General features: G+C 45.4%; 8 protein-coding genes across 12 annotated transcripts in view; 2 read left to right on the top strand and 6 right to left on the bottom strand.

Annotated features, from left to right (window-relative positions):
- Positions 1 to 430: 430 nt before the first annotated feature.
- Positions 431 to 6,408, top strand: polr3glb (RNA polymerase III subunit GL b). Of its 2 annotated transcripts, none has more exons than XM_085366056.1 (8): positions 431 to 592; positions 2,037 to 2,189; positions 2,754 to 2,883; positions 2,979 to 3,047; positions 3,563 to 3,619; positions 3,714 to 3,802; positions 4,030 to 4,149; positions 6,029 to 6,408. In XM_085366056.1, exons 2-8 carry the CDS (start codon positions 2,085 to 2,087, stop codon positions 6,113 to 6,115), a joined length of 657 nt encoding a protein of 218 aa, XP_085222182.1. In that variant the 5' UTR covers positions 431 to 592; positions 2,037 to 2,084; the 3' UTR covers positions 6,116 to 6,408. The 2 variants fall into 2 exon arrangements, with proteins under 2 accessions (XP_085222182.1, XP_085222181.1); XM_085366055.1 differs by having other exon boundaries at positions 431 to 703.
- Positions 6,409 to 7,554: 1,146 nt separating this feature from the next.
- On the top strand, positions 7,555 to 8,202 carry LOC146623641 (uncharacterized). Its single transcript, XM_085366068.1, has 2 exons — positions 7,555 to 7,805; positions 7,926 to 8,202. Exons 1-2 carry the CDS (start codon positions 7,555 to 7,557, stop codon positions 8,161 to 8,163), a joined length of 489 nt encoding a protein of 162 aa, XP_085222194.1. The 3' UTR covers positions 8,164 to 8,202.
- An 8,271-nt stretch (positions 8,203 to 16,473) lies between these two features.
- On the bottom strand, positions 16,474 to 23,703 carry LOC146623640 (major histocompatibility complex class I-related protein 1-like). 2 transcript variants are annotated; one of them, XM_085366054.1, is made up of 3 exons: positions 23,643 to 23,703; positions 23,077 to 23,080; positions 16,474 to 17,491 (listed from the first exon to the last, which is right to left on the bottom strand). In XM_085366054.1, exons 1-3 carry the CDS (start codon positions 23,701 to 23,703, stop codon positions 16,474 to 16,476), a joined length of 1,083 nt encoding a protein of 360 aa, XP_085222180.1. The 2 variants fall into 2 exon arrangements, with proteins under 2 accessions (XP_085222180.1, XP_085222179.1); XM_085366053.1 differs by lacking the exon at positions 23,077 to 23,080 and adding an exon at positions 18,690 to 18,699 and having other exon boundaries at positions 23,646 to 23,703.
- Positions 23,704 to 26,455: 2,752 nt separating this feature from the next.
- LOC146623639 (thioredoxin-interacting protein-like) lies at positions 26,456 to 29,249 on the bottom strand. 2 transcript variants are annotated; one of them, XM_085366052.1, is made up of 8 exons: positions 28,954 to 29,042; positions 28,559 to 28,673; positions 28,399 to 28,474; positions 28,176 to 28,323; positions 27,576 to 27,788; positions 27,352 to 27,498; positions 26,960 to 27,262; positions 26,456 to 26,821 (listed from the first exon to the last, which is right to left on the bottom strand). In XM_085366052.1, exons 1-8 carry the CDS (start codon positions 28,981 to 28,983, stop codon positions 26,774 to 26,776), a joined length of 1,080 nt encoding a protein of 359 aa, XP_085222178.1. In that variant the 5' UTR covers positions 28,984 to 29,042; the 3' UTR covers positions 26,456 to 26,773. The 2 variants fall into 2 exon arrangements, with proteins under 2 accessions (XP_085222178.1, XP_085222177.1); XM_085366051.1 differs by lacking the exon at positions 28,559 to 28,673 and having other exon boundaries at positions 28,954 to 29,249.
- Positions 29,250 to 33,711: 4,462 nt separating this feature from the next.
- bnipl (BCL2 interacting protein like) lies at positions 33,712 to 47,234 on the bottom strand. 2 transcript variants are annotated; one of them, XM_085366050.1, is made up of 11 exons: positions 47,191 to 47,234; positions 45,295 to 45,375; positions 44,984 to 45,027; positions 44,036 to 44,044; positions 43,110 to 43,352; positions 42,848 to 43,036; positions 42,517 to 42,619; positions 42,305 to 42,436; positions 38,756 to 38,842; positions 35,512 to 35,610; positions 33,712 to 33,736 (listed from the first exon to the last, which is right to left on the bottom strand). In XM_085366050.1, exons 1-11 carry the CDS (start codon positions 47,232 to 47,234, stop codon positions 33,712 to 33,714), a joined length of 1,056 nt encoding a protein of 351 aa, XP_085222176.1. The 2 variants fall into 2 exon arrangements, with proteins under 2 accessions (XP_085222176.1, XP_085222175.1); XM_085366049.1 differs by lacking the exon at positions 44,036 to 44,044.
- A 2,677-nt stretch (positions 47,235 to 49,911) lies between these two features.
- Positions 49,912 to 61,784, bottom strand: prune1 (prune exopolyphosphatase 1). The gene is made up of 9 exons (XM_085366048.1): positions 61,641 to 61,784; positions 55,683 to 55,790; positions 54,802 to 55,004; positions 54,544 to 54,728; positions 51,249 to 51,407; positions 50,932 to 51,023; positions 50,641 to 50,799; positions 50,479 to 50,569; positions 49,912 to 50,330 (listed from the first exon to the last, which is right to left on the bottom strand). The coding sequence occupies exons 1-9, from the start codon at positions 61,677 to 61,679 to the stop codon at positions 50,101 to 50,103; spliced, it is 1,266 nt and encodes a 421-aa protein (XP_085222174.1). The 5' UTR covers positions 61,680 to 61,784; the 3' UTR covers positions 49,912 to 50,100.
- LOC146623637 (uncharacterized) lies at positions 59,620 to 60,531 on the bottom strand. Its single transcript, XM_085366778.1, has one exon. The coding sequence runs from the start codon at positions 60,529 to 60,531 to the stop codon at positions 59,836 to 59,838; it is 696 nt and encodes a 231-aa protein (XP_085222904.1). The 3' UTR covers positions 59,620 to 59,835.
- Positions 61,785 to 67,731: 5,947 nt separating the features above from the next.
- The window catches only part of myo1eb (myosin IEb), a 16,775-nt gene continuing 15,898 nt past the window's right edge, over positions 67,732 to 68,608 (bottom strand). The window contains exons 25-27 of the mRNA XM_085364960.1: positions 68,377 to 68,566; positions 68,105 to 68,268; positions 67,732 to 67,808 (exon numbers count right to left, since the gene is read on the bottom strand). Coding sequence (XP_085221086.1) covers positions 67,732 to 67,808; positions 68,105 to 68,268; positions 68,377 to 68,566 — 431 coding nt within the window. The remainder of the gene's footprint in view (positions 67,809 to 68,104; positions 68,269 to 68,376; positions 68,567 to 68,608) is intronic.

The raw sequence follows: 68,608 nt of genomic DNA, 5'->3' as shown, positions 1-68,608 counted from the left end.
ATTATAGGTTTAATTTCAAATATTATATAATAATAAAAACTGCAAATGTGAGTGCAAATCTTTTTTCCTCAGTCTTAATTAACTGAAGCTTTTGAGTGAACTAACAGTCAGACACATTAGTCCTCTGTTTCTGGACACACACATGACAGCACTTCTATCATTTAACACGATATTAATGCAGACACTTGTGTACACATTAGAGCTGTTGCACTCCACAACAAGTAAATCCTCCTAACAAAAAGGAACTTCCAGGACCAAACAGCATTATATGTTTTACGTGAATCTATGGTCCGGAACTGGAGGTGACACGGGCCGGAAGAGGCCCCTGTGCAGGGAGTTTGACACGCCTGAGCTAAACCGTCGGAAACACTTCTGACCTGTAGGTGGCGATGGCGGACCGAAGCAGCAGCACGCCGCAGAAAAAGAAGAAGCTGTGATGGCGCGGAGCAGCACGTAAACAGATGTGAACAGATGTTTTAGCGCATAGAAACAGGACAGCTGCTCCGACAGAGACCCGAGGAAGAGATGAGAGAGAGCGGAGTCAGAAGGCGCGACGGGACGGACTGAGGCTGCAGAGAGAGGCGCACTGACGGTTAGGGAGCTCCGCTAACACCGCTGCTAACAGCTAACACATGCTAACACATGCTAACAGCGGTTAACAGCTACAACCCGCTGCTGGAGGTCCGCCTCACCAGGTGTCCAGGTGGGAACTGTCCCCACACCGTGATTGGCCTCTGTCTCCATACACACAGAAAGACATGACATGCACATAATGTGCACATAATGTGCATGTCATGTCTTATCTTTTTCATTCAAACAGCTTTGGCTTTTTAATCCGGTTACTCGGGTTTACTTGAATCTCTCGTGTGTGTCACCTGTGAGGTTCAAGGTTCTTTATTTGTCACATGCATAGTTATACAAGTATAACACACAGTGAAATGTAGCCTGACACGCTCCTCGACATGTGCAAAAATGGGGGCGGGGGGGGGGGGGGGGGGCAGTAGAGGAAGAACATTATATATATATAGTATATACACTGGGTGAATGTGCAGTAGTAGCAGCAAGCAGGTGAATTCTGTACATTAATATGAATAGACATCTGACTATTTTACAGGATAGACAATATAAACATATTTAAAATGAAAGGAATTGAAATGTACATTGTGCCTTGGTTTAGTGTCTGGAAGAGTCCTGTCTCAGTCAATTATAGATGATGTGAGAGGGCGGGTGTGTGTGTTTAGGGCACGGATGGCTTGGGGATAGAAGCTCCTCTTGAGTCTCTCCGTCCTTGCCCAGAAGATGCGGAACCTTCTACCAGATTGCAGAAGTTGGAACAGTTTGTTGCCAGGATGGGACGGGTCCTTCAGTATCTGCGCTGCTCTAGTCCGGCATCTCCTGGTGTAGGTGTCCTGAAGCGGGGGGAGAGCAATCCTGCAGCAGCGTTCTGCTGTACGGATCACTCTCTGGAGAGCTTGCAAGCTGTCACATGTGAACTGAAGAAAAAGTCACGCAAATCATCAGTCATGTATCATCTCACCCCGATACACGTGACATAGGGCTGCTCAATTAATCGAATTTTAATCTAAATTACGATCTGGGCTTTCAACGATCATTAAAAATGACTGAGCCAATTATTAGCCCCTCCCTCATGCTTTACTCTGGCGCTGCTCCGTGTGGCAAATCGAGCGCACCTCTCTGCGTTTCGAACACGTGTCACAACAATTAAGAGGACACGAGGGAAGCTCGGAAAGCTAAGCAGAAGTTATTTGGAGAGGAGAGTGACTGCCGTTGGTTGAAAAGAGAAAAACCTTCAGTGGTGTGGAAACATTATGGGTTCGAGTTCTTCATCATGGTCTCATTGATGAAGCAGAGGACCGTCCTGTCACATGTCTGTTTTGATAATTACGTTTGTTTGCAGACATCACCCCCCCACACACACACACACTCACGCACACTGTTAGCCCCGCCTCCACTTCAGCCTCGCATGTTTTGGAGACGGGTGGAGTTCTAATTGTGTTCCGTTGGTTCTGATCCAGGTTCTGCTCTAACTGCTGAGTGGATCTGTGTGACCCATCCGAGTAGCGATGGCGGCACGTGGGCGGGGGCAGAGGATGCTAAGTTTCACTATGGAAACAGTCAAAGGAGATGCTCCACCTCCATCGGTGCAGCAGCCCACACCTGTGTTTCCTGTAAGAGACTCACCTGCACCACTCGGGGGGGGGGGGGGGGGGGGGGGGGGGATAAGCATCAGACTAGGTGTGACCTAATGATGTCACTCAGTTCCCGCCAATAACTCATGCTGATAATAAAACGCCGTGTTATTGGCTCAGACTTTGGTCGTAAATATTTTGCACTTGTAACTCAGACGTTGTAGTTGTGTAAATATGTTTTACAAAAACACGATTTATTTATTTTTAAGGTCTGTTTGCAGATACAAAGACCCGCAGCCACGACAAACACACAAATCCTCATCTATGCACAAACATAACATTTTCGGATATTTTGGTTACAGGGTTACAAACACCACAATCTGAGCCGCATGTTATCTCAGCACTCAGCTTCTTGTCCTCTCAGATTATTGATTATTGATTATTGATGTGTTCAGGAGTTTGACAGAGGTCTGTCTTCCATCACTGATCAATAATCTGATCAATGCACACAGACAGGCTGTAATTTAAGTCTAAAATTAAGTCATTAAAGTGGTGAAAGCAATGCATGCTGGAACATCGCGTTAATGCCTTGCTTTTGTCAAGGTGATGGAGCGGAAGCCCCTCCCCCTGACAGGCGGGGAGGAGGCGGAGTATCTGTTGGCCCTGAAGCAGGATTTCAGAGGCGCCATGAGGAGTCTGCCCTGCTTCATCCAGCCGCTGGTGACTCACAGAGGTCAGAGGTCACACGTCACACTTCGCTCGTCTTCCCGCTGATGATTTGCAGCTTTATTGTGAAAGTCTCACCTGTGCTTCATGTTTCCTGTCCAGATGTGGAGCGTTACTCTGATAAGTACAACAGAAGCGAGCAGATGGACAAGCTGCTGGACTGGGCTCCAGGTGAGGCTCCGCCCACAGCAAGTGATTAATCAAAAATCAGCAGCATTCACTGTTTTTTCAGGATTTATCCAATCAGAAACCAGGTGAATTTCTGCACATGCTCAGTAGAAGAATTTGGGATAAAAATTTTCAGGTATAAAATAAATATAAATACAGGATGCAGTAGCAGTACACAGTCATACTATACAGTAATACTTCACACTAGCAGTACACAGTAGCAGTACACAGTCATACTATACAGTAATACTTCACAGTAGCAGTACACAGTCATACTATACAGTAATACTTCACAGTAGCAGTACACAGTCATACTATACAGTAATACTTCACAGTAGCAGTACACAGTAGCAGTACACAGTCATACTATACAGTAATACTTCACAGTAGCAGTACACAGTCATACTATACAGTAATACTTCACAGTAGCAGTACACAGTAGCAGTACACAGTCATACTATACAGTAATACTTCACAGTAGCAGTACACAGTGCTGTTAACCACTCCCTGTTTTCCAGACTGGAAGAGATTCCCCAGAGAGCTCCGAGTCCACGTCAGGCAACCTGCCAGAGACAGTCAGTACACTCTGATTACACTCTGTACTCTGATTACACTCCGTGTATACAGGTGATGGTCTGGTGTTTAGCGGTGCGCTGTGTGTGTGTTCAGGTGTATCGGCTGCCGTTCAGTCTCCTCCTCCTCCTCAGATGAAGAAGAAGGGTGTGAAGGATAAAGAGGAGGTGCTGCTCAAACTGGAGGTGAGTCTGGATTTAGTCTCGCTGTGAGTCACGTTCCACATTTCTGAGTTTGGTTGTTTCCGTCAGCTGCGTGGAGCGTTTGATGTTTAAAAAAAAATTGTAACGTTAATTCAGTTTGAAGGTGTTCCTAATAAAGTGTCACAGAGTTGGGTTTTATTGATCCAAGTTTACTTTCGGCTTCCTGCTGGTTCCACCTTAAACTAACGAGTCCACCTTAACTGTGCCAGAGCCTGGAGAAGAAGGAGGAGCAGGAGACGTCAGAGGACGAGGAGGGAGAGACGAAGAAGAAGCAGGAGGAGGAGGAGGCAGAGGGAGAGGAGGAGTATGACGAAGAGGAGTTCGAGGAGGTGAGACCAGATCGATCAGTTTATTCAAACGCTCCTCTAACGAGGGTGTAACCAAATAATCCCAGATAATCTCTAAAGGTAATTAATCTCATCATCAGTGATGTCACTGGGACGTCCTGTTCACACCTGCAGGATGTCTTCTGCTCTAAACTGGAATTAACTGGTTTAAAATGCAGCCAGTCAGAAACCAATCTGGGTTTAATCTGTTAATACAGTGGGGCAAAAAAGTATTTAGTCAGCCACCGATTGTGCAAGTTCCCCCACCTAAAATGATGACAGAGGTCAGTAATTTGCACCAGAGGTACACTTCAACTGTGAGAGACAGAATGTGAAAAAAAAATCCATGAATCCACATGGTAGGATTTGTAAAGAATTTATTGGTAAATCAGGGTGGAAAATAAGTATTTGGTCAATAACAAAAATACAACTCAATACTTTGTAACATAACCTTTGTTGGCAATAACAGAGGTCAAACGTTTACTATAGGTCTTTACCAGGTTTGCACACACAGTAGCTGGTATTTTGGCCCATTCCTCCATGCAGATCTTCTCGAGAGCAGTGATGTTTTGGGGCTGTCGCCGAGCAACACGGACTTTCAACTCCCGCCACAGATTTTCTATGGGGTTGAGGTCTGGAGACTGGCTAGGCCACTCCAGGACTTTCAAATGCTTCTTACGGAGCCACTCCTTTGTTGCCCGGGCGGTGTGTTTTGGATCATTGTCATGTTGGAAGACCCAGCCTCATTTCATCTTCAAAGTTCTCACTGATGGAAGGAGGTTTTGGCTCAAAATCTCACGATACATGGCCCCATTCATTCTGTCCTTAACACGGATCAGTCGTCCTGTCCCCTTGGCAGAAAAACAGCCCCATAGCATGATGTTTCCACCCCCATGCTTCACAGTAGGTATGGTGTTCTTGGGATGCAACTCAGTATTCTTCTTCCTCCAAACACGACGAGTTGAGTTTATACCAAAAAGTTCTACTTTGGTTTCATCTGACCACATGACATTCTCCCAATCCTCTGCTGTATCATCCATGTGCTCTCTGGCAAACTTCAGACGGGCCTGGACATGCACTGGCTTCAGCAGCGGAACACGTCTGGCACTGCGGGATTTGATTCCCTGCCGTTGTAGTGTGTTACTGATGGTGACCTTTGTTACTTTGGTCCCAGCTCTCTGCAGGTCATTCACCAGGTCCCCCCGTGTGGTTCTGGGATCTTTGCTCACCGTTCTCATGATCATTTTGACCCCACGGGATGAGATCTTGCGTGGAGCCCCAGATCGAGGGAGATTATCAGTGGTCTTGTATGTCTTCCATTTTCTGATGATTGCTCCCACAGTTGATTTTTTCACACCAAGCTGCTTGCCTATTGTAGATTCACTCTTCCCAGTCTGGTGCAGGTCTACAATACTTTTCCTGGTGTCCTTCGAAAGCTCTTTGGTCTTGGCCATGGCGGAGTTTGGAGTCTGACTGTTTGAGGCTGTGGACAGGTGTCTTTTATACAGATGATGAGTTCAAACAGGTGCCATTCATACAGGTAACGAGTGGGGGACAGAAAAGCTTCTTACAGAAGACGTTACAGGTCTGTGAGAGCCAGAGATTTTCCTTGTTTGAGGTGACCAAATACTTATTTTCCACCCTGATTTACCAATAAATTCTTTACAAATCCTACCATGTGGATTCATGGATTTTATTTTTCACATTCTGTCTCTCACAGTTGAAGTGTACCTCTGGTGCAAATTACTGACCTCTGTCATAATTTTAAGTGGGGGAACTTGCACAATCGGTGGCTGACTACATACTTTTTTGCCCCACTGTAACATGGGATTGATCTCGTGGATTTTCTGAGGCTCTAATTGATGTTTTCTTGGCGCTGCAGGAGACGGATTACATCATGTCATACTTTGATAACGGCGAGGATTTTGGCGGCGACAGCGATGACAACATGGACGAGGCTATTTACTAAAGCACCAGCACACATGACTTCCAGTCACATGTTCCTGCGGTCTGACCGAAGTCGAGTCAGACCGACGACGATGATGATGATGATGATGATGATGAGACTTTTTCTGAATGTTTTTAAACTTTTGTACAAAATGTAATCAGTTTTATTTTCTGCTGCTGGACCAATAAAAACAGCACGTCTCACACACGCTCTGTAAGCATTTCAGGGAACGTTCCTCCTGGAACCAGCTGATCGTGACAGGAAGCAGCAGCTGGTCTGAGGAGGACCATCGTTACACTCGTGCCTGTGGTAAAACAAAAACTAGTAACACACAGCAACAACAACAGCATCTGGTAACATCTAGCACCCAGGCCTCACAGTCAGAGGACATGCACAGCTGTGGAGGAGCGTCATATCAAAATAGACGGAGGGACATCGTCATTAGGAAAGGAGAGACTGAGGTCAGATGAATGGCTGCTTTCACCATGAGTCACTCGCTGTGTCCGAATTCAGGGGAAGGATGCTCAAAATGCCATATTTGGAGGCAATGACGTCACAGCAACGCGACGAAGGCTGTCCGAATTCAAAGAGCGACAAATGCGTCCTACTTTTACCCAAATGTTAAGGATGGGTCCGATGTATCCTTCGTGTCCTACTATATCCCAGGATTCATTGCGGGTCATACAGGAGATTTGTTCCTGATAACGATGGTGGTCGAAGAGGAAAACACTTTCAAATGTAAGTATATAAAATCTGGTTGTACAAAAGTTAAATTGTTGTAGCGGCCGTGTTGTTAAGCTTTGGGCATCTGCAGAGACATGTTCCTTTTATTTAAATAACCGTAAACCAGCTTGTATTGCGGGTCCCGCGGTTTTTCATGTAATGCCACTTACATACAGCTAATTTAGCCCTGCGACAGACTGGCGACCTGTCCAGGGTGTACCCCGCCTTTCGCCCTATGACAGCTGGGATAGGCTCCAGCGCCCCCCGCGACCCTGAAAAGGATAAGCGGAAGCGAATGGATGGATGGATACAGCTAATTTAGATTTTTTGAATTGGTGACATGTTGTGGGGAACAAAGACCAAACGGCTTAATTTATTAAAACGAGGAGAAAACGATCACCTCTTCACTGGGGTGAAGAATTGGGCCGCTACGGCGTGGAGGTACAAGAATAAATCAATGTACACATCATATTCATATTAGTGCGGTCCTATTAACCCTCATGCTGCACAGCAGCGGTCCCCAACCTTTGTTGCGCCACAGACACGGAGCCTTTAAGGTGTCGCGGATGAATGCAACCACATAAAATGACCAAGACAAAAACTGGTATTTTGTAAATATAATAACAAACGTGAATGTACTGAGTAATTGTGTAACTTTATTAGCAGCGTCCTCCTGAAAATGTGCCAACATTGAGAGTAACGTCCTCCTCTCTGCCGCTTAATGCTCTCTGGTCGTTATGGTAACGTGTAAATATTTCTTTCAAAATAAGACGCACAACTACAACAAGGGAAAGACCCAGGGAAACCGAGTTAACGATACAAACCCTGAAAACCATAAATTTCACAGCGGAGCCTCAACTCCCGTGGCCCGGTACCACACCACTCACGGACCGCTGCTGACCTGTGATGTCCACACGGCGTTCCTCTGGTGTCTGAAAGTCACCCCCTTGCAGGCCAGAAGACATGAGATAACTTTAAAGAATACAAAGTACGTCTGTGTGTTATCAAGAAGATGATTCTTAAGAACACAAGTTAATAAATGTGCAACTACTAAGAGTTGTGGTGTTTTTATTTGCCTGCTGTCATCTTTGATTTCCTCTGCCTTTAGGATTGCGAGTATCCAGGCTCAGGAGAGGGGTCAGTGGGAAGCCCACTGCTGTGCTTGGCCCTGGTTTGCCCTCATGGATGAGGTGATAGGACAGATGCCTTCCACTAAGCCTCCTGTCCTAATGTCCTCTCTCCCCGAGGACACCCCAGGGCCAAGCACAGCAGTGGGTGACCAAAACGACAGCGATGACGAAGCCACCTACGACAGGGAGGAAGAGGAGAAGATGATGAGCTGCTAGACCTCATCAGAGAGGACATGAGGCAGCAAAGAGAGGAGAGGAGAGCAGGGAGAGGATGGACCGACTGTTTCACTTCTAGAAAGATCAGTTCCCAAATGAGTTACGTACTGAGAAATGTGTTTATTTGAATATATTTCTTATGTGTTGCATTGGTTTGAAGGTTTTATGGTATTAATAAATTGACTCAATTTGATTTATGAACATAACTTTGAACAATATTACTTGGATATTTATTTGATAGCAATAAATAAATAACAAAAACAATTAAACAAGAATATTTCAAATACACAGTAAAGATGAAAAAACAATATTTACAGTTGTTCAGACAGGATTAAGCTGAGTGACCTGGTCCTGGACCGTTTCTTTTACAACTGTAATAGATTACAGGAAGTCTCTGGCAGTGTTACTGAAGATCAGACGTGGATGGTGCTGCAACTGAGACCTGCGGTTTGTCTTTTCTGGTCAGCGAGTGGAGAATCACACAGGGTGGTCTGCAAAGAGCTTTAGGATCCTCCCACTGTCCACTGCATCGTCCATCCACAGGGTTTGCAGGGCTCACTCGTGGCTGCCACACCACTCAGATGTTTTCAGAAATATGCAAGCAGGAGATGGTGGGTGCTGTATTATTAGTATAATACTTGTAACTCTGTAGCAGACAACAGTTTGATAAAGTGCTGTGTAAAAACAAACAAAAGATTAGATTCTATCAGTTTCAAAGATATTTAGTTTATATATGTTATATGACACAGTACATGTGTAAGAATGACCGATGTTGTGCCAAAAAATGATCGTCTGCCAAAAACTGATTTCCGGTTTTTGCCCTAAACTGATTGCTCGTATTTAACCTGCTATGAATAACTTGTTGTTTTATAATATGTGAAACATGTCAAATGTTTCCCTCATTAATGATATCAGGTCACTTTGAGCAACCAGCAACATTCCTGGAACAGGTAGAAGCTGCAACCAGTTTTTGGCAGTGACTTTTATCCTTTATTTATCCAGTTCACAAACAATCTTGTTGACATTAGAAATTTATTTTTTAAGAGTAATCTGGCCAAGAGGACAGCAGACAGCAAAACAAATATATCAATTGTATCTACATTAGAACCAGAGTTATAAAGATACTTGAACAACAGGTAATTATTGTATATAAAACTCCTTTGTAAACCATGTTCACCGAAGTCTATTTACCAACATACATAAAGATATTACACATATTACACTTGGAAACATTGGAAATCATTTTTGACAGGCGAACACTTCTTGGCACAACGCCGGTAATAATTCAATTATCGTGTAATTAGCTGAGTAATTCCTAAATGCGTGTAGATTAAAGGACATTATTTTACCTGGACATGATTGTCTCTGATGAGCCTAAGGTACAAAACGTGCGGGCGACGACGATAAGGTTTTTCTAGCTCCTCGAGAATTAAAATTGTCCAAACAACTGAGCGACATTTCTGGGTCCATTTTAAAGTTTTCGCGCTGTGGCGCTAGCGACGGGAAAAACACGTAAGTAAGGGCGGAGTTGAAGACTAGGAGGCTGTCCACAGCCCATCTGTTATGTTGGATACTCATTGTTTGTTCAATAAAGTTTCTATGGAGAAAAAAAGGGGGCTGCCCACAGCCACTCACTTCCTGACTACCCGTCCGTCTAAGGACACTACCTTGTGACGTAGGTAGTTAGTGTCCTTATGAGCGTCCTTCCCCTGAATTCGGACACAGCAACTGCTAGCAGGTAAAGGTGGTTCGATCCCAGGCTGCCTCCTGGCTGCATAGCGAATATCCTTGGGCAAAATGCTAACCCATGTTTGCCTACTGGTGGTGGTCAGAGGGCCCGGTGGCGCCAGTGTCCGGCAGCTTCGCCTCTGTCAGTGCGCCCCAGGGTGGCTGTGGCTACAATGTAGCTGCCATCACCAGTGTGTGGATGGGTGGATGATTGAATGTAGTGTGAAGCGCTTTGGGGTCCTTAGGGACTGAGTAAAGCACTATACAAATACAGGCCATTTACCATTTACCAAAGTGCAACGTTTAGTGATCGGCACATGCTGCGGTGCAGCTGAGGACTAACCCAGCTCCGCCTGTACCAGCCTGATGTCTCTCTCACCATTACGGCCCACACTTTGGGAGTCACTGCACGGATTACGGTGCAGGTGAATGATGTGTCCCTGGACTCTGTCGTGCTTTGGAATAACGTCAGGTGTATGAACCAGGTGTACACCTCCCACAGGCTTCAGACCAGGTGTTTCAGCCTGGCTCAGATTCAGCAGATGAAGTTTACCGTAAAACACCATATTTGGAGGACAGGGTCACCGTCAAGGCTGGACTGGGACAAAAAATCGGCCCGGGCATTTTGACTAGAGACCGGCCCACCAGGACAAAGATTGAAAATGTGACGTCATTCAGGGGTAAAACCGCAAAGGATTCTGGGAACTTGTGGCAAGAGGTACTAGCGCACGCAGGCTTTCAATTGAACTCAGTTACACAGCGATAAAAAGAAACCCAAAAAATGTCAAGAAGCTGTTGTATTATTAACTGCAATAGCCGGTCGCATGACAGCCACGGGAAGCCGACGGGTAAAGAGATCGTTTTTTTTAATCGGATTACGTCGTTGAAGAGAAATTTTTTAAGCCATGTTTCCGAGGTAAGAGCCGACGGATGGTCTGGATATACCAAATATAACGTCCCAGAACACTCCAGCTCACATGTTAGTCTGCTCCAAATCAAATCAAATCACTTTTATTGTCACATCACATGTGCAGGTACATTGGTACAGCACATGTGAGTGAAATTCTTGTGTGCGAGCCTCACAAGCAACAGCTTCCAAGCATTTCCACACAGGTCAGTCTGCTGTTGTAGTTAATGCGTCATTTTCATAACATAATTAGTGATATGAATGTGACAGGTGAGACCTGGAGACTTGGGACCGCCCCTGGTGGGCGGAGCTGGTCTTCGCTCCTTTCATAAGCGCAGGTGTGGGCAATTGGGTATTCCTTTGCAAACCTGAAGCTGCGAGTGCTTGGTCCGAGTTGGGCAAGTTGGTGTTTCTTAACTATGAAAGTCTGATACGCGTCCTCCCCTAAACTTCTGTTAGAACGGTAGGTTACACAAAAATGTACCACTTGAGCTCTGGCTGTTGGCAGAGGTTTACAGTTATTTGCACCCTTGTAGGTGGGAAACATTGCTCCCGTGAGAACGGTATAGTGGACTTCATCGCCACTGACCCACATTTATTAGGGTGTGACACGAACTTGTGGACAGGTAACAAAACCAATTCAGTGGAGGAATATTCCTGTGTTTTATTGTCCAGCTAGTGATCTCCTGCCTTTTATTCACAGAGTACCGAGCTGCTGCTTTGCCAGGTGGATTTCTGGCTGCGGGCAAAGGACCCGACACATCAGTGTGTTTTAATTTGTTTTAAACTGGTGTAAGCCGACAGACTGACTGCTGCGGCTGTCGATGGTTTTGGTTTTTTGTTTTACTTTTTCTGTATCAGTAGGCACCACAGATATTGATTCGCAGGCGGTGAAGGCGCTGCAGGGAAAACAAATCCTTTTTTTGTCTCCCCGCTCTTGCATGCACAGCGGGGGGCCCGAGTGAAGACGGCACCGAAGATTTGCCTTTTTTTCTATAGTGTTTTACCCATTTGGGGTCATGTGTGAGTTGCTGTCCATTTTTAACCTGTGTGCTATGTCGATTTGTTTTTAAACTGTTCCCCGCAGCGCTTGTCCTGCCTCACGGGCAATCGTACAGTCTTATCGTTTTTTAATAAGGTAACGTTTTTAATTGTTTTTAGGTGCTGCTGTTACACTGTTTCTTTTATTTTGTATTAAAAATTAAACTCTTTTAAACTGACTGTGCGCCTACGGCTCTGTCCTATTTTAAATAGGTACCTACCATGGGTCACATAGGTTACAAGCAAGTCTGGCGCTGAACAGAAATTGTCGCGCTATGCTCCTTTGTTTATTGTGCATAAATAGTGAATTGTCCTGACACAATATTGTGTTTCGCTTCTGTTATTATGGTACATTGACAAAAACATATACTTTTATTCACAGGATAAAACAGTTGTTTTGTATCACTAATTGCCCAGTACGATTACAGCATACAATATTATTGTCACTGCTACATTTCTGTGATGCTACCAGAAATTATTTCCACTACTAATTAATTACCGTTGAGCTCAAAGGTCCTATTAATAAACGGTTAACGAATGTGTATCTATGACAACGATTTGTGAGACTGGTAAACTTACCTTTGTTCGTACGATGGTCTTTCGTTCTACACGGTGCATTTCAAGGTCCTGCACCCATCCGTCGGTAAACTGTACCTGGGCTTGTTGCAGTGACCTGAAGTTACTAAACTTCACGAGTGTATGCACTCACTCCAAGAACCGTATAATTATAAATCTGAGCGTGGTGAAAGTTGGGCAGCACGCTGACGTCTTTTGTCCCTCTGTGAGCTCGTGAGGGTCTGACCCTTTCACTCCTTTGATTTTTTCCTCGTATCTTTTCTTTGTCTTTTCGTCGAGTCTGTCTTTCTACGGACCGGCATTGTTCTCTTTTTGTTTTGTACATTCCTTTTTTGTGCGGCAAAGAAAAAACAAGAAGGTATTGGAACCGGAGAATGAACGTTTTGCGGTGCTGCAAGTGCTTGCATTTGATGCGGTTTGTTTTGCCACGAGTTCCCGACATGCAATGCGCGAAAATCACGTGATTGCTAAACAAGGGGGAGGGTGCATCCGGCCTCCTCGGCTGTAATTGGTCCAGCCCAGAGTCGATCATGACCAATTGGCCAATCCAACACCTTTCATTATATATACCCTTCCTTAAAAAAAAAAAAAAAAATCCATCGGCCCATAAAAACAAAAAATCGCCAGCGGCCCACCGGGCAAATGCCCGGTATGCCCGATGGCCAGTCCAGCTATGGTCACCGTTAAGATACAAACCTCTGCAGCTGTGGCCAACCACCTGCTTTCTTTCTGTGAACTGATGACCTTTGCCCTCTGAGCATTCCTCCTGGCTCTGATTTTTAAATTTGATGTTTTCTTGTCTTTGCGACTCCAGACATGCCGATCCATGTTTTCTTCGCGTCTCCTCAGACACAAACTGGACCTCTTTGTTCTTATTTTAACTGAAGACTGAAATTATGTGTAAATGATTTCTTTTCCTTTGCATGTGTCACGGTGTGTGCTGCAGCAGGCAGGGACCCAAACGCAGGACTCGTACACGGGATGAAAACTTAAAGCGGACACAGAGGAAAACACAGCAGGACAACGAGAGGACGGGGACAGGAGGGAACACAGCTGGGACCATCAGGGGGCGCCACGCCAGTGCCACAAATGTTGGGGAAAAAAAAAAGAAGTTGGTACTATTATTTCTAAATACAAAAAATAATCCCACGTTAATTAAAATGCAAAGTAAATCTTATTTAATAGAAATATTATTTGTTACAACATTACGCCCCCCCTCCCCGCACGGTGCGCCCCCTCCCTCCCGTATCATGGTTCCTTTTGGACGTCACCACATCAAAAAATCAACACAAGATGTCAAAACGGCCAAAACTGTCAGGTGGCCAGGGAAGAAAAAAGAGAAAAGAAGAGGAGGAGAAACGAGAAAAAGACAGAGGTAGGTAACGTTAGCCTACATGAAATTATTTGAATGTGATAGTAACCTAAATTTTTAGCATTAAGCTAATGTTACATGATTCGCTAATTGCTAATCAATAAATAGCTAGTTAACTGTTTTAACGTCAGTTAATATTGTGGAGGGGGCTAAATTGTTATGGAAAATAATAATGTAACGTTAGGTAATTACAGTACTCCCACCTTTCCCACCATTCCTCATTTGTATTCATCTTTTAAGCAGGTGTTTTTTGTTTACATTGTTATTGCCTTCTGGTTAGCTAACGTTTACCCTGCAGGTAATAGTCACTTTTCCACCCCTGTATATATTATAGTTGTAAGCCTAGTTGTTAAAGCGCACATCATTAATGTTAATTAAGCAACATCACATGAGAGGGAATGCTGTTTTTTAATATGAGCACTGCTGTGATTCGGTCAAAGATAATCATAGCATAACATTCTCATATGATATTATACTGTTACTTTGCATTCTGCTATTCAGCATTTCACTGTAATGATGACAATAAATTGAATCTAATCTAATTTGCATATCAGTTAACATCATACATATATCTCTTTGGTTTTTCATTTATATTATATCATTTCATTTTATTCCTGGAATCATATGTTTTTATTATTAGACTTTAATACTCAGTGGTGTCACATACTCCTCTCTTCAGATGCACTGTTGAAGTTTCTAAATCCCACCCCTGGGCCATCTACCACATCTACCGCTGCTGCCTCCACTTCAGCAGCACAACCCACCAGTTTTGCAGCAGCATCAAGCAGTGTTATTGTATTTCATATATTCATTTTTTATTTTTTTGTATTCATTTATTTATTCATATATTTTTTTATCTTGTTAATTATTCTGATTGTGAATTTGCTTTCTTTAAGTAAAAAAAAAAAGGTCAAAGACAAAGCTATTCGGTTTCTTGTGAGTACATACACTACACTGCCGATGTAGGGGGGCGCCACCTAAAATCTTGCCTAGGGCGCCAGATTGGTTAGGGCCGGGCCTGGCTGGGACACATCAGACCTAACGAGACAGGGGGAAGCAAAACTAGATACACTGCACACAGGACAGGAACTATCAAAATAAAACAGGAAACACACAGACTCAGGACACACAGCTTACACAATGAGTGGGGAGACATGAAACGTGGGACATGGGAAATCACAGAGTATACACTGCTGAGGTAAATACTAAGGGAGGAACAATCACTAAAGAAAGCCAAAACCATGAACAACAATAAGAACATAGTGTTACGTTACGTAGTTACAACGTTTGAAACACAAAAACTCGTGACAGCATCCATCAATAGATAAATATGACACAAATAAAATCATGACTTTATTATAAATAACAGAAGGACATTTCTGTTTGTGGGTTCATTTTGAAGCTTCTAGTATTTTGAAGCACTGTGTTATTAATTCATTTATTTCACATGCTGGGTCCACGCCCTCATTTTATGTTTGACAGCGTTTTAGTAGGTAAAAGCTTAGACATGAGCTGAGCTGCGGTTTGGGGAAGGCCTCGAAGGGGCCAGGCAGAACCCGTGTACTACACAGAAGTGAAGAAGTTGGAGAATTGAAAAGGGAGGGTGGGGCTCGTAAATGAGAATAAACAGCGTGCAGAAGTGGGGGAACATATAGAGATGAGAATCAGAAGGGGCGTGTTTGGAGGCGGGGTCACACTCCTGAAATTCCGATACTTAATCTCCATTATTTGTTTCAGGAAGTGACCTTAATTGGTCGCGAGTGCCTAATGCTAGTTAGACTGACTATCAGTCTGCATCCACACATACTGCTAATTAGTAAAATCCAATCTAAACCGTAGAATTTCTCTCACTACAACTGGAGCTCCGCCTCCACAGATGCTCTGTTAGTACAGAGGTCATGATGGAAATATGTTATATGCAAATATATTTTTGTACATGTTAATATTTCATACATGTTACTGTGTTCTGTTTGCAGCGAGAGCAGCGACAAACTGGAGCTCAGTTCCTTCTGTAGGTTGTTAGGTTTTGTATTGTTGATTGTCATTTATGCTTAGAAATATTTAACCATATATGCTTAGAGGTGTATAATCAATTGTGTAGTGATAGGATGTGTGATCTTTAGCAGGCTGCGAAGGCTTGGTGTGTATTCCACACTGGAATGCACACCTACATCCTGGGAGCATGAGAAGAGGTCGTACCTTGTTTTATTGTTTTATGGTAGGATAAACGTGGCTGTATCTGTTTTAGGCTAAGTGCCTTTTGTTTAGATGAACTGTTGGACTTCCAGACCAGCAGGTTTAGGGAAGTCATTTATGGGGTCACACTCTGACCCCACACACACACACACACACACACACACACACACACACACACACACACACACACACGGTACTCTTTGTTTGTATGTAGACGTCATATGTTAATGACCCTATGCATATTCATGTAACCACAATAAAAGGAGTGCTATGGGGAACCTGGCTGAGAGTCTGATGGAGGTCAAGTGGTGGGACGACACTTGGCTCCAGGCAGGTCTCCCTCATGCATGAGTAACACGAAGAACTCTGCCTACTTGGTGTTCAATGCTTTTGCTGTGTAATTATATTGTCTTCAACGTTCCAGCGAATAGGTTCAAGCTACAAACCTATCAAGGTACACCCATAAAGGTGATTCTGATGCCACACAGAGTCACGTCACGAGGTCGTCTGACTGCTCTCTCTCTCCCACCTGCTCCTGTGTTTCTGTGGCCACGCCCTCTGACCTCTCCTTCCTCCTCCTTCTCCTCCTCCTCAGCACCAGCAGCAGCAGGACGGCAGCGAGCAGCAGGAAGACCAGAGGCGAGATGGAATGAACTCTGTGAGAGTACGATGACTCCGCCCTCCAGTTTACCCTCAGCCGGTTGTCCAGGCTCAGGTGAGACGCCTCACAGGTGTAGTTGTGTTTCCTCTGCAGCTCCTTTTCGTCGACCATCAATGTCTTCCTCACTTGGTAGAGGCCGTTCCCATTGGGCAGCACCGAGCCGATGCGCAGCTCGCCTTCGTCCACGGGCTGGCCGTCCCGCAGCAGGCTCAGGTTAATGTGGCGAGGGTAGAAGTCAGTGGCCAGGCAGGTGACCTGAGCCCCGCCCACCACTTGCCTGGTGATAAAGCGGAGTCGAGGCTTCACCCTTCGCATCACAAGGTGCTTCTCGCGCTCCAGGAAGTGTTGGAGCGTCCGCACACAGAACGGTAGATATATGTTTGAATACAGCATCTGGAAGGATGTTTTCTTTAGGGCGTCCCACTGGATCTCCCAGCCTTCCCTGACAGCATACGTGAAGTGGGTCATGTTGTAGAGCAGGCTGTCGGCGTCCTGCCCGTTGGAGCCGTCTCTGAACATGATGAGTGCCGGCTGGCCGTCCTCCAGTACCTCGCAGCCCGTTACCCTCTGCTGGACATGAACGCCATCGATGGTCAGGTTAAAGCGATGCTTCACCAGATTCAGCCTCTTCTTCATGCTGGAGTAAATGTCTCGTAGCACAGTCACGGGCTCCTGGCCCAGGTTGAGTTCCGCTTCGTGGTCAGATGCCGTGCTCGCCCTCATCACCCGGTCGACCTTTGAGTCATAGTATCCCACCTGGATGTCATCCAACATCAGAACAACAGTGAACTCTGGGAAGTGGGCAGAGCCTGGGATGTAGGAGGCAAGCGCCCAGAGGGACCTGTGCCTGATGGAACAAATTTACAACAATGTTACTTAAAATAACGTAAAACTTCAGGCTAATGTTCCCAAAGCTCCCGACCTCTGGGCTCTACCCTTCCCCACTACTGGCTCCTGCTGAACCCGATTATCATGCCATTGGCTGAGGTCGGAGTCCTGCAACCAGTGGCTGCTCTCCGTGGCCTGTGTAAGCACAGTGGTTGTTGTGTTGGTGTGTTAGCCTTGTTTGAGACATTTCATCCCAGAAGCGTGTTCAGTTCTAAAACCAAATGGTAAAAAGTCCCAGGTGCTTCATGTGCTTCATCACATGAACCATTGTAAAAAAAACCAAAAGCATGTAGGTCATTATCAGGTTTTGGGTGAAACCATTGTTTCACTCTATATCACAGGTGTCAAACTCCAGGCCTCGAGGGCACAACTGTACCCTCAAACACAATAATAACATGGACTGAACCACCACTCACAACCACTAGCACTTTATATAGCCTCTGTAGAAACTATCTACACCCTCACTTATCTTAACTGCACTACTGTATAGCTCTGTGTAAATAATCATTCTGTACATTCGATAATCTTTAATCCTACAACTGTTTACAACTTGCATAGTTCCCATTTCTGTATAGCTGTATATCCCAGATTCTGTAAAGTTATTTATTTCATATTCTGTATAGTTTTTCATATTTATATCCTGTTCATAGCCTGCACATAGCTTGTACTCACTACAGCCTGTACATACTTAGTTATAGAATATTCACAACATACTTCATACCGTGTACATTATAACTGTCACGACCTGCGGGGTCGGCAAGGCACTGATCAGCAATCTCTCTCCCCCTCCCCTGTTTTGCCGGGGCGGAACTCATGGCAGGTTCACGCCCTCAGCCCACGCCCTCCCGGATCATGCACACCTGGGCCTCATCAGACCAGCTGGTATATCAGAAGGAGGAGATCAGCTGTTCAACGCTGGATTGTTGTGAAGACTCCTGTCAGTACACGTCGAGCCCTAGTTTCCCACACTTCCGCCTCAGAAAGTAACATTTGTCTCTCTGTTCTAGATTCCCCGGACCCGTCCCCGTGTTTCCCCGTGTGGAGCGTGTAAGAGGTGGCTGGTCACTAGCGGAGAGAGGTTGGCGTGAGCGTGTGTGTGATCCCCTTGTTTTCCCTGGAGCCCTGGAACCCGTCCTCGCACATCTTGTATATAGCACTGTCCTCGCACTGCCTGTAAATACACTTGGTGAAGATTTTTGTGAATAAACGGTCTCTGTTACAACACACTCCGGAGTCCTGCGAGTGGATCCTCAGAGCAACCCGTGACAATAACATACCATAATAGACCCATTTCTGTCATGGTTCGGCTGTGTGGCAGGCAGGAGAAGGACCCAAACGCAAACTCACGGAGACGAAACGTAAACTCAAAAACACAGCTTTAATGCTGGCATAAAGTGAAACACAAAAAACAGTACTAAACTTAAACTGGGGAGACTAAAGCACGAGGAGCCACAGGGAAAAATCACACAGCTATGAGGGAGACTACGACACTGACAAAGAGAAACACAGGGCTTAAATACACAGAGGGATAACGAGGGAATGAGACACAGAAGGAGGCCACAGCTGGGAGAAATCAGGACTGGACAAGACAGAGACGCAAAACTAGAAACACTCACATGAGGCATGGACCTTCAAAGTAAAACAGGAAGTATCACACAGAGACGCGAACTAGACACAGTGGAGACAGCAACTAAGAAACAGAGACAAACCATAAGGCAGAGGTCTAAGAACCAAAATACACAGAGGGAAATACTCAGCTTTGAACACAAGAGACTAGACTAGAGGGAGTAACAAAAGACCAACCATGAGAACATAATGCACAATGCAGGGTGACAGAAAACAAGAAACTCAAACATGCAAAGACACACCATAAACAGAACAGAGGGGGCACAGAGAGACATGAAGGGCAGGGGAGACTTAACATGGGTTGAAACACAAGGGGGAACTAATAAGCAAATGAACATAGGAGGCCTAATGAGCTAAACATACTATAAACATCAAAATGAACTAGAACTCAAAACACTGGGTCCTAAGACCCAGGATCGTGACAATTTCTGTAATATACTTACATATCTATACTATTGCTAATATATATTGTAATATATCTATATCACTAAAGCACTTCTGGATGGATGCAAACTGCATTTCGTTGCCCTGTACTTGTGCATTTGCAATGACAATAAAGTTGAATTCTATTCTATTCTATTCTATCTTGACAGCAAAATTATTTCAAGCAAGGAAAATTCATTTCTGCGTGCAGGAAATGTGTTTTAATGTTTGCTATCATTCAATTTCAATTTCAATTTTATTTATGTAGCACCAAATCACAACAGCAGTCGCCTCAAGGTGCTTTACATTGTAAGGTAGACCCTACAATAATACATACAGAGAAAATCCCAACAATCATATGACCCCTATGAGCAAGCACTCTGGTGACAGTGGGAAGGAAAAACTCCCTTTTAACAGGAAGAAACCTCCGGCAGAAACAGGCTCAGGGAGGGGCGGGGCCATCTGCTGTGATTGGTTGGGGTGAGAGATTCATATACACACACAATAACAGCCCCTCTCACTCAGCTCTGTGTGCTGACAGACCTGCCCCACATGGCTGGGACATTTGACCTCAGAACTGAAGAAGCTTCTCGAATGAAACGTCTTCAAGCAACTTAAAGAAGTCCAGACGCTTTTCTTCCCGAGCTCCTTAGACTACTCAGGGATTAATAAAGTATTCTAGTTCTGATTTGGTGTTATATAAATAAAATTGATCTGAACTGAATTGAAAATTTAATATTTTTGATCAATTATTAAATGATTTAACTAGAGATGGACTGATCCGATATTACGTATCGGTATCGGTCCGATACTGACCTAAATTACTGGATCGGATATCGGAGAAAAATAAAAAATGTAATCCGATCCATTAAATATCACGAAAGCACCTCACAAAACTTGCAACACGCCGTAACTCACCTCAGAACGTTAGCACGTCGGAGCAGTATGCATCACGTGATAGAGCGGCTGTGTGTGTTTGTAGCATCGCTACCAAACCAGCATTTCATCTCCGAGGAGGTGATCCCACAGAGAAGTAAAGCAAGTGTGTAAGTCCATCTCTGAATGTTTGTAAAGCATTCCTGCGTTAAGCTTAACAAACGATATATGGAGCGACTGCCTCTTCTTGCTGCTACTTCAATCATGAAACTGCTTAACGATCAGCTGATCAGCTTTTCTGTCGCGAGTCCGTCTCTCTAGTTTGCTTTTGGCCCACTTTGCACCAGAAAGAGGAAACCAGCGGCTGAACAACAGCAGCACGTTTAAGTTTGATAAGCTGTTGTTAGAATTTATTTAATATTACTTTCTACTCGAGGATCTTTTTCTACGTAGCTGACGCTGGTAACTGTGCAGGGGCGGATCTAGCAAAGTTTAGCCAGGGGGGCCGATAGGGCATTAACAGGGAAAAGGGGGCACAAAGACATACTTTTCTTTCTTATTCTCATTTAAAATGTCGAGCTTTTAATAAATAATTATCTGACACCCAAAGTTTTAATTTGATGCAAAATGAATAGAAGTCCATTACTGTATATAGTGACTATTAAGTCTAATATATATACCCTAGTAAGCTATAGTACTTTTTCCTTTGGGAAGGTACCATCTGTGCAGTCTGCAATTTTGTTGAAGAAAGATGTTGAATCTATTTAATATTTCTTGAAAAATAATTGATTTCTGTGCATTTTTTTCACACTGCATCAAATTAAGGTTGATTACGTCGATTAAGCATCATGAGGTGGAGCGTGAGGGGTGGTTCCCTATTTTTTATTTATTTATTTTTGTTGTTGCTGGGAGTTGGAACCCTATTAGTTAGGTTGCTTAATATTTATGCTAAGTACTCTTTAAAATACCAGAATAGGGAGGATGGTGTAGGTTTAAGTTTATTAGATTGATCAGTATTGCTGAACTATGAAACATTTTTTTTGCATACAGGTATAACAGAATAGCTTTAGTGTAGTTGTTGTTTTAAACTTGAGTATGAACTTATACAAAATGCAGCAAGATATTTAAAAAACAGTTTTGTTGATTAAAAAACACTATATCGGATTCATATCGGTATCGGCCGATATCCAAATTTATGATATCGGTATCGGACATAAAAAAGTGGTATCGTGCCATCTCTAGATTTAACAGGGACTTATTAGAACTAATGATTAATAATTAAGATTGAATAGTTTTAATCTTTGGTGCAGTTGAGGAGGGTCTATTGTTATTTCTTTGTAGATTTTTATGCTTAAATGGTTTCTTTGGTTTGTTTGCAGATGGCCCGGGAGCAGAAGCTCCAGAGAGATGGGATTTTAGTGGCATTACTAACTGCCACTAAATTACTTACTGGTGCAGGTTCCGCTCTTCGGCAAAGGTTTCTTCATTTGGTTCTGTCCAAGGCGTCCTCAGGTGATGCGTTAACGGTCTAAATGTCTTCTTTGATTTTGTCCAGCCACTGTTTCTTTGGTCTGCCTCGAGGCCGGCATCCTGGGTCGATCCTCGTAGCCGTTTTTGCTACAGAGTTCTCATCACTTCGAATCACGTGTCCATACCACCTCAGGTGGGACTCGAGCATCTTTTCCTTTATTTGGGCTACACCTAGTCACTTCCGTATGTCCTCGTTAATAACCCGGTCCCATCTCGTTATTCCCATTCTCCATCGGAGCACGTGCATCTCCGTGTTGGCCCGCATTGACCACACATGAGCAGGCCCTAAACACCACGGAGATCGTGGTGTTTAGGGCCTGCTCATGTGTGGTCAATGCGGGCCAACATGCGCAGCCATTTTCCCATGAGTCGATCTGGCATTTTTGTGTCACAAAGTACACCAGTGACCTCTCGCCATTTTAACCAGGCTGCATTATTCGTGCTCGGACATCGGAGGTGATATTTCCGTTGTAGCTGATGACTGAACACAGGTAGCGGAACTTCAACTCTGTGTTATGATGGTGCCATCAGTTTGGGGAGTCTCCTTCCAGGTATTCAGTCTTTTTCATATTGACCCCCATACCATAGTTGTCGAGCCGGGTCTTCCAGAGTTGAGTTGTCGTTTGAGTCTCTTCCCTGACCATATGAAGACAATCTTACCAAACAAAACGAGGCACACTGATGTCTAGATTTCACATAATTTCATGATGTGGTAAATGATGAATACCTGGGAAAGGAGAAGTGTGAAATCTGTCATGGTCCTGAGTCTGTGGACTTTTTCTGTTTGTATTAGTTATCCTTGATTTCATGATGTGTTTTTGCTCGTCTCTTGGTTTTGATTTCTGTCTCTAGTATTCCCCTCTCCTCAGGTCCTTTGCATTTCTTGTGTTCTAGTTCTTTGGTTGTGGTTCTGTGCTCCTTCTGTTTAGTGTACACTCATCCCTGCCGGTGTGTTCCCTTTGTTCTCTGTCAGCTGTATCCCCTCGTCAAGTCCGCGTCTGTTATGTTTCCTATTTTACTTTGAAAGTCTGTGTCCTATGTCAGTGTTTTGAGTTTTGCTTCCCCTGGTGTTGTCATGTCAGATTACGCCCAGCTGTGCTCTCCCCCTGTGTCTCATTCCCCTCTTTATCCTTCAGTGTAGCCCTGTGTTTCTCCCTCATGCTGTGTGTTTCCCTGTGTGCCTCCACGTATGCTTAGTTTTCCTGATTCCCAGTTTAGGTTTTGTATGTTTTTTTGTTCAGTAATAAAGCTGCTTTTTGACTTAGACTTTCGCCTCTGTTGAATCTGCACTTTGGGTCAATCCCTGCCTGCCACACAGCCCTAACATGACGAAATCCTTACAAATGCTGTCAAAGTTAGGGTTTTTTTTTTTTTTTCTTCCTTTTCTAAAATCAAGTTTGAATCCAGTTTTTACACTATGCCGAGCAACATTTTAAATGTACAGAGAGATTAAAAAGTTTGAACCTGTAAAATCAGTCTGACATCACAGGTCCATCGGTGAAATCACTAACCATGTTTTTATCTTTTACCTTTGATTTAAAAATGTGACATTTGAGTCTCTGAATGATTGAATTAATCAGGACGTTGAATCGAACAGATAACCAAACACTGACAGATACAGGTACAGTCAGACAGGTGAGCACAGCAGCTTTCACTACCTGAGCTCATGGTGCGGTGGAGCAACAGAGACATCAACATCAGCTGCAGGACAAACATGTCGATGAAGCTGATCAGTCCTGATCTATTCCGGTTGGTCCTGATCCGTATTCGATCCGTCTGTGTCTCAGAGAGTCTTCACTTTCATTTTCTGAGCTCTGAGTTCCGGGGAAGTTTAGGCCAATCAGCATCCTTCTTTCACTGTCTCTGGGCAGATTTGAGGATTGTGACCAATCAGACAAAAATAATAAAAACGGTTTGCATTCTTTGCCACGGCTGCAGCATGACCAGCTTAACCTGGACTGTTTGTCCAGCAGCTGCTTCTTTGAGTGTGTCCATGAACACGTTATTAAAAAGTCGTTATTTGACTTCCTGAGTTTGTAAAATGAATAAAATCTGCTATTCGGTTTTTAAGTGATGACGTGATGAGTCCTGCTTCCAGGCCCGAAGTAGTCTGCATTTAATAAGGCTTTTGTGTTTTTAATATGTTTTAATGCTTTGTATCTTGTTCTATTTAATCTCAACAAGCCCCTAAAAACAGTCAGTGATTGCTGTCGGCCTCTTTCGGTTTTATTACCGCTAATCGTTTTAAAGCTCAGTTTTAAACCTCACGATGTAACTCCAGCCCAGCAGTAGTATATTAATGACTAACCTCGTATTGTGGATGGATTATCTCAGTTGTTCTCCTGACTGAAGTTTGGTCCGTTTACAGCATCCTGCCATGCGATTGCATTTGTCCCGAACCATCAAGTTAACTTTTATCAAGTGGAAAAAAGTTAGCGTTCATCCTCCAGCTTCACTGTGTTTATGCTAACATAGCTGTGTTGCTAGCGGCCACGTAGCACATCATTATATACCAGCTAGCCCAACTTCAGTAACCCTACAAACGTCACTGCTGTTTAGTTTCCTGTCTTCATTTATGTTGGAAGTGATAGCAGAGCTGTACGTTTGAATGCTTCATAAATCTCTCAGTCAGAACATGCTATATCATGTTTAGGTGGAAGCTAGCGAGCTAACTTCCTGCTAACTTCTAACTCTGTTAAATGTAATAAATTTGGTTTTCATGGATGTTAAACGTAATTGTTTCACCTGGTAAAGCAGCAACGCTGATCATTTTATTAAAGATGAAAGAATTTAGAAGTTTTTCAACTCTCAGTAATGCTACAGTGATCATTTGACTTTGGGACCTGCAGCAGAGTTTGGGCCCAGACATGGCTAATGACGTCAGACTTAAAGACCTGATTGTAAGGAAACAAGAAGGAAATGAGCCTGTGACTTTCTGCCCCAAAAGTGTCAGTGCTGGACTCATGCAGACACAGATAATCCAGAGTACATCACGGTCAGGCCGACACAGGTGAGCTCTGAAACAGGCTGAAGGGTTCAGGTCATACTAACTAAAGGTGCAGGTAAATATTAATAAATAACAATCATAATAAAGCAGAGGCTCGTTAGCGACCTGCTGACCTGTTGTCCTTAAAGTGAGTGTGGAGCTGCAGGTGCAGTGTGTGGATTCAGACATTAGGCTGTGATACTGACCTTTGCCCTGCTTTCTGCCTGCAGGCTCTAAAAGTGGAAGCAGAGCTGGAAACATGAGTGGCTGAGTCAGAAGCTGTCACGCTGATCCTCAGCCAATCACACACCACCGCTGACACACACACACACACACACACTGGTTTTCATATCTTAGTGAGGACATCCCATTGACATAATGCTTTCCCTAGCTGCTTACCCTCACCATCAAAAATGAATGCCTAACCCAACTGTAACCCTGACACTAAAACCACATTTTGAGCCTCAAAATTACCTTCAAACCCGCAGGGACAGACATGATGTCCCCATAAGGGCTGTTGGTCCCCACAAGTATAGTGGCATGCCAATTCTCTGTCCTCACAAAAACGTCTAAACGTGTACACACACACACACACTGCAGTGAGTCAGTGGTTTCTAAAAACGCCCTTGTCCAGCGTGTCCTCATCTTTCCAGGAAAAACAGGAAGTTAAAAATACAGATGCACCTGTGCTGCTCAGAAATGCATCTGTGCGACCTCTTACCCACTTCAGTACACACACACACACGCACACATTTGTGGTCCTCTGTGTCAGGTATCTCTGGATGTTATGTGTGGACTGTTTTTTCTTGTTTATTTGACATGTTTCAGTCACGTGTTCATTTCTCCTGCCAGCAGGGGGCAGTTCAATTCAATTTAAGTGATATAGCACCGCCACAAGAACAGCCGGCTCAAGGAGCTTTATACTGTCAGGCAAAGACTACAGTGTTACACAGAAACTCCATTTAGACGACCTCGTGTGTGAGCATGCACTTTGGTGACAGTGGGAAGGAAAAACTCCCTTTTAACAGGAAGAAACCTCCAGCAGAACCAGGCTCAGGGACTGGCTGGGGTGAGGAGAGCTGCACTGACAGTGCTGTTATGAAGTAAACCTGAACATGTTTAAATCACAGAGCAGGAAGTGCCCCTCTCACCGTGTTTAACAACATCAAACAGGAAGTGGAGAACCCGAAACATTTAAACACAACTTATTTTTCCTCTAAGCTCCTCCTCCTCATCATCATTAAAGGAGAACACTTTCAGAAAGTATTTTAATTCTGAAAGAAACAAAATTCAAAGTTCATCTGACAGCCCTGCTCTGTACTTTATTATGGCGGGCCAACACTATTTTACTTTGGCGGGGCACTGCACTTTGCCATTGAGGCTGTTTTTTCAGTTTTTGTACTCATCTTCATTTCATGAAACTGTAGCAATATTTAGTTTCTACAACAAAAAGAAAATGAATAAAAGTCAACATTCTTCATGATCGCTTTATTTTTGCTGTTTGGGAACAAACTGAAAACACCCAAACATTTTCAACTCATGTATCACATAAAAAAAATAAAAAATAGGCTCTTATTTACAAAATCTTACACACAGGTAACTTCCTGTTACTACAGTAAATAATGCAACAACAAGTATCTAAAAAAAACAAACATTTTCTCTGTTTTCACTGACAGGAAACAGCTGAATCAGAGGGGAATGGCTGTCAGGTCAGATCTCGAGGCAGAGCTGATGCTCCGCCCTCAACCCGTGTCCTGGTGGAGAGACGGGGCGTTGGACCGTTTAAAGGGGACGCTGTCCTCAGAAGATGGGAACCACCTGAGAGGAGTTCTCAGAGTTCTGATCTACCTGAAGAAGAGAAAGAAAAACGAATGGATGACATCATCAGGACAGGATTAGCTGACAGCAGACCGCCAAACGACCCCGTGATGTCCAAAGTGCTGCTGCTGTCGCTGAGATCACACTAAGTTAAACTGGCGCGCTCACCTCACTGTATACGGGGGGAGGGGGGCAGTGAAGTTCAGGCGCTCTCATTATGAGCCCACCCTCCTCCTCCTCGTCCTCGGTGCCATCGTAGTCGTGGAGCAGCGGCGTGCGGGGGCCGTCCACCCTGAGGTCGCGGTGGATGTTGCTGTAGCTGGGTGGAGCCGAGGGGAAGGAGGTCCAGCTGGAGCCGGCCTGGCTACACATGCTGCTCGTCCGGCTGCCCACGCCGCTGAACGGGATCGTTCCGATGACCAGCGGCAGCTCCAGAGTCAGCTTCTCGCTGCCGGGGATGTGCAGGTAGATCTGAGGGGGTGGGGCTACAGGTTAAGCCTGCATCATTCCATTTTACTCATTTTACTTCTGATCTTATGACAACATTAGTGGTCTCTCACCATGAGAGCGTAGTCCACCTGGATGATGTCACAGCCAAGCAGAGAGGGCTTCAGTTTGGGCACCTTGATGGTCCTGCCCTGCCACATGTCGCACATCCCAGAAATTATGTGGTTTCCTCGCACCGCCGACAGCTTCTGACGCAACACCTGCACACAGGAAACCGCACAGGTCACACTTCCTGTCCCATGGCACTCACGTCTGAAAGTAAAGGTTAGGGCGTCACCTTGGTGCGTCCGTCCACGGCATACGAGTGTTTGGCGATGATGGCAGCCTTCGGCACCACAATGCGGGAGCACGTGTTCTCGAACTTGGCGTTGATGAAGATGTCCTCGCCCTCGCAGAAGCCCTTCCTGTCGATTTGAGCGCTAATGGACACCTGGCCATCAGGGATGAACATGCAGGTGACTTTCTTCTGAGCGGAGGCTGCCACCGGCGCCTGAGGGGAGGGGGAGGAGTTAATGAGCAGCACAGGTGACATCTCACAGCAGAGCTGTGCTGCATGGCCTTATGCAAGGATTATTCTGAACTGCACAGTTCAGAATAATCCTTCTTTACTGATACTGAGCCCCCCTTACTTTGAGCTCCACCCCCTTTAAGACTACTATCCTCTGACTGGCTACCCCTCACTGACAACAGATGGGTAGGGTTCTAGCCCTCTCTATGACATCACAGAGATCAGAGAGTAGAAAAGCCTGTAACAAACTGAGCGTTTCTCCGTGTCTGATATGAACATCTAACAGTAGAACAGGAAGTCAGCGGCAGGAGATGTGCATTAACCAGAATCTACTTCCTGTCTGAAGTTTGATTCCCGGGCGTTTCGTACCAGCAGGTCGGCTCGGTTCACGTCCAGCGGCTCCTCCACCTCAAATTCCTTCTCACACTGCAGGGCATGCTCGGACGGGCGGCGCAGCTCGGCCCGCACGTAATACCGCACCGAGCCCAACTTCCCTCTGAAGGACGACACCAGGCACCTGAAAGCAGAGCAGTGGCGTTCAGCAGCATGATCAACACGCCATCAGAAAGCAGCGGCGGGACTGGAAACTCACCCGGGTGGCGGCAGCTCGAAGCCGAACTGGAAGCTGAAGGTTTTACCAGCAGGAAGCAGGAAGCAGCCGTCAGAGTCTGAGACACAGGAAATAAGTAATGAGCAACTTCCTGTTTCACATTAAAGCTCAATTCTCTGACTGCAGAAAATGGAGCTTTTACTTCTTGGGAGTAAAAAGAGCGACTTCCTCCGTTTCTTTTTGTTTTTATCCTGTCTCACATCCTGCAGTTCCTCTGGAGTCCAGCAGAGACAGTAGTGAGCCAGACCCGCAGACTCCTATGTTAAAATGAACATGTTTACAGCGTGAAGCAGACACTGCTCTGGTCCCTGAAGACAATCTCCTCCTTCATTCGTGGGTTTTTATAAGTACAATTAAAGTTTGCATTACATCAGTCAATCACTGAGAGACTGCAGGAAATCCTAAAATCATGCAGATTCAGATTCTTCCGCGTGTTTCTCTAACTGATCTGGATAATAAAGTTTTTTTTATGTGAGCTTTGAATCGATACCTGTATTGATTAACTAATTCCTGTACTGTCTGATCTCGGAGCTTCACCTGGGCTAAGCGCCTCCTCCAGCCGCACATCCTCGTCGTACTTCAGGTACTCCACCTCCTGGCTCCTCCCGCGCTTCTTGCGGGGCTGGACGCGCGCGCAGCCGGCGGCGGTGACCCGGAGGCCGTCCACCCTGCAGGGCTGCTCGGCCTGCAGCTGCACGGAGCCGGACAGCTTGTCCCCGCTGCTATAGAAGGCGCGGCCGGGTTCGGAAAACACCACCCGGAACAGCCGCAGCCTGCTGGCCGGGGACAGAACCATGACGACGGCCGAAACGGACCGGAAGTCAAGGGGTCAGAATGTCCGGTTAGTGCAGAAACCGCCACCGAGGCGCGAAAACAAAATGAAATAAGGGTTTAATGAACCAGGGAAGCTGCTAAATTAGAGAACTGGAAGTGCCACCGGGCCAGGCTGTCGGTACCGTCTGTGATTCTTTCTGTAAACAACCCCGGCCCGTTTTATACCGCAGGAGGGGCGGGGGTCCCGCTACCCTCCGAGCAGCACGTGCGGACAGCGTGAACTCGCCAAGCCTCTGCTACAGGGAACTCTGTGATTGGCCGGCCCAGAACGTCAGCCAATCGGAGCGCGAAGTGGACGCGTGAACAGTGCGTGAAATGGACTGTGGGCGGGGCGTCAAGCTGGCGGGCCATAAATGAGAGAGAGCGCCCAAAGAGCGGAGTCATCAGAGTGAGAATAGAAACCTTCAGTAAACAGCTCGTATACACAGGCAGCGACACCTCCATCCACAGCTTACACCCATCGCCATACACTACACCTCCATCCACAGCTTACACCCATCACTATGCCTGGGTGGAGGTCAGGGCTGGACTGGGACAAAAAAATCGGCCTGGGCATTTTGACTAGAGACTGGCCCACCAGGTATTATAGGAAAAACCATAAAGCCTTTGAATGAAAACAAACGCTGTTGTCACAGTGATGGACGCTGTCTTGTTGGTATATATGTATCAGTCTCATAAACTTAAATCTACACCATCCTCCTTATTCTGGTATTCTAAACAGTACCCGAAAGTAGACTGCTTGGTCGAGTTAACCTGAACTATCTACAACACATGGTGAAAACCTGAAATTAAGACAGAGGAGACTAGAGGTGAGACATGATCATTACTGATTACTGATGACAGATTTAGATATATTTTCATAAACCATTCATTTTCCACATCAATAAACAGCATGGCAGGGCAAAATATTCTTTCTAACATGGCAACCTTTACAAAGTGAAAGGAGATAGAAAGACAGCTGAGAAAGAATAAAACTTAATTGACTTTTTGATGGCATTTTACACACAGCACTGGTACAGTATCTAGAAAATGTGGGAAATACTGGCATCATATACAGTACTTCTGAAGAAATTATGATGGGACCCTAAAAAAATTACTATGTACAATAACCCTAAACAAAACATATTAATGCCCTACCTGGCCCCCTGGCAACACTTTGCTAGACCCGCCCCTGCACAGTTACCAGCTGTCAGCTACTTAGAAAAGGATCCTGGTGTTATTAGTCTCTCAGAAACAGTTCATAACTTCCCTACACAGAATAACTCCAGCTTTGTGTCTTTTTCATTCTAGCTGAAGTCCGGGACAAACTGTGTTCCTTTTCACTTCAATACGAAACGCATAATATTTTCTCTGAATACGAGACGATTCCGTTTTTTTTACGGGACAGTTGGAAACTCTACTAACTAACCTTATAAATAAAATAAGATAAAACAAGTTCAACATCAGTAACATCATAGCACCCGCCCAGTAGTATATAAACTCCGTCATGCTAGCTAGTACGCAGTACGAGTTACTGTAACTGACTGTAAAAAGTCAGCAAAACGAAAATAAACTCCACCTAAACTTGGTTCATATCTGACCCAGATAGACTGCAGGTCATAACTTCTTACCTAAAGTTCAGTTCATCGCCTCGGGTCTCTGCTCCTCCTGCCTTTCCGTCATCCACCTGCCAGCGTGTTGCATCTGCTGGCCTCCATCACTTGCTAATGTTACTGAATCTGTGGAAGCTCCGCAATAGCCAAACAACTGAGTTATTTTTACACATCTCCCAGCATCTGGCCAATCCACCACCTTTCAGTGTGTATACCGTTACGGAAAAAAACGGAAAAAAAACAAACAAACCCATCGGCCCACCGGGCAAATGCCGATGGCCAGTCCGGCTATGGTGGAGCTGTACGCCATGGCTAGAACCAGACTGAGAGACAGCTCCATCCATCAGGCTGTCAGGATGCTGAACTCTCTCCCTGCTCTTACACACACCAACTCCAGACCTGCATCCACCTCTTCCCTCTGAACCCCCCCAGACATAAATAAAACAAACTGAACATCCACCATCACCCTTTCACTGACTGCCCCCCCCCACACACGAATTCTTGCCCACAGTCACTATGGTTGTGTTGGACACTGTTGTTTATGAAAGACTGCATTGTGTTGTATATTAGAATTCTATTTTTTAATCTTTATATTGTTTTACTGTAACACTGAGGGCTGTGTGTGTTTGACTCCACCCACACATACCTATACACTACACCACCACCAGCTCACACCCATCACCATCCAGCTACAGCTGATCACCACCTACAGGAAACCTGAGAGCTGACACACAGCCGGAGCCGGTGCACGGCTCACGTAAAAGATACTTTCACACTTTTATAACTGTCCATGTACGGTCTCACATGTGCATGGGGTGGTGCTCTTTTTGTGTTTTGCCGAATGCTCTTCCAGTTTGTGAGGTCACATCCAATCAAAATCCTCAAATTTTACTCATTAAAGCTCAGCCCTCACAGACAGTTTGTTATGATTACCTGTCGGTCACAGAGGCCACGCCCCTATTTACAGTGGCTTGCAAAAGTATTTGGCCCCCTTGAACTTTCCCACATTTTGCAGTTATTTATTTGTAAAACATGTTTGGAATCATGTCTGATTTTCGTTCCACTCCTCACGTGTTTGTGTTGGTCTTTCATGTGGAATTCCAATAACATTGATTCATGTTTGTGGCTGTAATGTGACAAAATGTGGGAAAGTTGAAAGGGGCCGAATACTTTTGCAAGCCACTGTATGTAAACAGTTGAGTTCTGGTGCAGGTGAAACAGCCCACACTGCTTACATAACAGAACACTGGAGTAAACTCTCGACCATCTCATACTTCTGTTTAATCAGTTTTCTTTTTGATGTTTATTCAGCTGTGTGAGAACTATAACTTTAATCTCAGCCAAACCAATTTACTCACAAACAAATCAGACACTGAAAAAAGCCAAACAATGACATTTATAAGTATCTAATTGACTTATATATCATGTTTGACCTGAGTAGCCAAAGACCACGGTGGGGTTGAAAACGATGTGCGGGGAGTTCGTCTCCCAAAACGTCGGAGCACTTTTGCAAATATGTGAAATCGTGATAAGCCGAGCAGATGTTTGAAGTTCACGCAGCTACATTTTTGCCTGAAAGTATGTTTTGTGACACAGAGTAATATTAAAAGTAGCTGCTGCCATTGTTGGAAACTGGAATATGAATATGAATTCTGGGATAATATAGGCCACAAAGGATACACCCGACCCATCCTTCAAATCTGGGAAAAGGGGAACGCATTTGGAGCAGCTTTTGAATTTGGACAGGCTTCATCGCGTCGCTGTGACGTAATCGGGCTACAAATGCGGCCTCAGGAGGATGCAGCCCATGAACTTGGACACCCCCAATGTCATAGTTTTTCCAATACTGACACCTTTATGAAAGCAGCAGTGTGCGTGCTACTGTGATTTTCACTTTTCACAATAATGATTTAACACAACACCTTTGAGCTTTTATTTTGAAATTGTGCGTTTTGGAAAGCTGAACGTAGAGCACTTGGAGACGAGCACAGGCTGTAAAAAACAGACGAGAGTGATCACGGAAAGGTTTGGACGTGTGAGAGAAAAGATGTAAATCACAGTCACAGCAGGGCGCTCTGACACAGTTCAGTGGGCTGAACTCACGTTGGTGTTGATACTGTTGATGTTTGGATTGAGCTGTTCCCTGCAGGCCATTCAGAAAGAAGAATACAGGTCACCTGACAATCATTTCAGCCAGTAAGCACTCGCGTTTACACTGTGTGGAAAATGAATAATTCTGTGAACTCAAAACTAAAAAGAAAAACTAAATAATTGTCCTGTCCACAGCTGTCAACATTACCTCGTCAAGCCTAAGAGCCCGCTGCTGACCCTGAAACGGCGGTGAGGTCGCAAACCGTGAGTCAGCGTCACGCGTTTTCAGGTAGACGGGACCTCATGAAACAAACAGGACGAGTCAGGCTGCTTGATCCATGCTTTATTACAGGAAGTGAAACACAGTCAGCAACCAGTCAGCAACTTTCCGCAGTGAAGCTCCACTCACGTGTTTCACATGGACATGAAAACCAAAACAGATTCTATCACCTGGATTACAGAGCCCGATTAGCCCCACCCCCCACACGTCCATAGATCTGAGGCTCAGACAGAAACGTGACGGCGCGATGTGTCGGGTGTCTCGCTCTCACCGCCGTCTTAAATACGCCAATAAATAAACAGTAAGTTAGCGTTTGTTCAAGTTTAGAGGAAAGAAGCAGCAGAGTTCCCGTTAGCATGTTCGTCCTCTCCGAGTCCGAACGCCACCAGCACACAGACGTACAGCAGTCTGCTCATATGTACACGCCACAGGTCAAAGGTCAGCAGGCTTCCTGACCCTGTGGCCTCCTGGGTCCCTCCAGTGTGACGTGTGAGAGGGTCATCTGTTCAGCTTCTCATCAAACCTGCAGAGAGACAGGAAGTGGATTCATGAACCGCGCCAACATCAGCAGGCCTTAACGTCTCTGTGAGCGTCTTCGTCTTCTCTCCGTCTTCCTCACGGCACAGATCACGTGACATTTCTGCAATCGTTTCTCAATAAAAGGCTCAATGCAAACTGATGGAGGGCTTTTAATTTGGAAATGATACAGGAAGTATGACTCAGTAAAATAGGAGTTAGTCAAACAGAAGGAATAAGAAAAGGCTGTTATCACCAGCTGTTAAGGTGAATAGGGGTCAAAGGTCAGTATGGGTTAGGTCTAAAACATACAGAAGTAGCAGCTAACCCAGCTGCCACTGTTAGCCTTTTTGTGAGGTGTTATAAGCGTTTTCTTGCATTTTGTATTTAATCTGTGTGTTCAATCGATCATCAAAGTTATCTTAGAGCCAGATTAGAGTTACAATGGAGTCCAAGCCAGAGTGGAGTCAGAGCGGAGTCAGAGTGGAGTCAGAGCAGAGTCAGAGTGGAGTCAGAGTGGAGTTAGAGTGGAGTCAGAGTCAGAGTGGAGTCAGACTGGAGTCAGAGTGGAGTCAGAGTCAGAGTGGAGTCAGAGCGGAGTCAGAGTCAGACTGGAGTCAGAGTGGAGTCAGAGCAGAGTTAGAGTGGAGTCAGAGTCAGAGTGGAGTTAGAGTGGAGTCAGAGTCAGAGTGGAGTCAGACTGGAGTCAGAGTGGAGTCAGAGTCAGAGTGGAGTCAGAGCAGAGTTAGAGCGGAGTCAGAGTCAGACTGGAGTCAGAGTGGAGTCAGAGTCAGAGTGGAGTTGGAGTGGAGTCAGAGTGGAGTCAGAGTCAGAGTGGAGTTAGAGTGGAGTCAGAGTCAGAGTGGAGTCAGACTGGAGTCAGAGTGGAGTCAGAGTCAGAGTGGAGTTGGAGTGGAGTCAGAGTCAGAGTGGAGTCAGAGCAGAGTTAGAGCGGAGTCAGAGTCAGAGTGGAGTCAGAGTGGAGTTAGAGGGGAGTCAGAGTCAGAGTGGAGTCAGAGTGGAGTCAGAGTCAGAGTGGAGTTGGAGTGGAGTCAGAGTCAGAGTGGAGTCAGAGTCAGAGTGGAGTTGGAGTGGAGTCAGAGTGGAGTCAGAGCAGAGTTAGAGCGGAGTCAGAGTGGAGTCAGAGTGGAGTCAGAGTCAGAGTGGAGTCAGAGTGGAGTCAGAGTGGAGTCAGAGCGGAGTCAGAGCAGAGTTAGAGCGGAGTCAGAGTGGAGTCAGAGTCAGAGTGGAGTCAGAGTGGAGTTAGAGTGGAGTCAGTCAGAGTGGAGTCAGACTGGAGTCAGAGTGGAGTCAGAGTCAGAGTGGAGTTGGAGTGGAGTCAGAGTCAGAGTGGAGTCAGAGTCAGAGTGGAGTTGGAGTGGAGTCAGAGTGGAGTCAGAGCAGAGTTAGAGCGGAGTCAGAGTGGAGTCAGAGTGGAGTCAGAGTCAGAGTGGAGTCAGAGTGGAGTTAGAGTGGAGTCAGAGTCAGAGTGGAGTCAGACTGGAGTCAGAGTGGAGTCAGAGTCAGAGTGGAGTTGGAGTGGAGTCAGAGTCAGAGTGGAGTCAGAGTCAGAGTGGAGTTGGAGTGGAGTCAGAGTGGAGTCAGAGCAGAGTTAGAGCGGAGTCAGAGTGGAGTCAGAGTGGAGTCAGAGTCAGAGTGGAGTCAGAGCAGAGTTAGAGCAGAGTCAGAGTGGAGTTAGAGTGGAGTCAGAGTCAGAGTGGAGTCAGAGTCAGAGTGGAGTTGGAGTGGAGTCAGAGTCAGACTGGAGTCAGAGGGCCTTACTGGCGGATGGCGTCGGGGATCTGCAGCTGGTCTGTGGGGATGAGCTCGGACAGCTGCTGCAGACTCTGAATGAAGCGGATCTTCCTGCTGAACTTATCGCTGTGGAGAACAGGGTCAAAGGTCACAGGTGAGACAGACCAACTACATCAAGCTAACACAACACATCAGGACCTGGGATAGTTTAACCTGTAAGATTTCTCACTGAGATTTATCTGTGTAATGACCAGATCCACCACAGGAGGCCGCTCTAACCGAGGGGGAAGACTTGGGGTCCTGTTCTAAACCTCAGGTCTGAGCTTTAGAATGTGTTTCTGCTGCAACATCCAACATCTGCATAACATCAAACACTCTTTAAGACACTGAGATGGCGCCTTGTGCTGACCGATGTTTCCATCAGGCGGTGCAGTTCTGTGAGGTTCTGGTTTCACCAGCGTGCACCACAGACTCTTGGAAGAATTCTTCAAGATCGAAAGAATTACGAAGATTGGCAATGTGTTAATCGTCAGCAACAGACATGACAGCCGTTTAATCTAACGCCAGTAAATTATTGGGTCTTAAATGTTATGTAGACATCTGCCACCAGGTGGTGCATCGTCGTTGGGAAAACCTGCTCATCTCCATCTATTATTACTTTATTACATTAATATAACAGGAGGTTCAGTAAAAACGTCCTTCAAGGAGCTGCTCTTTACTTTCTTACTCTGAGTAACTGTCAGAGCCTGTACTTTTTCACTTAAGTTTAAATCCATACTTGAACTTTTACTGCAGTATTTTTTAACACTAGTATATGTACTTCATATTGATGTCGTCAAAGAACAGCATCGTGGTCCGTAAAGCCCAACAGCGACTCTACTTCCTCCTCAAACTGAGGAGAGCGAGAGCAGAGAAAGGATCGTGGGTGCTTCTCTGCCCTCACTCCAGGACATCTACTCTCTCCCTGCTCTGTCGACCCCGCCCCCCCAAAACTCTGAACCACCGCCCTTCACTGACTCCCACACTCCCACTTTCCCAAAAACACTCAGACTGTGTTGGACACTGTTGTGTGTATAAGACTTTTATCTTTTATGTTGTTTAGTGTAACACTGAGGACTGTGGGAGCCCTGCAGTTTCACTGTGTATGATCTGTACATGTGCTTTTGACAATAACTCTTCTCTACTTAAACACTGAATGTCTGGACTTTTGCCACCTCTGATCATGAATGTGATAAATATTTTAAAATGCCTTTGTTGTTAGTTTTTGACATTTTCCACCCTGCTTCTCTCAATGACTATCGCCCTGTAGCCCTCACCTCAGTAGTGATGAAGTGCTTTGAACGCCTGGTCAGAGACTTCATCATTTCTTCACTACCAGACACACTGGACCCACTACAGTTCGCTTACCATCCAAATCGTTCCACAGACGATGCCATCTCTCATCTCCTCCACACATCACTCACTCACTTGGACACTAGAAGGGGGAATTATGTTAAAATGCTCTTCATAGACTACAGCTCTGCATTTAACACCATAATTCCCTCCACACTCACCACCAAGCTGGAGCATCTGGGACTCAGCTCATCTATGTGTCAGTGGATCTCCAACTTCCTAACTGGCAGACCACAGGCAGTAAGGATGGGCGGACATGTCTCAGCCTCCACCACTCTCAGCACTGGAGCCCCCCAGGGGTGTGTTCTGAGCCCCCTGCTGTACTCTTTGTACACATATGACTGTGTGGCTACTACCAGCTCCACCACCATCATCAAGTTTGCTGACGACACCGTCGTGGTGGGCCTGATCTCTGATAACAACGAGACGGCCTACCTGAAGGAGATTAGGAATCTGGAGAACTGGTGCCAGAGGAACAACCTCCTTCTAAACGTCAGTAAGACAAAGGAGCTGATAGTGGACTTCAGCACTAAGCAGGAGAGGAACTACCAGACCCCCGTCATCAACGAGTGCCCAGTGGAGAGAGTGGACAGCTTCAAATACCTCGGAGTTCACATCACGCAGGACCTGTCATGGTCCTGTCACATCAACACCGTGGTGAAAAAGGCCCGACAGCGTCTCTACCACCTCAGACGCTTGAGAGACTTCCAACTGCCCTCCAAGGTGCTCAGGAACTTTTACTCGTGCACCATAGAGAGCATCCTGGCGGGAAACATCTTAACCTGGTTCGGGAACAGCACCATGCAGGACAGACGAGCTCTACAGAGGGTTGTGCGGTCAGCTGAGCGCACCATCCGCTCCGAGCTCCCTGACCTGCACTCAATCTACAGCAGGCGGTGCTGGACCAAGGCCAGGAAGATGGTGAAGGACCTCAGCCATCCCAACAACAGACTGTTCTCTCTGTTGAGGTCAGGAAAGCGATTCCGCTCCCTGAAGACCAACACAGAGAGACTGAGGAGGAGCTTCTTCCCGCAGGCGATACGGTCTCTCAATCACACCACCACACAGTACTGACCCACACATGCAGTTCTTACACACACACTGGACTTTCTGGACTTTGGTTTTGCACAACACTGGTCACTATATTCTTCATTTCCAGTTAATACTTGTACAGCTGCTGTTATTGTGTATATATTTATTTAGATTTAGATTTCTTCATACATTCTTATATAGTTCTATATTGTGTATTTTGTTGTACAGTTATTTTATTTTCAACTTTAATTTATATATTTTATCTTATTCTCCCAGTTAAATTTACCCTTCATTCTAATTTGTGTTGTACAGTTATTTCATTTTTAACCTTAATTTATATTTTATTCCTTTCTAGTTAAATTTACCCTTTTTAATTTTTCATATTTATTTCCTATCTTATTCATAGCCTTTTCCTTTTTTGTTTTCTTTAGGTCACGAGCAGTTGTCCAAGCATTTCACTACATATCGTACTGTGTATGACTGTGTACGTGACAAATAAAATTTGAATTTGAATTTGAATTTGAAATTGAACTAAACTTCTGAGCATTTCTTACTTTTACACTAGTCTGTTGGTCTAATTTCTTTCCCTCATCCCAAGTAAAGACTCATTAGATGCTGCACCGTGAACGTGCACACAGTGATTTATCCAGTGAGCTGCACTTTGACTCCATACAGAGTCAAAGTGCAGCTCACTGACAGAGGCCCTGCTAGATTTCAGCTTCTTGGTACTTCACTGCCACCTTCTGGTGGTAGGAATGCACTGCAGCCAACCAGGGTCCAGAAAAACCAAATGTACATTGTGTGTGTGTGTGTGTGTGTGTGTGTGTGTGTGTGTGTGCGCGCTGACCTGATAAAAGGTTTGACCAGCGTGATGAGAGCTTTGATGTACCAGGCGGGATGGACGACCAGCAGCCCCTTCAGGTCCTTCTTCAGCCTGCGGAGACATGAGGACAGTGAACCCCCATGTCCTTGTGCGCTAAACACACTTCAAAGGCCACCGTGACCATCAGCTGGTCGCGGTAACGCCATTACGTATGACAGACGAGTTAAAGTGCTGCTGTGGTTGTAAGCGTGCACAGCTGTGATGAGGAGGAGGAAGAAGATGACCTCCAAAGAGCTGGAAACATGGCTGAATCCCCGACATCATCTCCCAACAGCAAAGGCAACTGATGATTACATCATGACCACACAGAGCAGCGCTCCAATCAGAGCGTCTCTTACACAGCGAGCGTGATCAATCAGATTAAAGACGTCATGACGGAGTCTGACCCGACGTCAGCACCATCACCTGCTGTCGTTGAGCCACAGCCAGCTATTAGCTTTTATTAGCAGAAGGTGACATGGCGAGAGGCGGGGGGTGTTGAACCCCCACTGCTGCCATCTTGGATTGCAGAGTTGGTGGGTTGGTTGTTTCCAAACAGGAAGTCTGACTCGAGTGGATGCTCCAAATAGGATCTCGGCGCTGCACGCCACGCAGCGTGTGAAAATCAGGTCGTGACCCTGACACTGCAAATGGATGAATAGAGGGGTCATTTTTGTTGTGGCTGTGATGGGGGTGGAGCTCTCCGTTGGCGCTCTTGCCTATGGTTAGCGTAACGCGCCTTGTTTTCACCTTAGCTCGTCTCACATTCAGAATATCCCGTCTTCCTCCTCTCACCCACACCGGTCGCGGCTGATGGCCACCCCTGAGCCTGGTACTGCTGGAGGTTACTTCCTGTCGCCAAAGTGCCTTCTCATAGGGGGTCACATGATTGTTAGGTGCCCCGATGCGACTGTTCGTGCTACATAAATAAAGCAAAATTGCAGGTAGTTGAACTGAAAGATCATCTCGCTGCATGGTCCACAGGTCGGAGCAGACACAGCGAGCAGTTATGAGAAGCTCTACTCGTCTACGGGGTCACAGTTACTTTTTTTTTTTTTTCCTCTTTTTTAAGGCAAAGAAAGATGCCCAACGGATTTACTTTACCAAACTGACCATCCCAGCCTTGCCGTAATGGTCCATTTGATTCACCTTTTATTGTTTATTTTATTTTCACTTACTGAATACGGGACAGACTTGACTGGGGGAAAGAAGGGGAGAAAGAAAGAGGGAAAGAGAAACAGCTGAGAAGAGGGACGGGGGAGAAGGGCAAAAAACAAAAACCAACAGAACGGGCAGAGAAAAAAAATGCATATATCGATCACCTGGATCACCTGCTGAGAAAGAAAAAAGAAAACAAGCAGAAGAGAACAAGAGTAATAGAATAAACAACATCACAATGATATATGGGAATATGACAGTAAATACTAAATGTTAAACATTATTGTGCAGCACATAAGATCAACAGAACACAGTGTGCTTTGAGGTAGGAGCCAAAAAGGGTGTAGTTTGTGGGTGTGATCACCCGTGTGTACACCTGTGAGCATGGACGCGCTTGTTTTTTGTTTTTTTAAAAGGTTCCTTCATGTAATGATCTGCTAGAGGGTGTGGGGGGGCCACAGCCCCGTCCTCCAGGGCATGAAGCAGGTATGGAGGAGATCAAAACTCCAGACATCCAGAGGCCCCCAGAACACAAGAGACCAAGGAAGACCCACAGAGGGGCAGCTGCGCCACTGTCCCAGAAAGAGCTGAGGAGAGTCCCAGATGAGGGTTCACTCAGCAGCCGCGGAGCAGAAGCCAGGGGGGGTTGCAGTGACGCGCCCGTGAGCTCCGCCGGAAGCCAGCCGCGCCTGAGTGACCGAGCCCCAGGCCGAGAGGCCGGGGGCACCCCACCTCCGAAGTGGCCCGAGCGAGCCCCAGGCTCCAGGCCCCGATAAGCGGCCGCCAAGGAGTGAGCCGGTGTGTACCTGGACGCCCATCCCCGGACACAAAGAACCACCAACGCACCGATGTCTGAGGGAGTCCGCCACTGGCAGGGGAAGTGGTGGTGGGGGGAGATAGGCCTCCAAACCTTGGAGGGCCTGAGATGTCCCCAGAGAGGTGGCGCCTGACACCCAACCTGACATATAGACACAGACATACAGGCACACACAGATACAAACATCCATTCCCACCCTCATGCTCTCATATGCACTTACTCCACACTCAACCAACGTGGAGACAGACATAAAGAGACGCTGTACACACGATCACACTCCCCAAGCGTACTCTACAAACCGGGTCTAGGTACCCTTGCCCCTGGAGGGGGGGGAACTGCACCCAGACCCAGGTGGTGTTTCCCTTTTCCCTGCGGTGGGGGGAGGCAGACCGCCCCGACTCCGCAGCAGCAGGGAGGCACCACACTCCAGACCGCAGTCGGACGGCCAACTCCTCCTACTAGCCCCCCTGCTCCAGCAGGTCGCAGAGAATGGGGGTGAGAGAAGACTCCAAACCTCCCTCCACCTGCTCATTGTAGTGTTGATGCATGTGTGTTCTAAGGTGCATTTAAAACCCAGGAGGGCATGGAGCTACCTGCCAGAGAGCAGCAGGTAAGCGCATGGTCCCTCCTGCTGGCCCTCAATGTCTACGTGTATTTAAAATTGAGAGGTGGGCAACGATGCCAGGGGTGGGGTGTACACCCTGATGGTACTTTGGACTCCGTGTATCGTGCCCACCCCCAAGATCCTATATGTATGTGTAATGAGAGTGTGAGTAATGTGAATGTCTAAGTTGTGGGATAAAATTGAGGCAGAGGCAGCCAGAAGGGGACAGAGGGGGGGGTAGCCTCCTCTGCACCCTGGTGACATACCCCCACTCCAAGGCCCTGCATGTGTGGGTGGTTGTGATGGAGCGGGAAGAGGGAGGCAGCTGGAGATGGGGAGGGAAGGAAGGGAGGGGCAAGTGACCCCTCCCTGGGGCCAGCTCCCCCGCTGACCCCAGTAGGTACCCCCATACTCCGCGACCCGCCAGGGAAAGGGGGCCCAGGCCCATCAGACCGGGGCCCAGTGCAGTAGCGCCCTCCGGCCCCACAGAGCCCAGGACAGTCTACCCAACCCCACCACAGAGAAAACTGCACCCACCCCACCATCCACTCATCTTCCAGACTACATAAGACAATAAACACCCAGGCTGAGATCTTCCTCCACCTCTCCTGTATCTCCCCCTCCTGCAGAGAGTTCCTGAGGAGAGGAAAGCTCCTGCAAGATGTGACAATCTTCCCCACCAGTTGAAGAGCCCCCCAGGTGGCTCGATGCACCGGCGGCACCCTGCTCCAGGGCTGGGCCCCCATGCACCCACCCGCCCACAACCCCGGCAACACACCAACCAGGACCCAAGCCCCCGAGGCCTGGCCCGGGCCCCAGCCCAGAGACGGAGCGCCCCCAGAACCTCACGCCCATCCCGGACCTACCCAGGGGCAGCCAGGGGTCACAGTTACTGAAGGAACAGGAAGTAAAGAAGCTCCACCCCTCAGAGCGGTGCTGAGAGGGGATGCTGTACCTCCTGTCGATGGACGTGTAGCACTGGTGAAGCCATTTGATGGAGGGCAGCTTATTTCTGGGAGCCATGGCGCACAGGTAGACTAGCAGGTAATTCTCTGAGACCATCAGGTCCAGCGTCCCCACAATGTACCTGCAGGGGAAGACAGGTGATAAAGGAGGCGTGGCTCACACCTGCTAGCATTTGACCACAATTTCTGGGCCCAAACTCACCTGAACAGGTTTTCCATGACATACTCGTAGTTTTCCACTGTGTTCTCCGGCAGGTAACAAGAAGTGAAGAGGATGATGGCGTTCATCCCGTCTCCAAAGTAGCCTGTCAACCAACCACAGGCAGAGCTGTCACGGTGCAATTTCAAATACAACACAGTGTTAGCTCCATGGCACCTGCAGGTGTGTTACAGGTGAGTGTGTGTGGCGCTCCTGCAGGTGTAATATCAGTGTATCATCTTATTTGTGTTACAGGTGTTTTTCAGGTGTGTGTGAGACCTGGAAGCTCCTGCAGGTGTATTACAGGTAGTTTGGTGGGTGTGTGACCTCTGACCTCCATGCGACAGGACCTGCAGGTACGGCTCCAGGACGCTCATGTTGACATGGTATTCGTGTCCTGAGATGCAGAACCGCCTCCAGCGCCGCCCTCTGCTGTCCACCTGATCCAGCTCCATCAGACCTTCGGACTGCTCCATCGGATTTCTGGCCACAGCTCCACCTCTGCCCATCCGAGGAAGGTCGTCTGTGAGACAGAGGTCAGAGGTCAGCTGCTTTTCTCTCGGTTACATTACTTCCCATCTGCGTGCACATCTCACCGTCCCACTCCAGGTCGTGCATGCTGTCCGGCAGTGTTCCTGTCTCGCTGTCCGATGGCGTCTCCAGAGCTTCCAGGTTGATGTCAAGCGACGGTGTGTCGTCTGGTGTCCCTGACAGCGCGGCTGCAGAGAAGCTGTTCCGATCGTTCGAGTCACGGCGGTTCAGCGTGAGACTCAGAGACGGTGCCACCAGACGCTTCTTAGCTCCGCCTCCACCCGATAGAGTGAGGCTGGTGACCGGAGCTAAAGAACAGAGGACAGAGTGAACACTGATTGATTTTTGGAAGATTGTTGTCATTGATTTTGATCACCTTTGATTGGTGACTTTGAGCTTTGTCAGAATCAGAATACTTTACTGAGCCATAGAGGAAATGATGTTGGTTACAGCGCTCCAGTACCAACAGCAACAAAGACAATACAGGAAATAAACAATAGCACAATATATACAATATTTACATATATATAAGCCACTTACTAACAGTGTTGAGTAAGTTACTTTAAATTAGTAACTTAGTTACATTACTAGTTACTTCCATCAAAAGTAACTCAGTTACTTGAAGTTACTCGTTACTTTCAAAGTAACTAGTTACTAGGGAAAGTAACTTTGGTTTTACTCAGACTTCTCTTGTTAATGTGTTGCTTCCATAACTTTGCCAGTCTTCTAGCTTGCTTACTTGCCACAGTGCACTGTGCCACCTACCAATACAAAGGAAAAGATAATGTGCACATTTCCACGAGAGAAATCCCACGCCTGCACCATCATTGACTGCTGCCATGATTCTAGCCTACATCACAGAGTCATGTGCGCTTTTTACATCCAACACAAAAACTGCAGTCGTGGTGCTTTGATTGTACTCAGAACTCTGAAATTCTGCCTTCTGAATAGGAAGATGTAGGTAACAGCAGACTGCAGATGAGCTGCATACAGGGCTGGACTGGGACAGAAAATTGTTTCTCCATCACCTGTTCAGCTCTGATGATTCAGTAAGGACATCTCCTGGTTTCATCTTCATGTTTCCCTCTCACCACATATCCAAACCGACATCATGACCAGCAGCTTTACAGCTGTGGCTCCAGCAAACATCAGCTGATACTAGAAATTAATATTAAATAAACTCCACCTAAACTTGGTTCATATCTGACCCAGATGGACTGCAGGTCATAACTTCTAACCTGAAGTTCAGTTCACCTGACACTCTCGGACCAGCGGCCGCTTCGGGTCTCTCCTCTTGCCTCCCTTTCCCTCATCCACCTGCTGGCCTCCACCACTTGCTTATGTTACTGAATCTGTGGAAGCTCCGCGATAGCCACCACACGAAGTAACGAGTAACGAGCCTATCTAAATCCCAGTAACGAGTAACGCGTTCCTGATTTTGGCATAACTAGTTACCGTGCTCGTTACCACAATAATAACGTAGTTACTGTAACGCGTTACTTAATAACGCGTTAGTCCCAACACTGCTTACTAATAAATATCTGAATAAGAAAGAAGAGCATGAGCAAAGAGGGTGTAGCAATAGCAGTATACAGTGTGTTGGGTGGATGAGTTGTACAGGGAGATGGCCACAGGCAGGAATGCATTCCTGGGTCGTTCAGTGGTGCTTTTTGGTAATCTCAGTCTATGACTGAGCGTGCTCTTGTGGGAGGAATTATCCAACACTGTCTTTATCCTGGACAACGTATGCCTCTCCATCACAACCTTAAGAGAGTCCAGCTACATCCCCACAACATTGCTGGCCTTGCAGATCAGTTCGTTGAGTCTGTTAGCATCAGCAACCCTCAATCTGCTCCCCCAGCATGCAACAGCGTAGAGGATAGCACTGGCCACAACAGACTCTTAGCTTCAACTTTAGCTTACAAAAATTGGTTTTCACCTGATTCTCCTGCTGGACTTTCTGTGTCATCCTCTGGAAGTGGTCTGAAGCAGCAAGCCCAGCAACGCCAGCCAGGTAAAACCAGGTAAACATGTGAAACAAAGAGGTGAGAAGATATTCACCACACACATTAGCTTTAGTTTGCATTTATTCACAGCTATTAGCTTCTGTTAGCACATATTAGCATTAGCCTTTATTAAAGCTACATTCGCCTCTTACCATATGTTACTATTAGCCTCTGTTAGCACAAATTAACATCCTCCATAAGGATCTATTTATCTTTATTAGCCTCTGTTAGCATGACCTCTGACCTGGGGAAGCCATCATCCTGCCACTCCTCCCTCAGCTCCATGTCCTGGATGTTGGCGGGGCTTGAGGGCCCTGGAGCAGACCTGGAAGAGCAAAGAAAAACCGAAACTGGGACCCAATTCAGATTCTCTTCTCTGATTGGCTGATTGTTCTTCTGCAGGTATTTTGACGTTTTTTTGTGGTTCTATTATTTAAAGTTAAATAAAGACCAATAAATAAGTTTGTTTGATCGGACATTCATGACTCACACACACACCTTGGTCTGACCTCCTGTGACGTTCGTTTGGAGGTTTGTAAACTATTTATAGCTCCAGGGTTTCCGTCCAATCACAGATCTGACCTGCAGGCAGTTAAGCCTCCTGGTGATTAAAATCAGATCAAACCCGTCTGACTGCTCTGACTATCTCACACACCTGAACAGGTGAACAAGGGAGGGGCTTCATTGTTCCTCTGTTTGCTGTGAAGCTGACACACCTGATCTCCAGCGACAGTAACTGAACAGGTGTGTGCAGTGGGTGGTCCTCTGCAGGTGAGGAGTGTTTTCACTGCGGTACCTTCAGGGTCAGCTCGCAAAAATATCAGAACTCTGATGAGCCTCCACAAAAACAAAGAGGAGAGATGAAGGAGTCTGTAAAGCTTCCTTGGAGTCACTCCTGGTGAGGAACAGCTGTGGATGGATACATGAAAGTTCAGATGAAATCCTGGTAAAGATTAAAACTCTTCACAAAGGATCTCAGCCAATCAGAGGGCTCCTCAGGTGAGAACATGTGAGAAGAAGGAGGAGGAGTTTAAGACGATGAAGACTGATGTTTGCAGATCGTATAATCTGCTCAGTTCTTTGTCTCCAGCCTTAAAGATTCGTAAAGTCTTGGCGGCTGCCCCCTGGTGGTGCGTGCAGATACTGCAGGTGAACTGCAGGGGGTGGAGCCAATCATTATTACATCATCACCTTTGATTCTGAGCTCGTCCCAGCAGATGGCACACTTGGCTCAGGCTGTTGATTTACAGCCAGATTTTCTAAAAAAAGCCAAAATGGTGTGTGAGCGCAGTCCTCAGGTGTGTTATCAGACGCACCTCCGTGGGCAGTAAGGTTAGGCCAGGAACATAAGATGCTTTGTTTCGGCGCGGGTTATTAAACTGCGTGTTGTGAACGTTAAATATTCTCCCCTAATGTCCTCGGCTCTGCATGTGTTACAACGGCCTCACCTGCGCAGGTGAAGCTGCAGGTGCAGAGTGCGAGGCGTGAACCTCAGAGCGATGTTCAGTCCGTTTCTTCATCAGCTCAAACACAGTTCACATTACTGGCAGTTTGTTTGGTGACGTTCACTCAGCACCTGCTCCACAGATCAGCTGTTTGCAGGAGCATGATGGGAAATTGCAAAAACTCAACGTGTGACACAAACTAGCGCATGACACGCAGGCGTGACCGGACGCCTCACCTGCAGAGCTTCACGGACTGAGTTAGGAGCTCAGAGAGTGTTTTCAGGGACTCGGGAGGATCAGAGGCCTCCTCTGGTCTTTGACTCTGAGCTCAGATTCAGGAAAAGGCGTCAGCTTCCTGTCCGAGGACCAGAACCCGATCAGGACCCGACCAGGAGCCAATCAGAAACTGCAGAGTAATCAGTGAAGTCATCAGCAAGGAAGAGATCGGCGATGAGGCTCAGGACCTGGACCGGGAGACCCCATAGCAAGCAGGAAGTCAACGGACATCACTTCCTGCTGATCAACAGCCCAGATCATCAGGCGGTGAACATATCACAGAGACCCCTTCACTGACCGTCAGCAGCAGAAGCAGTTTGAATTGAACTTCCTCTTTTTACTGAGCAGGAAATGCGCACGCACACACGCACAAATACACACACACACTCTCACACAGCGTTTGAGCTGTAAATATTTACCTGTCCTCACCCTGCCCGTCTGTATGCTCAGTGGGGGAGCTCATGATGTCACTCTGATGTCACGGCGTGCTCTGACCAGCGTGTGGGACCCACTGGATGTCTGAGTGTGGTGTCCTCCTTCCTCTCCTCTCCCTCGCACAGAGGGAGTTCCCACTCTGACTCTATGGGGCTCGCTCGCTCTCTCTCTCTCTGCCTGACAGGTTTGTCTGCATTTCACCACAGAGCCGCCACCTGATTGGCCACGCTCACCTGCTCCTTGCACACAGGTGAGGTGGCAGATCAGCTTCAGCCTGCTTCATTAAAAATCCACCAATCAGATGCTGAAGCTATTTAAAGCAGGAGGAAGTGCAGAGTGTCCGCAGGGTCCTAGTGCCTGTGAGAGCAGCTTAAATTCAGTTAAATGCTTTAAAAAGACTTTTATTTTGGAAGTCAGGAGGCATGAATGACATATATTTAGGAATCAACACAAGAAATCCAGAGATAAAGGAGAAAATTTTACAACCATAATTAGAAATAACATTTCCACTTCAAACACCCAAGTTAATAAATCGACTCACTACTAGGGATGGGTACCGGTGTTCTGACATAAACGGTAGTAACCAGACCGAAAAGCAGCGCACATTTCGGTGCTTTATTTCGGTGCTTTTTTTTCCTGAGCTGTGATACACTTCTAGCCAATCATTTTACGTTTCCCAGGATAGTAGGCGGGGCCAGGTACGTACGTTCTGTTAGAGCAGAGCTACAGATTAAAAATGTCCAAGGCGAAGCGGTCAAAAGTCTGGCTGTACTTCACAGCAAAATATGCAAACTCAGCAGCAACAAGTGCTTTAAGCTGATACTGTGATACTGTCAAAGGAGGTAACACCTCGAATGTTAATCGTGTGTAATTTACGTTGAGTAGGCTAACCACGTTATTACATTAATGCATGTAAGGTGAACTAGCAAACATCATCATAGCTACATGCGGCTGTCTTCTTGTTTGATGGCAGATACTCCCTTCACCCTGGACAAAAAGGCTAAAATGACCAAAGAAAAAGTGGGAAACAGCTGAACATGAGAGGTTTAGGACAAAGTTTGTGTTTTTTTTCATTGTTTAAGCACTGCTTCCAGCCAAGAGTGATACCATATATGCCCCATAGCTGCAGAAAAGGCTAACATTGTTATCTTTTTACAAAAACAAAACAAAACAGCTGAACATGAGAGGTTTTTGGACAAAGTTTGTGTTCTCCATTCTTTAAGCACCGGTTCGAGCACCGTTTAAGCACCGGCACCGTTTCAAAAGTACCGATTTGGCACCGGTATCGGATAAAACCTAAACGATACCCATCCCTACTCACTACAATAAATACATCGAGTCCAACGGGGGAAGGTCAGAAGGAAGGCGAGTGTTTCAGAGGGGAAACCACAAGTCTGAGCAGATGTTCCAGATGTTTACAGAGTTGTACCCCAAACTTTATCCTGATGACTCATGATGAAACATTGTAAATAAAAAAACCAAAACCCTTTCTTCTGCAAACTTCCTGTTGCTGCAAGCTTCTTCCCTCTGTTTCACAATAAAAGTCTTTCCCTTCTCAGTGCAATTATTGTGAAACATGATTTATTCACAGCTGGTTTCCTGACAGTTGGCTGCAGTTCTTTTTCTCTTTAATAAAACACCCAAAACCAACAGCCTACGGAGGCCCAACAGTGCCAAATCTGTCAGAAATTCACATCTTCAGAAAACCCCCAAAAAAACAAACAGATTCAAACAAGCATGAAGGTCCGCTATGACGGCACACCTCAGCTGGATGCAACATGTGATCACAAGCTCAGGTACGAGCCAGTGTTGTGTCTGCACACGCTGTTAGCAGCAAAGTCTGTATATTTTTTTATATATTTTATTTTATTGTTTACTCCATTTAATTTGTAAAATATGCGCACACACACACGTAGAAAAACATATTTAGTATACACATCCAGTAATGCATATACTATTATATATTGTACATATATTTATTAGTCTCAGATTTAGCCATTCTTATATTTTGCTTGTTGTACGTTATTGTATTTTTGCACATCTCTGTTGCTTGTGAAGCTCGCACGCAAGAATTTCACTCACATGTGCTGTACCAGTGTACCTGCACATGTGATGTGACAATAAAAGTGATTTGATTTGAGTCTGTGAGAAATGGCACAGATAACAGTCTGACATAAAACTTTAAGTTTGCACCAAAGAGGCGATTCCCAAAGAGCTGAAACGGCACAAGTGTGAGGCCTGAAAACTCTGCAGCAGACCAGAGAGACAATCAGCCGATCGTCTGCTGCTCAGCCTCACAGGAGGAAACGCTGATGAAGGTCAGAGGAACGGGACTGATAGAGCGATGGAGCCACATCATGGTCAGCGTGTGCGAGGAGCTCCAACACAGCTTCAGCAGCCCCCTGTGAGACGGAGGCTCCGTCACGGCTGCAGCTCAGTCTATGATGTTACAGATCTTTGATAAACGTTTGAATTCTGAACCATCACATGTGTTTTGTATGTTTTAATAAACATACTCATAGAGAATATAAAGAAATGAGGGTGGCTCATGACTTTTGCACAGTGTGCTTTCATCCACGCAGGACTGCAGAGAACTTTATTGTGTCAGACCGATCCAACAGCACCACCTGCTGGCTGGAGGCCTCAGTCACAGCTGCGCCCCTGCAGTTTTTTCTGAGCACGAGGCGTGCAGCGGGGGCGGACCTTCATGCCTGCTGTCGGCGGGTTTCCAGACTCGGATTCTTTTGATCATTTTGGATTTTATTAGAGAAGCAGGAACACGGATTCATGCTCGTGTTCAACAACACCTGCTAAAAAAAACTAAAAACAACAACAACAAAAAAAAAAACAACCCATAAAACGTTGGTGCTTCATCGCTGTCTTCCTCTGACAGGTCAGAGGTCAGTCCTGTTGACCATCTGGCTGAACTTCTCCTCCAGGGCTTGGGAGGTGATGCGAGGCAGACCGTTGTCCAGAGGGGAGCCCTCCACCAGGCTGTTCATCGGTGTGGGCGGGACCTGAGACAGCTCGTCCTTCCTGTCTCCCGGGAAACCATACCCATCCCACGTCGTCAGGAAGTCTTTCATGATGGGGAGGAGCTTCTTCCGAGACGCCAGTGAGTTTCCTGGAGACATAGGGTGATGAAGTCACCATCAGTCCTGAGGCCACCCCCCCCCAGAGACACACCCTACAGAGCATAGCTAACGAGGCAGCAGAACATCAAGCATCACCTGTGCACACCTGCAAGATGTGTCTGATTACAGGAGTGTTACCTTGATGATAGGCTGAGATGTGAGAGTGGGGGCTGCTGAGTGGACTCAGGTTGAGGGCGGGGCTTTGGGCTTGTTCCAGGTACTGGCTCACCTGAGGAGGGAGGACACCTGAGCCGTCACGCAGAAGGAACAGCAGACTAAAGAAGGGGGAGGAGAGTGTACCTGTTCCCTGCAGGTGGTGCTGTGGCTGAACACAGCAAGTTCTCTGATTGGCTCTTTGCTCTCAGTGAAGAAGATTGTCATCAGCAGCAGCAAATCATATCCGTACTTCTGACAGAAACCTGAAAGCTCCGCCTCCAAGTCCTCCCTCTGCAGGAACTCCTGACACATACACACACACCCATACTCAGCAGCATGTCTCGTCAGGTGTTCTGCAGCTCTGATGCCACCTGGTGGCAGACTGGTGTCACTGCAGCTTATTAGTATGACTGTAGTACAGTGTGCAGTACTGACCTGCAGTGAGATGTAGAGAACAGAAACGGAGAGATTCAAACTTCCTGAAACAGCTTTCATGTCCTTCAACAACATCTCCTCTGTGTTCAGACCTGCAAACAAAGTACTGCGTCAAATACTCCAATAAAAAAAATATTACACCAAGTACAGTAAAACTGCAATACTAAAACAATGCTCCATTGAATTCTTTAATAAAAACTATAAAGGAAAAAGTACAAATCTGCAGTGTATCCACACCTGAAGAGTAACAAACACAGGTGAGTCCAGACTTTGTTCCACCTGTGTTCTCAGTTATGACTGACTTCTCAGAAACTGACCTGAGACATCCAACTTGGCTCTGTGCAACTCCTGGAAGAGAGCGCCCCTCGGTGGCAGAGCAGGGAATAGGTTCTCCAGCGCTGCAGCATACTGACTGTCTTTGGGAGTGACTTTACCTGCAGCAGGTGACATGTCCACGCAGTCCACCACGATGGCAGCTGCAGACCAACACAGACAACCCACCAATCAGTCAACGGCACACTTCAGACACACAAGATTTACTCAATTCAGGTTTATTTATACAGGTAGACCCGACAATAATACATAAAGAGAAAACTCAACAGGCAAGCACTTTGGCGACAGTTGGAAGGAAAAACTCCCTTTTAACAGGAAGAAACCTCCAGCAGAAGGAAGCTCTGCCTCCCATTCTACTTTTAAATACTCTAGGAACAACAAGTAGGCCGGCAGAGCGAGAGCGAAGTGCTCTAATAGGGTGATATGGTACTACAAGGTCATTAAGATCAGATGGGGCCTGATTATTTAAGACTAGGGATGGGTATCGTTTAGGTTTTATCCGATACCGGTGCCAAATCGGTACTTTTGAAACGGTGCCGGTGCTTAAACGGTGCTCGAACCGGTGCTTAAAGAATGGAGAACACAAACTTTGTCCAAAAACCTCTCTTGTTCGGCTGTTTCCCACTTTTTCTTTGGTCATTTTAGCCTTTTTGTCCAGGGTGAAGGGAGCATCTGCCATCAAACAAGAAGACAGCCGCATGTAGCTATGATGATGTTTGCTAGTTCACCTTACATGCATTAATGTAATAACGTGGTTAGCCTACTCAACGTAAATTACACACGAACAACATTAAGCTACTCACGCAGAGAAGAACGGCTGCTGCTGCATCATCATCCTCATCATTTCTGCTACACTGGCAGGGCTAGGGGCCAGGACTCTATTCTTCGGGTTTTTGGGGGATGTTGCTCTGGGTCCGATAACTGGCAACCCACCCGACATGCACGGTGTGAGTTCTCGCAGCAAGCTATCAAATACGGCGCATTTCTCGGCTTTTAAAAAAAACGCTATGCGTCGCCAGGTGTTTCATCAGATTTGAGGTGTGACCTCCTTTGACAGTATCACAGTATCAGCTTAAAGCACTTGTTGCTGCTGAGTTTGCATATTTTGCTGTGAAGTACAGCCAGACTTTTGACCGCTTCGCCTTGGACATTTTTAATCTGTAGCTCTGCTCTAACTGAACGTACGTACCTGGCCCCGCCTACTATCCTGGGAAACGTAAAATGATTGGCTAGAAGTGTATCACAGCTCAGGAAAAAAAAGCACCGAAATAAAGCACCGAAATGTGCGCTGCTTTTCGGTCTGGTTACTACCGTTTATGTCAGAAATGATGGCACCGGACACCGGTACCCATCCCTATTGTATGTGAGCAGCAGGATTTTGAATTCTGGACTTAACAGGAAGCCAAAACAGGAGAAATCTGCTCTCTCTTTCTAGTCTCTGTCAGGACTCTTGCTGCAGCATTTTGGATCAGCTGAAGGCTTTTCAGGGAGTTTTTAGGACTTCCTGATAATAATGAATTACAGTAGTCCAGCCTGGAAGTAATAAATGCATGAACTAGTTTTTCAGCGTCACTCTGAGACAGGATATTTCTAACTTTAGAGATGTTGCGCAAATGGAAGAAAGCAGTCTTACATATTTGTTTAATATGTGCGTTGAAGGACATGTCCTGGTCAAAAATGACTCCAAGGTTCCTCACAGTGTTACTGGAGGCCAAGGTAATGCCATCCAGAGGAAGAATCTGGTTAGATACCATATTTCTAAGATTTTCAGGGCCGAGTACAATAACCTCAGTTTGATCTGAATTAAGAAGCAGAAAGTTAGCGGCCATCCAGGTCTTTATGTCTTTAAGACATTCCTGCAGTTTAACTAATTGGTGTGTGTTATCTGGCTTCATGGACAGATAGAGCTGGGTGTCATCTGCATAGCAGTGTAAATGTATGCTATGTCTTCTAATGATGCTGCCTAAGGGAAGCATGTATAATGTAAACAGAATTGGTCCTAGCACTGAACCCTGTGGAACTTCATAATTAACCTCAGTGTGTGAAGAGGACTCTCCATTTACATGCACAAACTGGAGTCTATTAGATAGATATGATACAAACCACTGCAGTGCAGTACCTGTAATACCTACAGTAGGGCTGCCACAAACGATTATTTTGATAGTCGACTAGTCACCGATTATTTTTGCGATTAGTCGACTAATCAGATCATCATCCATTGGCCGTAAAACTACAGCTTATTGCACCAGGAGCATCTGCTCTTTTATAACTATCATTAGCTTACAGCTTTAAGTGTTTCAGGTATGTGCTAACTAAAAATAAAGACAAGATGATAGTTTATTAAATTTTAATGAAATTTGCAGATTGTTTCAGTGAAGTTTAATAAACTCCTTGCTATCTAAATAAAAATACTAATACTAATAAATAAAATACTAAAAAAGCCAAACAATAACATTTTTAAGTTATCTAAGTGACTTATATATATTTAACCTGAGTAGCGAAAGACGGCGGTGGGTTTGAAAACGATTAGCCGGGAGTCCGGTGTTCTCACGGCGCTAGTTAGCCTAGCCCCCGGCTAGCTATCGAGCTAGTGGGTAACAGACGTCTCAGAAAACGTCGGAGCGCTTTTGAAAATATGTGGTGTCCTGATAAACTGAGCAGATATTTGAGGTTTACACAGCTACATTCTCACCTGAAAATATGTTAAACGTTTATTTTGTGACCCAGAAAGAATAATAAGAGTAACATTAAAACTAACTAGCTGCCGCCATTGTTGACAACTGAGCTGGGCCGCGCTATGAATTCTGGGACACAGCTTCTTCTTCTTCGGGGTTTAACGGCAGCTGGCATCCTTGTACATGCAGTGCTGCCATCTTCTGTTTCAGTCCGTTATTACACTCTTAAATCCTGCTACTTATTCCTGCGTCTTTGGGGATCTTACAAAGCTTCAAACGACGCCTCGACTAATAAATCAGTCGTCGACGATTTTGATAGTCGACGTAATCGTGACTAGTCGACTAATCGTGGCAGCCCTAACCTACAGCATGTTCTAATCGCTCTAATAGGATATTATGGTCGACAGTATCGAACGCTGCACTGAGGTCTAGCAGGACAAGCACAGAGATGAGTCCACTGTCAGAGGCCATAAGAAGATCATTTGTAACCTTCACTAAAGCTGTTTCTGTGCTGTGATGAGCTCTGAAACCTGACTGAAACTCTTCAAATAAACCATTCATGTATTCGATAACCTTCGAACGCTCAGTAACACCAGGTGTGTACCGTAAAGCAGGTGAGCAAGCTGCAGGTCCAGGATCTCTGGAGCTCTTTGAATGATGCGCTCTGTCACCAAGGTAGCGCAGGATCCCACTGTTTCCGCAGTAACAGGACAGGTGGGGGAGGGTTCCCTCTCTAGATGGTGGTGGTCGATCACCTCTGCAACCGCCTCCTCTAGGTCGCTGTCTGAACTGCAGCAGAGACAGGATGTTAAGACAGGTGTGATCACCACTCAGGTGTGCAAGGTCATCTGTGAGGTGTTACCTGGGCAGCACGTTGTGGTCGACCAACGTGAGCCGCAGGCGGCCGGCCCGCTGCAGTGCTCGCAGGTCCAGCTGGTCCCTGAAGACGAGGAGGTCCAGAGACAGAGCGGCTTGGCGCAGCAGGAAGACGCTGTCCGAGCGCAGCCGCAGCTCCGATTGACGGATGTTCAGCAGCGGCAGAACGAGCATCTCGCCGGGTGCAGTCTGACAGGGAGAGAGAGACTTCAGGTAACCAAAGTGGGTTAAAACGTCTTGATGCATCTCAATCATTCAGGTAAGTAAATCTCCAAAAGTTGATTCTGTTCATCTGGACGTAGCGTTTTGTGGGAGAAACGTTTCGTCACCCATCCAGGTGACGTCTTCAGTCTCAGCTGACTGCAGGTTTCAATCTTATAAACAGGACATTTACATAATGACTGAAACAGCCCACTGAAGGAACAATGGGCTGGGAGGTCAGTTCCTTAATCTTAATTATGCAAATTCTCATGACCATTGATCAAAGACCATGAGTACCATTCACATAGAGTTGGGGAATGGCTGCAATCACAGCATTGTAAGATGGCAAAAGATGTACCCTTAGGCCCCTCCTCCATTCAGAGATGGTCTTTGAGAATGGCCAATGGTCATGAGAATTTGCATAATTAAGATTAAGGAACTGACCTCCCAGTCCATTGTTCCCTCAGTGGGCTGTTTCAGTCATTATGTAAATGTCCTGTTTATAAGATTGAAACCTGCAGTCAGCTGAGACTGAAGACATCACCTGGATGGGTGACGAAACGTTTCTCCCACAAAAAGCTACGTCCAGATGAACAGAATCAACTTTTGGAGATTTGTGTAACCAGTTCATTACCTGTACTGGCAGCTGATTGGACTGTGGCTTACCTTAGACAGGAAGTAGGCATAGGCCAGGGCAGATACCATGGAGTCAATGTCGCAAGCTTCATTTCCCAGGACAACATGGAACCCAGGGCCGACCTGGTCCGAGCTCAACTGGGGAACAAAGAACAGAGCTCCTAACATACTGATACAACCCGGCACCACCTGGCACCACCTGGCACCACCTGATAAAACCCGGCACCACCAGAATCCCCTGGAAGCATCTGGTATAACCTGAAACCACCAAAAATCATTTGAAACCACCTGGGACTACTATCCCTAAATGCAGACATATTTAACGTCCACAGTCTCGTAACGTCTGCTCTGAGACTGCAGGTCATCTGTGCTTGGGTTAATGCTGGATTTAACATGGAGAGGCTTCTTGTTTCTGCTGTAGTAAAAACATTTACTGTTAAACTGCAGTAATGTGTTGAAATGCCCCGCCCCTCCCCGTGCCTGGGTCTGCTGTAGGTTTCTTCCTGTTAAAGGGGCGTTTTTCCTCTCCACTGTCGCCAAAGCGCTTGCTCAGAGGGTCACATGATTGTTGGGGTTTTCTCCATTTTCTTTGTATTATTGTAGCGTCTAGCTTACAGTACATCAGTGTATTGTATCTTTATTTGTTTCAGACATATAAAACAAAAAACAATATATACACACACTACATATATTTTCATTTACAGATACGAATATATATATAGATATACACACACACACACGTATGTGTTCAGATAAACAAAAAATATATAATGAAATAAAACAAAATCGTCTGACATAATGTAACAATGTTTGGTCTGAAAAGGAGTAGGAAGAAGTATGAACATACTTATTAATTCCTACCCCTGCTCAACATCTTATTGATCCCACATAATTCACCTAATTCCCATCATCACATACTTCACACGATACACGAGGAGAACCTATATAAACTTGGCTACCGTGACTGATATAATTTGGATATAATTTGATATTTTTATACATACAATGGGTGATCATCTTTATCGGTATCATATTCTTCCAAAATCAGTTTTCGAAGTATTTTCATGAACTTACTAATTCCTGAGCATTGCTGTAGATCTATAGTAAAACTATTCCACAGTTTTACCCCATAAATAGTGACACAAAAGGTTTTAACCTTTGACCGTGCTTTAAGAATCCTTAGATTCAATTTCCCCCTCAATTCATAGTCTCCTTCTCTGTCATAGAACATCCTCTGTATATTTCCTGGTAACATATTGTATCTGGCCTTGTACATAATTTTTGCAGTTTTATATTTTATAAGATCCATAAACTTCAGTATTTTTAATTTCAAAAACATGATGTTAGTATGGTCTCTAAATCCTGCTTTATTAATCATCCTGATTGCTTTTTTTTTGAATTTTACATATTGGTTGAAGTGCAGTTTTATATGTGTTTCCCCAAATTTCCACACAGTATTCCAAATATGGCAATATAAGTGAACAATAAAGTACCCGGAGTGATTTGGAAGGCAAAAAATATTTAACTTTACTTAGTACGGAGATGCTTCTTGACAGTTTGGCTTGTATATGCTTTATGTGAGGTTTCCAGCAGATTTTGTTATCTATTATCACACCCAGAAATTTTGTATCCGAAACTTGCTCTATTTCAACATTGTTTACTAATAATTTTGCTCCTGCATCTTTTTTACAATTTCCGAATAACATAAATGTAGTTTTTTCCAAATTTAATGATAGCTTATTTCTATCAAACCATGTTTTCAGTTTAATCATTTCTTGTGTGACAATTTCCAAAAGCTGCTGTAAGTTCTCTCCAGCACAAAAAATATTTGTATCATCTGCAAATAGAATAAACTGTAGTATATCTGATGTTCTGCATATATCATTGATATAGAGGATAAACAGCTTTGGTCCCAATACTGACCCCTGCGGAACTCCACAAACAATGTCCATACACTCTGATTGATATTCCCCAATTTTCACAAATTGCTGCCTGTCTCTCAAATAACTCTTTACCCATTCTAACACCACTCCTCTAATGCCGTAGTACTCCAGTTTATCAAGTAATATGTCATGATTAATTGTGTCAAAAGCTTTTTTTAGGTCAATGAATACACTAACTATACATTGTCTTTTATCTATATTGTTGGTGATATTTTCGATCAGTTCCATTAATGCCAATGATGTTGATCTATTTGATCTGAAACCATACTGACTATCCGTTATTATTTTGTGTTTATCTATAAATTTGTCAAGTCTATTACTAAAGACTTTTTCCAGTATTTTTGAAAATTGAGAAAGTAGAGAGACAGGCCTATAATTTGTGAATTGGTGTCTGTCACCATTTTTAAACAGTGGTGTTACTTTAGCTGTTTTCATTTGTTTTGGGAATGCACCAGTTTGTAAGGACAAATTGCAAATGTGTGTTAAGGGTTTGGAAATGCCCTCTATCACTCTCTTAACGATTTCCATATCAATGTCGTCAGAGTCTGTAGAGTTTTTTGTTTGTGATTTCCCAACAATATCAATGATTTCCATTTCTTCCACCACCGTTAAGAACATTGAATGAGGATTGCGGTCAATGAGTCTGGTTTCTTTCTCTACCGAATCTGTTATATCAGGAATTGTTTCAGCCAAGTCTGGCCCAACACTTACAAAGAATTTATTGAACTCATTTACCACATCGCTCATATTAGTAATATTTCTATCATTATTTGCGAAATACGAAGGATAGTCTGCCTGCCCCGAGCCCTTTTTGATGATGGTATTTAATGTTTTCCAGATCCCTTTAATATTATTTTTATTCATAATCAATAATTTCTCATAGTATTCCTTTTTACATGACCTTAAAATACTCGTTAATTTATTTTTATATTTCTTGTATTTATTTTCAGCTTCTGTGCTTCTGTTCATTATAAATTCTCTGTATAAGGTATTTTTCTTCTTACATGCATTTTGCAATCCTTTTGTAATCCATGGGCACTCTGCATATTTTTGTTTTTTACTATATTTCTTTACTGGGCAATGACTATTATATAACAGTTTAAATTTTCCTAAAAAAATCTCATAAGCTTTATCAATATTTTTTTCCTTATACAGCATCTCCCATTCTTGCTTGAGTAAATCACTTTTGAATGCGTTTATTGACTCTTCTGTTCTCACTCGTTTGTATTTTATTGTGTTTTGCTGTTTAACCTTCCTGTAATTGCTGTTATACACTATAAAAACAGGTAGATGATCACTGATGTCATTAATTAGGAGACCACTTATGGTTCTATTTTCTATTTCATTAGTAAATATATTGTCTATTAGGGTTGCCGACTGTGCTGTAATCCTGCTGGGCTTAGTGATCACTGGAAAAAGTCCCAAGCTATACATTGTATTAATAAATTCCTCTGTCGCTCTCTGCTTGTTTGGATTTAGTAGATCTATGTTAAAATCCCCACAAATGAACATGACTTTTTGATTTGTCCTAATGAATGTTTTATCTACCCACTCCGTAAAAATTTCAATATTAGAACCTGGTGTTCTATATATACAGCTTACAATGACATTTTTCTCTTTTCCCATACTAATTTCTATTGTTACACACTCTAATATATTATCTACCGCCATCGTCATTTTTTCTACCATCTTGTATTTTAAATTTTTATCCACAAACAAGGCCACACCACCGCCATTCTTATTCTTTCTATTTGTAAGATTTAATTCATATCCATCTATTACAAAGTCCTCTCCTTTCTGTTTATTAATCCATGTTTCAGATACTGCAATCACACTGAATGGATGTGTAAATTTGCTTAAATATTCCCTTATTTTGTGAAAATTTGCATATAAACTTCTACTATTAAAGTGGATTATAGATATTTTGCCGTCGACCTTGACAGTTTTGTTGAATTGTTCTTCAGTATGATAGTAGCAGGTATTTTTGATGTTAAAAAAGTTCAGTTCTGGATCAATGTCCTGCTCTGTGAAGTGTGTTTTGTATTCCGTGTTTACTGGTGAATTTATCTCCTGATTAGCAATCCTTTGTGGTAGCAATGTATAATTCCCAGATAATGAATTAATTGATTGTTTCATCCTTGAATACGTTACGCTTTAGCTTCCGTTGTTGTCTTCTATTACCTGCTTTGATGACTGTAGATTGTTTGTCCCGCTCCTTGCCTTTGTAGTCAAGTGACCTGTTAATATTTTTCCAGATCCTGGATGCATTTGATGACCAGCACCTTGGCTTCCTCCGGTGTACCGTTGAGCTTTATAAATATTTTACAGTTTGCAGTCCAGGTGTTCTGAATTTTACCCAGTTTCTTTAGGTATCGTGCTTTCTTCGCTATGTCAGCATTGGATTTGGTTAGATGGTCATTCATGTAGACGTTCGATCCTTTTAGTTTCCTCCCCTGCTTCAGCAGTGCATTCTTGTGTTTCCTGTTTACAAATCTTATGATGATAGCTGGTTTATCACTAGCATTTCTCCTGGGCAAGGGGTGGCATGCCTCGATGTTATTACAGTCCAGGTCGATCCCTTTCGACTGCAAGAAACCAGCTACTTGTTGCTCCGCAGAGCTCCCATCCAGATCTCCTTGCTCCTCTTTACTGCCAGCAGTCACAGCCCGAGCATATGACCGGGGTTTTATGTACAGCCCTGTGATGATCACGTCGTTCATTCTGGTATATTGCTCCAGGTCCGCGACCCTGCTCTCCAGATAGACGATCCGTTTCTCCTTCTCTGCATTCTGGTTACGTAGCGACCTTATTTCCTCGACTAAGTCTAGGATATATTTCTGTTGTAGCTTGATGGCCGATGTTTCCTCGGTTAGAAAGTCCAATGACTTTTTGATGTCCTCAATTTCATCGGCGTTCGGTGTTCTCTTAGGCCCCATTGCTTGTTGTCTTGCTCGCTCCGTTCACCGTCTTGTCACTGTTGATTTACTTGGTGGTGCCTTGCTAGAGGATCCTGGGCCCAGTGGCTGCTGGAGGATCCTGGGCCTGGTGGAGCAGTAGGATCCTGGGCCTAGTGGCTGCTGGAAGAGCCTGGGCCTGGTGGCTGCTGGAGGATCCTGGGCCTGGTGGCTGCTGGAAGAGCCTGGGCCTGGTGGAGCAGGAGGATCCTGGGCCTGGTGGCTGCTGGAAGAGCCTGGGCCTGGTGGAGCAGTAGGATCCTGGGCCTAGTGGCTGCTGGAAGAGCCTGGGCCTGGTGGCTGCTGGAAGAGCCTGGGCCTGGTGGCTGCTGGAAGAGCCTGGGCCTGGTGGCTGCTGGAAGAGCCTGGGCCCGGTGGCTGCTGGAGGATCCTGGGCCTGGTGGAGCAGTAGGATCCTGGGCCTGGTGGCTGCTGGAGGATCCTGGGCCTGGTGGCTGCTGGAGGATCCTGGGCCTGGTGGCTGCTGGAGGATCCTGGGCCTGGTGGCTGCTGGAGGATCCTGGGCCTGGTGGCTGCTGGAAGAGCCTGGGCCTGGTGGCTGCTGGAAGAGCCTGGGCCTGGTGGCTGCTGGAGGATCCTGGGCCCAGTGGCAGAAATGTAGTGCTGTCCAAGTTCAAGTGCTGCAACCCTCAGAAAAACTCAATTCAGCCTGTGAGTTTTAGCAGAATCATACTGAAAGACAGTCAAATGACCATCGGTGAAACATTTATCTTCACTGGAGGATTGTCCAGTGAATTAATAAAACTGCATTCAATTTGGACAGAACAGGCGAGTTATAGAAACATGCCCCTCCTTACTGCTGCCTCTGCTGGACACCAGAAGAACTGCAGCAGTGGTGATCCTGACAGGTGTGTCTCACCTGACCTCACGGCTGACTGTCTCACTCACACCCACAGCTGCGTTTCCGGTCGTTGACGTGTGCAGCTCCACAGACTCGTGCAAACTATCGTAGTGCTCGGACCTTGTCACATGATGTAAACAGTGCCAGTCATTCTGCAGCAGCGCGAGCTAACAGGCTAACCCGCGTGTGTGTGTGTGTGTGTGTGTGTGTGTGTGTGTGTGTGTGTTACCTTCACGGCCCGCTGGCAGCTCGTCAGAAACTCCTCCATCTGCTCCGTTAGCTGTTAGCTGCTAACAAACGGTCGGCTGTCTGTGACTCGCTTTCACCTGATAAATGTACGCGAGACAGAAACGTGCGGTGGGCGTGGCTTGTCAGGACCCGTGTACGGATCGCCTTTGAACCAAAACACTAAAACTTCGCGTCCCGTTTGCAGGGACCACGTGACCAGTTTCTTACTGATGATTACGTGCCTTTTTTTTTTTTACTTTTGCCTTGTAATAGGCCTTTTTCTAGGTGTGACCAAAAAGCAGGTAAACCTGTGTCAGTAACCATGGTAACAGTCTCAGTGACCCTCACTTGCAGCAGGTGTTTGTGACGTATTTGATGTATGAAGCTAGAATTTCACAGTAATCGTGATGAAGGTTCAAACTGTGGAGGCGTGGGGCAGAGCGTGCGCTGAAGCTCGTTGGTCCCTGTGCTGGGAAATCTACGGCCCGCGGCCCTGAAGCGGGCCTGTATTTCCACCTACAGTGATGAAACCAATGCATCATCGGCTGCCGTCCTTCATCTGTGTCTTTATCGCAGCATGACGGTTCAGACAGGAAGTGAAAGAGTGAACCCGAAATGCGAGGTCTCCACAGAAACGTGTTAGAAACCCAGATTATTTCAAACCTGTATGACGTCCACTTTATTCTGTCTTCTAATTATTCTGCTTCCTGTTTCTTCCACCACTCCATGCCTCCAGTAATGATGACGCACTCTCCTGCTGGAGCCTCAGCCGGCTGCCACTCTGATGTGCAGAGCGGGCGCTTGGTGGTTCCTGCGAGGCACCGTCACAGAGGTGTCTGCTGTTTGTGGTTCTGCATTGTCCTACAGACGCTTCATGAAACAAACGTCCCCATAAAAGTCATCGATTGTGTTATTTAGGTAAACAGCTGTGACAATCCAGTCATGTGTTCTTGTTTATCTATTTGTTTGTTTAGTTGTTGGTTTTTCATGGTCACTAAATGTTTATTAACAAAACTAAAACAAAAACACGAGACAACCGGAAACAAACTTCCTGTTTGAAACAGGCAGCTCTGCAGACACCTACGGCAGCCTCACGCACGCGCATGACCCTTCTGTAAACATGGGCGCGTGACGGTCGGAATGTCGAAAGGTTATGAGCCCTTCAATGACCTGATTAAAGCTGGGAAATATCATCTCGTGCTGCCTCAGGCTGCTGTGTTTGTATCCTGACAGGACAAACGACTCAAAGACGCGGTGAAACGGCGCCAGCATCCCGGAAACAGCCGGACTCACGTTTCATTTTTCTCACTGCAGCCTTCAAAGCCGGGCTGTCAAACTTAACTGTGAGCCACTGCTGCACAGCAAAAGCGTTAAATATGTTGGTGTTAGTGCTTTAATATGACTCACAGTAGAGTCACGGTCTTTAAATGTAAGCCTGAGGTGTAAAATAATACTGTTAAAATCGAGTGTTTCCATATCAAATCTGGAGGCGATGCAATGGAAACGTGAACTGACCTCTGAACTCCTAAACGGACTATGACACTAATAAAATAAATTCAGACTCCGCCCCTCATTTTTAAAAAAATATTACTGTTGTTGTCGTTTGGCGCTATATAAATAAAACTGAATAGCTTTTTTGAGTTGAGACAAAGCGGCGTGAAAGGCATTAGCCTCGCTGCTCGGTGAAATCTGTTGTTTGCAGCCAAACACTATAGCCTTGGAAAACAGCTTGTATATGAATATTCAGTCAGGTTTTGGCTCAATTACACCTAAAACAATGTTTAGATTGTTGACATAATGATGCTACGTGAAGCCTGAAAACCACCAAACCGACGTAGCAAACAGCAGAAGCGCTGACTGTGGGTCGACATCCCTGCAGAGTTTTGTGCACACGGTTTTGGTCAAAATGAAACAGACTGTTTTATATGTAGTTCAGCATTAACTGTTGTCTGTGTTCTTCGGTTGTTTGAGAGAGCACCATGTTAACAAACCTGTTCTGATATTGGCTTTAAATATGGGCAATGGATTTGTATCTGGAACTGTCTTTTGGGAAAATACAAACCACGTGTTACTCAGAAATTATTCTTTTTTTTTTTGTACTGTGCTGCAATTAATTAGTACACAATTAACTTTTATTGACTCTGCACACAGGATATGCTTGGGAAGGTGGGATATGGGGGGAGTTGGAGCTCCACAAAGTGATGAAGGGAGGACGTTCATATTGTACTGAAGAAAAGAGTAATGAGCGTGCTGTTTGCACTGCCAGCTCACATATGTCCCTTTGATAAACAATATTCTAATGAAAGTCAGAGCATGTACACTGGTGCACAGTTCAAAACAAAGGTTATTCAGAAAAACATGGCCTCTTTTTAATAAACGTTTGTTTCCAAAGGAATTTGTAAAATTTCAGAAGTTTTACAATGAATTGGAAGATAACTCCGATGTAGTTAAAATAAAACACTCTGTGAGAGTTAATATATAAACTCTTAACACCTAGTTAGCATTAACAAGTGTTAAATGATTAACTCCAGACAGATTTGGTTTTAAATCAGAGTTAACGTACTGGCTCTCCACAAACATTAAACTCTGTGGTGTGGATCCACGTAGACACTTTAATTGTGTTGAAATTGTTGTGGAGTTTTCTGTCAAAAAAAAAAGTGGCCTGCAACATGGTCACTGTGATCAAGCTGTTTTATTTCTGCATGCAGGCAGGAGAGCCAACACACATCAAACATCACAGTTCAGTCATGCGAGCTCTGAGACAGGAGTGGTGCTCCCACTCCAAGGAAGAGGGAGGAAGTTACAAACATCACGCTATGAAAGGGAACCGTGGGCGCGCTGTTTTGTGCCTTTGGCGTTATCAGCACCTGTAAAGGGAGTTGTCTTCTCCATCTGCTGAGGCTGGAATAAGTTCATCTAGTTTTAGAAACTTTCACTGAACAGTCTATTACAGCGTCACAGCTCAGCACATAAATACTCTAAATGAGAACAATAGAAATTTTCTATTACAAAATCAAATCTGACCGCGTTAATCTGGGCATGCTGTGTGCCGTCTCATTGGAGGGCCACTTTAGTGTTCAAGTAGTGCAAAACAAACAAACAATCGCCAACAAATATTTCCTAAAACGTTTTGTTTGTTCTTTAAAATTTGAAATATTTTATAACAAGACAAATGCTTGTTCTGCCCTCTTAACTAACTGAAGCCTTTCATTGATCTACCAAATAAACACACTGGTCCTGTCTGTCTGTGCACACATGTGGCAGCACTGTGTTCGTATTTAATGCATAAGTGTGCACATGAGTGTTTGACTCTGTCACTGAGCAAACACAGACGATCCCTCAGCATGTTTGTAAGTACGGGTGACGTGAGCCACACATGGCCCCCGGGCCCCGAGTTTGAGACCCCTCAGCAGGTCACAGCTGAGAGAATATATCCAGCATCACAGAAAAATGTGTTTTCATCATGAAACAAAATAAAAATGTCCTCTGCCAATCAACATCCCAAACACCTTTGAATTGGCGCAGATTCTCAGTGTTCACCGAGTCTGTGCATTTGTCACAAACAAGGCTCATCACTGTTCATTACACACCAACAAACAGCTGCTGTCACTGAGCTCACTGACAGATGTTCTTTGCTGTCGAGAAGCGAATATCGTCTGCTTTCATTTAAACGGAGATACTAGGCTTTACCACTAGGTGGCAGTAAAGGCGTTAGTAGATCATTCAATTCAATTCAGTCGATTGTTCCTTCTCTCCTTTAAATGTGTTTTTAATGTCCACACAGCCATTTCTGCAAGAGTGAACTGATGTTCGAGCTCAGTCTGAGTGAATCAGCACCTTTAGTTTGCAGCGGTGTTGCTGCAGCAGGAGCATAATATTAAAGAAACGTCCCCGACTCAGTCTGACAGCAGACGCTTGACATCAGGTGAACCCTGATTTCTTTTAAGGAGGGGATGGTGGTTATTAGTAATCCATGCTTACACTGTGATGGATTATGAAGAAGAGGGATAACTCTATGTGTGAAGAAGTTCATGAACGTTAAAGGGATGGTTGGCTCAACAGAGCTCTGACTGTTTGTCAGCCTGGCTACAGAGCTGAAGAGAAACCTGGGGTTGTTCTTATTTTCTTCAATCAGTGATGAATAGTAAGATGTTCTGGCTTTGTGGAGGGTTTTCTTATAAAGCAGCAAACTATTTCTCCAGGCTAAATGATGATCCTCTAAATTTGTGACACACCATTTCCTCTCCAGCTTACGAGTCATCTGCTTTAGGCTACGTGTTTGAGACTTATACCACGGAGTCAGGTACTTCTGATTAGAGACCTTAGTTTTCACAGGAGCTACAGTATCCAGAGTCGTACGTAGTGAGGAGGTGAAATTATTAACAAGATGATCGACCTCTGTTGGAGCAGCGTTCAGATAGCTGCTCTGCTCTGTGTTGGTACAGGGCATTGGAGATGATAACAGTGGGTGGATTATATTCTTAAACTACAGCGCTTTCAGAGCAGCACCAACTGCAGGCCAACATGGCGGAGGTGGAAGGAGAAATTGAAGATGATAACAGTGGGTGGATTATATTCTTAAAGTAAAACTGAGATGAGATGTTCAGTTTCTATGTCAGAGTGTGATCAAAAACACTGCAGCAGGTTAATCAGAATGAGCACAGGGTAATCTTCGAAAACACATTTGTACAATGAACACTGCTTCAGTTGCAAAACCAATTTTAAAAGTGTGTTTACCTCCACTCTGACATGACAGGAAGACAAAGCTGTGCAATTTGTGATTCACATAAATACCTGAAATGTTGCATTGAACCACTTTATGGTCGCATTTAAAATTTAACAAAGTCATTTTTAATAAACATGCAAAACAGTAGCATTAACCTGCACAAGCTGCAAGATTTATTAATTTATTACAACTCACCCTACTGTGTGACGTTCCAGTCTCAGAGTTATTCTGACATTTATCACTACAGTTTTTCCTTTTGGTGTAAAACAACAGAGACACTATGGGACGGATGAGCCAATCTTTTCCAACTGTACCTAAAACCAGCACAACCCACTTGGTCAAAAGGACTCTGGGTAATGTAGTGTCCTGCTGTTTTTGTGCAATTTAAAAAAAAACAATACACAGATAATTTTTAAAAAATGAATTAAAGTTTATGTTAAGGAAAAAATCCAAATTATAAAAATCAGAAAAAGAAAAAAGTTAAAATGAAAGAAAACAGGTGTACCAGGTGAGCTGATCAGCTCAGGTAAGCTGCTGATTCAGGATAGGCTGCAGCTGAAACATTGATCCCGACAGAAACCACAGCTGAACATTGATCATCTACATCTGTTTATTTGAGGTAAAAAATATTTCCGTTTTAATGATGAGACAAATAAAATACCTTTATTTGTATATCAAAGCTCCTGTGTGACGTTCAGGGTCTGTTCATCTGCTCTGTTAATGACAAATACTGTACAGGGCTTTAAATCTGCCACTGTGCTCACTTTGTTTTATTTCAGGGCTGTAATAAACACTGCAGGCTGCAGGGGGCACTGGATGGACTTCAGATGAATAAACCTTGCTGTCCTCACTGACCGGCCTCATGAATACTACCTGGCTAAACTAGTTATTCACATTTTTGTACAACACTGGTTAACCATCAACTCTAAGCCGTGATGCAGCCTCCTGCTGCCCTCCTCTCACTCCATCTCTTGTAGACCAGAAAGATGGAAGGTCTTTGAACTGGAATTTAAAAATCTAGCACATGCAGTGTGTCAGAATGAGGACACCAATTAACTGTCAGATATACGGGGCTCCACCTGAGATGATCAGAGACTGAAGTCACACGAGGACACTGTGAAAACGAAGTTTTATGGGGACATGTAACCTGTATGCAGCGTTAATGGGACATTGGGAGTCCAGGAGTCAGCATGTCGGCACACCACACCCTGACCTTTCACCTCTGGGTACAGTGCAGCTGTTTGTTAGCACGCCATCTTCAGCAGTCAGCCTCCTTTTAGCTCTCAACCAATGTGTTGAAAGCTCCTATGACCTATGACCCCAGCTGCAGCAGCAGGTTGGTGCCTCTGACCCCTGGAATCGAGGTCTAGATCTTCTCCACATAGTTTCCAGGGAACATCCCCTCTCTGCCCCGCAAGCGACCAAACCACCAACCAGATGGATCTGTGGAAATGGAAAAACAATGCGTAGGACAAACATTCAGGTAAGCAAGAGAACTAAGCGACCGTGTGCGGTCCTTGTGGGAACTACGCGACCGTGCACGGTCCTTGTGGGAACTAAGCGACCGTGCACGGTCCTTGTGGGAACTACGCGACCGTGCACGGTCCTTGTGGGAACTACGATTCTGGATGAAAAAAATCCCTCTTTGTTTTAGTACTACTGTGCAACTACATTTAATGTTGTTTAACAAGGTGTGTGATATCTAGTAACATCAATACAAGGTGGGGTATGGGTACTACCTTCAGTGACTATCTCAATGAGGTCCTCAGCATTGAAGCTAAGCTCATCGGTGTCCTGGGCATCGTAGGCGTACAGAGCTCTGCAGTGAGGAGTTTGGGGCTTCGGTTTGGGTCGACCCGCTCCAGGAGGAGGCTTCACCTCCTTTGAACGGCGCCGGTGTACCCTACAGGTGAGAAACAGGGATTACTAGTCATTTACGGATGGTCCGTTTACTGGTCATACTGGTGACCACAGTTATTTCATAACACTGGGTCACTCCAAGCGGTCTCACCCTGCGGCACCCTGATCGGGAACATCCATAAAGCCCATATCCTGGTTTTGATGGGGACGACTGTCATGGCGACGCTGGTTCTGGAGGCGGGGCAGGGTAGGTTGCTCCATGCTAGACTGCTGTCTCAGCAACGAGCCTCTGGAGTAGGCGCTGCCCTCCTTCAGGGCTCCACTCCCTCTGGAGCGAGATGCTGATGAGAATAAGAAACGTCAAAAGAGTCTTCTAAGAAGTC

This window comes from Diplotaxodon limnothrissa, linkage group LG11 (assembly GCF_057381915.1).
Source record: "Diplotaxodon limnothrissa isolate DT_005_m linkage group LG11, D_limnothrissa_male_GT1.1, whole genome shotgun sequence".
Taxonomy (NCBI): Eukaryota; Metazoa; Chordata; class Actinopteri; order Cichliformes; family Cichlidae; genus Diplotaxodon; species Diplotaxodon limnothrissa.
This window is presented reverse-complemented; position numbering and strand designations above follow the sequence as displayed.

What these genes read in the sequence shown, in the direction of transcription:
- polr3glb (XM_085366056.1), top strand. Translation starts at nt 2,085, where the DNA reads ATGGCGGCACGTGGGCGGGGGCAGAGGATGCTAAGTTTCACTATGGAA. An exon ending in GCCGCTGGTGACTCACAGAG is followed by an intron (nt 2,884 to 2,978) that starts GTCAGAGGTCAC and finishes TTTCCTGTCCAG; the next exon opens with ATGTGGAGCGTTACTCTGAT. An exon ending in GCTGCTGGACTGGGCTCCAG is followed by an intron (nt 3,048 to 3,562) that starts GTGAGGCTCCGC and finishes CCTGTTTTCCAG; the next exon opens with ACTGGAAGAGATTCCCCAGA.
- LOC146623641 (XM_085366068.1), top strand. Translation starts at nt 7,555, where the DNA reads ATGGTAACGTGTAAATATTTCTTTCAAAATAAGACGCACAACTACAAC. An exon ending in ATAACTTTAAAGAATACAAA is followed by an intron (nt 7,806 to 7,925) that starts GTACGTCTGTGT and finishes CTCTGCCTTTAG; the next exon opens with GATTGCGAGTATCCAGGCTC.
- LOC146623640 (XM_085366053.1), bottom strand. Translation starts at nt 23,703, where the DNA reads ATGTTTGTCCTGCAGCTGATGTTGATGTCTCTGTTGCTCCACCGCACC.
- LOC146623639 (XM_085366051.1), bottom strand. Translation starts at nt 29,212, where the DNA reads ATGGTTCTGTCCCCGGCCAGCAGGCTGCGGCTGTTCCGGGTGGTGTTT. An exon ending in GGAGGAGGCGCTTAGCCCAG is followed by an intron (nt 28,475 to 28,953) that starts GTGAAGCTCCGA and finishes CCTGTGTCTCAG; the next exon opens with ACTCTGACGGCTGCTTCCTG. An exon ending in CCGTGGACGGACGCACCAAG is followed by an intron (nt 27,499 to 27,575) that starts GTGACGCCCTAA and finishes TCCTGTGTGCAG; the next exon opens with GTGTTGCGTCAGAAGCTGTC.
- bnipl (XM_085366050.1), bottom strand. Translation starts at nt 47,234, where the DNA reads ATGAGCTCCCCCACTGAGCATACAGACGGGCAGGGTGAGGACAG. An exon ending in TACACGTCCATCGACAGGAG is followed by an intron (nt 38,843 to 42,304) that starts GTACAGCATCCC and finishes ATGTCTCCGCAG; the next exon opens with GCTGAAGAAGGACCTGAAGG. An exon ending in CTGGTCAAACCTTTTATCAG is followed by an intron (nt 35,611 to 38,755) that starts GTCAGCGCGCAC and finishes TGTTCTCCACAG; the next exon opens with CGATAAGTTCAGCAGGAAGA.
- LOC146623637 (XM_085366778.1), bottom strand. Translation starts at nt 60,531, where the DNA reads ATGGGGCCTAAGAGAACACCGAACGCCGATGAAATTGAGGACATCAAA.
- prune1 (XM_085366048.1), bottom strand. Translation starts at nt 61,679, where the DNA reads ATGGAGGAGTTTCTGACGAGCTGCCAGCGGGCCGTGAAG. An exon ending in ATGCCTACTTCCTGTCTAAG is followed by an intron (nt 55,005 to 55,682) that starts GTAAGCCACAGT and finishes TCTCCCTGTCAG; the next exon opens with ACTGCACCCGGCGAGATGCT. An exon ending in AGCCAAGTTGGATGTCTCAG is followed by an intron (nt 51,024 to 51,248) that starts GTCAGTTTCTGA and finishes CTTTGTTTGCAG; the next exon opens with GTCTGAACACAGAGGAGATG.